We start from the raw sequence: 72089 nt of genomic DNA on the forward strand, positions 1-72089 counted from the left end.
TATTCTGATAATTTCTCTCAATTAATGAAATACATTCACAGATAAAAGAAAGCATTCTAAGCATCTCAAAATAGGAGCTTCTTGGAATGTTTCTTTTGATTTCTGTTACATTTTAATTCATTTTGAACATTTTAATTTACCAGTAATTCTGTGGTTGTAATCATTGGTATGTATGTACAGCATTATTATTGTTATTCTACTGGTTTAGGTAGATTTTGGATGGGCACAGCATATGCTAAGGTGCAACAACATTACCTTGCCTCCTGACAAAACCCAACCTGACATCTGACATTGCAATAAATCCCTCTTCAATTCTGCTGGCTTCCTCCCTCTCCCCATTCCATCCAACATAACTATCCTACAGGGTTTTTCCATAATTAAGTATCACTCTGCTCTATGGCCTTTTCAAATTAAAAGTAGTTCTCCTAAAAGAGTTGTGCCTCAGGGACTGATGGTGAAAAGTAAGTTTTATGTGGAAGTACTCGAAAGGCAGTGGAAAAGAGTGCAACGAATCAGGATGGAGGTCTTTCCCTACTGAAGGCTGCCACACAACAATGCACCGTTCCCCACCGCCTTCCTCATGACCGAGTACCTGGCCAAGCACAAGGTGGCAACACTGCCCTAGCCACCACCCTACAACTCCCTTGTGGCACCCCTGGGTTTCTTTTTGTTAGCAAGAATGAGAAGGAGCTTGAAAGGCAACCATTTAGGAACAATGGATAATGTCCAGATAGGCCATGACAAGGTGCATGAATGAGGCTTCCATCATTCCTTCCAGGATACATACCATGACTTGCATCAGTGTGTTGATGCACTAGGATGCTATTTTGAAGAATTTAAATAATTTTTACGTAGATCTACAGGGTGCTTTCCAAAGTAATACATTTTAATTTCTCTATGTGCTCCTTTAGGTCGGAGTGAGATCGAACCACTTGGGAGTTGGTGGGGGGGATGTTAAGCATTGCCATAAAACCGGTCTCAGTGCTCTCCGAGTTGTCGAAGCAGACGTCAGTTATTGTAAACCTATGCGCGAAATGTGTCACGAAAGACTGACCAAGCGGAAATTTCAAGTGCGCTTTTGTAACGTATTGAAAATGAACCTGATTATTAAGACAACGTCATCACTGGTGATGGAACCTGGGTTTTTTAATATCATCTAGAAACAAATGCCAAAGCTCTGAGTGGCATACTGACCAGTCTCCCAAGCCCAAAAAGGCAAGAATGAGTGAATCAAAAGTGAAAACAATGCTCATTGTCTCTCAAAAATAAAGGAGTGGTCCATTAGGAGTTTGTTCCTCAAGGACAGACAGTTAATGCTGCCTGCTACTTGGATGTGCTGGAAAGACTCTGAAAAAGGGTCATCTGGACGAGAAAAGACATCTATGCTACCTGGCAACTCCATCACGACAGCATGCCTTGCCACAACGCACTACGAGTCCACAAGTTCCTTGCCAAACACAAGGTGCCAATGCTGCCCCACCCCCCCTATAGTCCTAATGTTGCCCCAGCAGACTTCTTTTTGTTCCCTCAGATTAATGCAGCCCTGAACGGAACCCATTTTTCATCCATAGAAGAGATCCAATCAGCCGTGATGAAGACCTTGTGAGAGGTCCCCATAGATGCTTTCCAGGGTGCATACCAGTAGAGTTGCGGGAAAAAACGCGTAGAGGCCCAAGGACAGTACTTTGAAGAATTTTAAGTATTTGTGCAAATCTGTTCAATAAATTACTTTTAAAAAATAATAGCCGTACGTTTGGAATGCACCCTGTACGATATAATTTTCCCTGGAGAATTTTTGGGACAGGCTATTCATTCCTACCCCTCTATCACATTCATCAGTATCCCATTGCCGACCAAAATACTCTGCATCCATTTTTCCCACTGCCTTTGTATTCCTCCCAGCAGTCCCATCACCTCTCCCACCATGACTATCACTTCCTTTTGTTTTCCTTTCTGTCCATTTCACCTTTTCCATCCTTCTCCACCCCCTTCTCAAAAGCCTCGAATCTATTCTTACCATCTTGCTATAATGATCATGTTTCTCTGCTATAGGAAATCATACTATATCAAAATTTTCCCCAGTCTTTTCTTAAGATCCTTTGTCAACATCCCTGTCATCAATTACCTAGTGCCCTAGCAAAATTCTTCTTTGCATGTCCCTATTACTTGGTCCCAAACACACCATGCTCCTAAACACTTCTGAGATAGACAAACTTCAACCGCTCTGGTGTATGAACTTCTGTTTCTATATTTAACTTTGCTTTCCTCCTCAAAAACCTCAACCTTAATTTTGCTTACATTAATTCTCATCCCCTACCAATCACACTGACCCTCCAATGTGCTCAACAATGACTGTAACCCTTTGGCTGATTGACAAACTAAAGCTTGGCAATCCACAAACCTAACTGATTTTATGAATTTCCAACCGACTTTCATTCCTATCTCCAGTTATCCACATATATGTTAAAAAGCATGGGTAATAATGGACACCCCTCTTTGTAACACTACCTAGCCTGTCTCCATCCACCTCTCACACCTGAGCAGTCTGTGACATTTACAGGTTGTGGGCAACTCTCCTATCTCTCCAATCTACTCCTATTTTCTGCTATAAATCCATTAATTCTTCCCATTTCACTGTGCAGTATACCTCACTTGATACTCTGAACACAAAGATCATTTGCTTTTAAGTTGAAATGGGTATTTTAAACTTCCTACAATCCTAATTTCATGTAGTTTCTGCTAGCTTGTTCCTTGTATTTATTAATATTGAAATACATCCTTCTTAAGTTAATAATTGGGGAGGTATAGGAAATTCTGTTTAAAATATATCAAATTTTTTTTACCCTGCCTCATCCTTGGCATTTCAAGAAATGATTACTATTCACCTTATTTTAATTAGCCAAATCTTAAGGTTTTCTGGCTTATACGTTGGAAGCATTTCTTTTCAGTTGAAATTACATACAGGAAATGTTAAAGTGGATTGCTTTACTATTATAGAGCTCCACCAAGATGAAAAAAAATCTCGGGCTCTTTGTATATTTTAATAATGACTGATGTCACAATTTAACAAAATAGAGTCACATATCACCTCTATGCTAGGATTTTTTCACAATGTGTGGTTTAGTCACTGATGGGGTCAGTGTCCATTCGTCTTCATGTATGACATGTGCACTCCCATTTTCTCCCCTTCTCTCGTCATCCTTTCCATGGTAAGACTGAAGAGGTAGCATCTCCACTTCTGTTCCCATATCCTTCTGGTCCACCTCATCTCCACTGTGTCGCTCTATCAGAATTGTCTTAGAGGGTGGCGTGGGCATCCTGAGTCTGTTCCTCACTATGTGAAGCCATAGCATTGATACAGCCATCATGATTGTGGTGATGCCAAAAGTCCAGTATGTACCTAGAGTTGTGTAAATGTAGGCAACAAACACTGGACCCATAACTCTTGAAAGGCAGCCTGATCCTGTTATGAATCCCATCCAAACACCCTATAATGAAAATATTGGAACCTATTAGTGATTTTGCATGGAGAGTAATTGTTTTCTGGCACCTTTATTTTCTATTTAATGGCATACAGCATCATCGAATGGAAGAGAAATGTCCCATAAAGTAATGGATAATGTACATTAAAACTTCAACATGTGTTGTAGAACTATATTGCATTTCTCTTAATGGTTTAATAATGTCTAATTGGATAGTTATTATTTACCATAATATTGAAGGCCTTACTCTGCAAATATATATTTAAAGAAGAAAAGGCATAAAAATTTGTTCCATTTCTCATCAGATATAACACTAATCATTCTTACTTACCTGAGGTCGTGGTCCTAATATTTTTGAAAATAAAGTCTGTATGAGAGTGACACCTATAGGATATCCAACAGCTGTAAATGCATAGCCTATGAGCAGCTGTGGTATTGTCATTGCCGGAGTTGTTAGGCACCAAGTTTGTGTTTCTGGGCATCCCAAGGGCCCCTCACTCTCATCCATTGTGTAATTCTGCTGCTCCATGTTGGCTTCATAGGTGGCATTATCTCTCAGTCCTAATATTGATGTAGTTACCTCATATTCTGTAATATTATCAGTGATCTGGGATGCTGATGGAAAGATTATTCATTTTACTACAATGATAGTCCACATTCGCTTGGGCATTATCTGAATCTTATTGGCATATCAACTCACAATCAAAGTAAGGAAAGATGAATTTTAACAAATATATGATAAATACTCACCAATTGTTGCATTTTGCATGAGGTCAAGACTTAACTTGCTTCTTGCTATCTTAGGGGGATCACCACCCCATGGTATGTATGTTGCTCTGCCTAGGACCATAAGGAAAAATCCTCCATACAGGAGCACTTTTCTTTCATCAAACCTGATCCAAAATTTGCAAGAAAACCATGGAAAGTTAGTAACATGGAGAATACCCAGGTAATTCATAAAGAGAATCATAATTTATTAAATATTGATATTCATTAGAATGCATTTATGAAATGGTATGTTGTGGTAATAAATGAACAGGTAAGTTATTGTTACTCCTTGCAACGGTACTTTCATTGAATATCTATTTTAAAATATATCTGGTTATTGATGGTATACATTTGATTCCTTTGGCAGTTGAATCTGATATAAATGTTTCATTTTTTTACATCATTCAAATCATTTCTTCCTTATATTTTTAGTAGATACATGAGAATTCAATCATTTAACATTAGAATGTCCTAGGGTGGTCAAGTATTTCATGGATGAGTATTATTTCAATACTTTTTTTTGTAAGTATTTGAAGATAATAGGAGTTTTACAAATTAAGTCTGAAGCTCATCAATTTACTGCTGCCAGTTCTAAATTGTTGTTAGTTTGGCTAAAAGTACTCATTCCTTCCTCCATTACTTCATAAAATATTTTTGCACTTATTTTTACCCCAGTGAAATGAAGTGTGAGTGGCAGGAGAGCATCTGCTGGTGGGCTTGTGCAGTAACATTATCAATCTTGAAGCTATTGTGGATGGTTGAAAATGTCTGCATGTACACGGAATCTTAAGAACTGTCCGGCCATTCACTGTCACATCAATTGCACTGTGCCCCAAGTTGTGTAGATTGTTGAGAGAGAAACAGTATGTACTCCCCTCAAAGACATGGTATCTGTGCGGCTGAGGTTTCACAAGCTCTGCCAGAAATCTTCAGTTCATTTTGAAGTTTAGGAATCTGATTCTGCAGTTCTGATTCCTAGATGTATTTCAACCTAGTACCTCGGTGTGAGGTAGGTCTACTGGGTGTAGCACTTTGCCAGACAGCAAACCTGATAATCCTCCAGAAATAATCAAGGATCTCGCAGTGGCCAATATGGCTGTTTTTGTATATAGGTTCAGCCCATGCAGTCTATGTGTCAGATTTATCACAATTAGATGTACTGCCTTGTCAAAAATTGTGTATTATTTTCTAACCTAGTTATAAAGAATTTATTGGTTTTAAAAAACTTAACCTTTTGATAAACAGGAATACGAGGGCGATTCAATAAGTACCTGTGTTAGAAATGAAGAAACCATTTTTCAAAAATGTTTTTTTTATTTTTCAACATAGTCCCCTTTTAGAAAGATACACTTTTCCCAATGTTCCAGCCATTTTTTTTAACCTCTCTAAAAAATAGGATTTGTCGAACTCTCCAAAATACACCTCTGTCTCGGCGATAACTTCCTCATTTGTGCTAAATTTTTTACCCACAAGCCATTTATTCATGCTAGGGAATAAGAAAAAGTCACAGGGAGCCAGATCGGGTGAATACGGGGAGTGCGGCAGCAATTCATAACGTAGTTCATGCAGTTTGGCGGCGACAACTCCTAATCAGCTTGTTGTCCACCGTGAGCAATCGTGGTACCCATCAGGCCGACAATTTTTTCATCGCCAACTTATCATGTAAAATATTAATTGCCGTTCCAGTCAACACACTTACGCTACTTCGACATGCCTCTGCTACTTCGCACACTTTCGTTCGTCGATCAGTGAGAATCATGGCGTGGACTTTTTGAATGATTTCCTAGGTAACCATGTCTGTCGGGCATCCTGGTCGCTCCTCATCAAAAACAGATGTTTGCCCACGTTTAAATTTGTTGAACCAATATCTAACTGTGGTCATAGATGGCGAAGTGTCCCCATAAACAGCATCCAACTTTGCTTTTATCTCCTCGCATTTCTTCCCATCCAAAAACAAAAAGCGAATTACCGAACGATACTGCTCTTTTTCCATCTTAGCAAAAATCACGAAACACGTCTTACTCGAATGGCTGCCAAATCCAAGCTAACCTTTAAATCAGTCTGAAATTTGTTCCACCGTCGTTTGATAGATGGCAGCACACAATGATAACATAAACTTCCCTCAGCACGGGTACTTATTGAACCGCCCTCGCATAAGGCCATCATATCACCAAGCACATTAATCTGTACAAAATGATTAATTTAAGTCTGGCAGCAATAAAAGTTGATAGATTAATTTAAGCAAGGCTAGCCAGCCTGTAAGTTAGCCAACGCACCATCCTGATCCCCCAGCACCTTCGTATTTTAAGTTAACATAATTGATGAGTTGGTTTCTTCATTTTACAACCCTGTACCCATTTCAAGAGCCATAAGTTTTAACCTTTGTGGCATTTTGAACTTATTCTGCATGTCTTTTCATGGTTGATATTTATTACTTCCCACCTTAAAATAGCTGACCATTGAATTACGACAACTGTTTAATGATCTTAATGAATAAATTGGGCATAATTATGGCAATCATAATGCGTTTATCCAATTAATAATGCATGCCAAGTGAATCACTTTTTTCAGTGCTGGTAGCTACAATGTTTTTGTTAAATAGTTGTTGGCAAAAGGTTGGCTTTTAAAAACAATTAATTTGTAAAATGATGTTATGGTGGACTAGAGAATATTGCTACTTCACTCTTGCCTTTTGGGTATGTTGTATTCCAAGGATTCAGCCAAGGAAAAGCTTATTTGTGAAACTGAAAATGTTTAATGGGGGGGTTTGGCCCAGTAAAAATGGATTTGTCCAAATGAAAACTACAGCTTATTCAAGTCTGAAGTAGTCTGAAAATCATTTGAAAAAAAATTATTCAAAATTGGATAGTTACAATGATTACAAATTCTTAATATCAATGACGAGGTATTGCATGAATTAATGTAGAGTCATTTGGAAAAATGAGTAACTAATGCAACCAATAAAATGTCTCACTTTTTTCATTATTGATGTATGACAGCATCAAATATTAAGTCTTGTTGAAATAAATTTAAAGTACTTTTAAATATATACAATAGCCTCCAACAGGTTCGTTAAAAGAGGTAGCTTCATTATTCATTTCAGTGTCCTACACTTGTAATATGACCCTGAAAGTCCCTTTCAAATTAAGCTTACAAAATGCCATGTATCAATTTGTATTTGACTTGCATGGTGTGTGAGTTGATGATGAAGTTAAGAGTTGCATTAATGCATAAAGAGTAGCAAAAGCATTGCAGAAATATTTTGGGTGACCTTTCCACCAGCATTTAATGATGAAATTGTCGAAATTTATTTTCTTTTGGGTTATCCTTACCAAAACAACTAAAACCAGAGCGCATTTTGGCTGCGAGTGAAAAACTGGATGTTAAAATTACTCTGGAATAGATGGAACTTGATGATAAAATGGATATCTTTTTAAATCTACCGTTTAGAATTCTGTGTTGAACTAGTAATAAATATTCATAGGTACATAATGTGGCAATATAATGAATATAATAATGCACTTTGTGAGTGAAGTACATTTAGATAATACTCAATGGCAGAACTTGATGATTAGGTATTTTTCAAGTTCAATTATGTACTTCCTGGTTGTAACATCCAAAACTACATTTGTAAAATAACCAGAAGTTTTCACAGAAAGACATTTTGAGATCATGCTAACTGCCTATACTTTATAATTAATTTTTTCGAATTAATATAAATGTATCAAGTAAAGCAACAAGGATCCTATGTTTAAATTTTGAGTCCATACTTACCATTTACAAAGAGGCCCAATGGCAAGAAAAGTAGCGCAGGCAACAATTGCTCCTACAGACATAAGCATTCCCATGTAATAGAGTGCTTCTGCCTTAGACCAAGCAAACATATCCATCACCAGGGATGTACCAAGTCTATAAAGAAGGATATGAATAAGAATTTTGAACCCTTAAAGAGTAATATAAAAATAAAGACAATGATGAAAGTGTCCTTAGACACTTTCATCATTGTCTTTATTTCACATGTATCCTTATCAACTCTGGGAGCCCAATTCAAAGTATTAATGAAGAACATTAATTGCCATATTTACATCAGCCTACTTCCTCAAACCATAGTAATTATTCTACATGACAGAAGCATTTCTCTCTCCTCTACCTTCTCTTGAAGTGTTCAAATTGTTTCATTGATTAATTATCAGATAAATCTTTCTGTGATGAGCCTCAATATGACCAAAAAGCTTCTAAGAACAAGTCATAGATACTTTATATTTATGTCCCATTCAATGAATAAAATCCTCTGGAATGCATAATTGCTCCAGTATACCAATCACTAGAAAACATTCACGGCAGATATGATGAATAGATGCCTACAGTTTCTTTATATTCTAATGTAAAAGAAGAATGGAGCGATTGGGTGATACAGAAAACCTTATAATACTGACTTTTTGAAGGTGATTTCGCATGGAGGCTATGATGCTCATTGTTTCTCTCAAATTGCAACAAGTGTCCTCAGAATCAGGTAATTGTTGCTGTTTGTTTCACAGTCTTGTTCTACCCCTTTTGGTTATTTTTTACAGGTCTTTGTCCTCTTAAGTGTGGAGATGTCACAATTTGTTTAGTATTATCAGCATAATAAATTCATAAAACTTTATTGATACACTACCACCGGTTTCATCACATAGAAACTTCACACATCGTCAGGAACAATTCTCTAAAAAGACATGTGTCAATATATACACATGAAGGCTCTGAGAGAAAGAAAGAGGGAGGGGGTGAGGTTCTTTCCTTGAGTAGAATTTCTGGAATGATGTCACTGGTGTGGCCTGCTTCCCCAGGTGTTTGTCGAAGTGAGACTGATCCCAGTTCCCCTTCATGTAGCTGTGTTTGTGCTCTCCTGCTCGTACTTTAAAAGATCCCACTCTGACCAATTTGTGCAGCACAACTATTGCACCCTAATTTTTATATGCCACTTTTGTCCATCCTGCTTATTTTATCTTCAGTGCAGTTCACCAAGAATCTCAGGGAGTTAGTATTTTTAATTGCTAAATTGAGCTTGTCATTAGGGAATTTCCATGCTATCCCATGTGATATCTATGTATATCATTTTACGTAGATACATAATCATTATAGTACATCATTTTGCACCACCTTTTTGATTCTGCTGTCCCCACTGTGCTGTATAGGAGATTCTGAGGTCTGAAGGAGTGTTTCTTTTTGAGGATAGTCTCAATCAACTTCAAGAGGTTAAAAGTTTCCCCAAAATTTCAGAGTTTAAGAGGACGCCTCGGTAGCTTAAGTGGCTAAAGCACTCGACCGGATATTGAGGGATCTGGGTTCGAGTCCCAGTCAAGGCGAATGATTTTTACGCTCTGAAATTGTTGCATTCAATCAACTTCATCGTATCCGTGTGTTGCATAGTTTCTAGGTCCCGATTGAAAATTTCTTCAGATAGGGGAATGCTTTTTCTGCGTTGGAATTCCTTCAACTACCTACACAACCCCACTGATGAAACCAGATTCATCCCACAGTCCCTTCCGCACCCCCACTTCTTCCACTTCAAGCTTCCCCTACCCACCTTACCCTTCCATCCTCACTCTAACTTTCCTCCTTCTCACACCTCCTTGGAACCATGACTAATTACCCCTCACCTCTTTCCACATTCCCCCTTTCTTTCTCTTGAAGCCTTATGCATATATATTAACATATTTTCTTTCTGAGAATTGTACCAGAAGATGCCACTTATGTGATGACACCTGTAGTAACATATTAATAAATTTTTGTGAATTTACAAAGTTTATCTTAATCCTCGAGATGAATGTTCGCACGATAGAGTCTGATGCCATTGAAATATCAGCATAGTGCAGCATCCAACCATAAAAATCTTTAAGCAGAGTGGAAATTGATCTTTGTGACACTCAAAAAAGTATGCCCCTGATAAGTATCTATTATGAAAGGGAAGATGTGCTGGAAACTAAAGAGAAATAGAATTATTTCAGGATTCATAAATGATTAGCCAGTGGATGTAGAGAGTGGAAGTGAAGGTACAAGTGCCATCAAAGGAAGAATAAATAAGTGCAGTGAGTGGGTGATGATGCTTAGAGACAACTTAAATTTCCAGTAGTATTAAATAACCTCTAATAAGATCAAAGAGGAAATACTGTATAAGAAAAAATATGATCCTTTACTGGGCCAACTAATACTATGGTAAACCAGTTAGTAAAATCTTCAAAATAAAATTAAAAGAAAAATAACTAACAATGAGATGATCTACCCCTTATGTATATATTTTTATTACAATTTTGAAAAGGATCTAACAGCAAAGAATGGAAGCTACCCAAGTAACATCATTCAGAAATTAGGTAAGCCTATTAAAATAAACCTGTGGTGTAAGAAAGTATAAGTAGAGCTACCAGAAATGATACAGGTACTCAAGAGCCCTAAGAATGGCATCTACAGACTTGACTATTGAAATGGCTCTAGGATGGAGCAGCTTCTTTGGTCAGCAAAACCACTGGTGAAAATGACTAATTTTGGCAGATAGAAAATACCCAAATTTTCCTATTGTCTTTCTTATTTACTGATCTATAATATAAAGGTATGTATGTATGCACTTACGTTTCTAATAAGACGAAATTGAAGACTAGAACAAAAAAGGCGACAATCAATGTCCAGGCACCTACGTAGTCGGGTTTCATGCATGCATATACTTCTTTGGCTGCAAAGAGTGAAAGGTTAGAAATAGTTATGATTCTTTCATTTTAATTATCATTGATTTTACTCACTTTATCAAAATAGATATATATATATATATATATATATATATATATATATATATATATATATATATATATATATATATATATATATATATTGTAATTAATGGTTTCCTATTTTTTGGGAGAATGTATGAAAATTTTGCTTTCAGATTGTTTTAAAACTTTCAGACAACACTCACCATTATCTTTTCCTGAATTTTGCATGGCTTCTGCTGTTGCAATACGTCTTTCCTTAAAAATCCATGGAGTAAAGAGCAGTATGTTTATTATTCCCATGAACACATTAATCCATCCAGAGGCAGTGTACATATTCATTGAGATCTTCTTACCTCCTTCACCCTCCCAAATCTTATAGCCTTGATCACCTAATGGAGTAACAGCTGCCTGCAGACCTTGTGACACATTTGGAGGTATATGCAAAGAGAAATTATTCACCATGAAACAAAGTAAAATCCTATACATAAGGATTTATATTAAATAATTTCCTCTACTCACCAGGTCCAATCACAAAACCTAAAGTTTGGGCTAAGGACACCATAGAAATGGCTGCTGTGCGTTCTCCAATCATAGTGGCCGCAGAGACATAGGATCGGCAGACAGCAATATTGGCTGAAACAATCAATGTAATGCAATACGAGGAGAAAAAAAAGGTACACTTTTACTTCAAATAAGTTATTCTAAAATTTAATGTGCTTTAATTATGCTAACTGAATTTGCTATAAAATGTTAAGATGGTAAATATTGTATCCACCTGGCTTACTTTTATATTCTCAACTACACGACTAACCAATTTCCAAAATATATCTGGACAGAACAAATCAGGTCATCAAATCATAATTCTGTCAGTCCATGTCAATTCACATAATCATCATTGTACAGCAAACATCATTAAAACTGATCAAATTCTGGAAATATTCTTGGTATGAGAGTCAATAAAATGTCAAGTTAATCTCTCTTTCTTTCCCACAATCATAGTTTACGTAAGTTCAATGAATAAACAGTTCCACCTCACTTGTCTCAGAAAATTGTTCCAAATGTAGCCCTGTAAATGTATCTCAAAAAGTCGAGGTTACTGGAAAATGGTTAACAGCTCATCTATAATAAGTTTACCAATGCTATGAAGAAATAGGATGCTTTTAATAGAATTGATTTTTGGAACAGTAAATTCTCAAACTGAATTTTCAAGGAAATTCTTGAAAGGAAGTTTCAACCGCACAAATTTGTTGGCCAAAAATTGTTTCAACTCCAATAGACATTTCCAAAAATCTTCAAAATTACTTACCAATGAACAAAATATGATAGCTTCAAGTATATTTCAGATGATCTGATATCTTCAAAAATTAATTGTTCAGAAAAAACTAACCTGAACTCATGCCCACTAGGAAGCGTGTGGCCACCATCCAGTATTTCCTATGAGATGGGAAAACTTCGAGGAGAGAGTACCCTGCAGAGGCTGCTGTAAAGATCCCAAGGGAGACCATCACTGGCAGACGGATGGACCCCAGCTTGTTGCCCCACCATCCCACCAGCGGTGAGAACAGCATCTGGGCAAAAGGATTTGCTGCAACCACGAAACCCATAAACTCCTTCCCAGCCTCTGGATCCATCTGCAACGAGGAAATGAAGCACCATACTCAGGCATAGGCCACCAACCCCATTGTTTATGATAAAGGTAAGAGATACCTTCTTATTAAAAAAAACATTAAGGTTACAATCTTTCAGGAGCTTAACCAGTATGACATGGTTAGGGGAGAATTACTGAATATGTACACTGACTGAACTGAGCAGAATATTCACAAAAGAAAGAAGAATTTGCTCAAGTTTCTTCACTAAGAGTCACATTTTATTTCTTTTCTTCCTTTACCTGATAAATAATTTATGCATACAAAAACATGTTTAAGATTCCATAATTTATTCTACTAAATTTATGATTTCTAAATGGCCAATTCTATTAGAATATATTATCTACATGTATGTATACAGGATAGTGTTAGATATTATTTTTTTGTAGCTGATGAGTGGTTTTCCTGCCAAACCCCTTGGTAGATGCAATAGTTTAGTGCTAATGCTAAATGACCAGTTTGCATCTCAATAAGATAATTTAGTTTACATTTTGGAGAGTGATGGAACAGTCATTGGAGGGATGCATACAGTGATTTCTGTTGGCAGGAGCTGTGGAAAGAATCAGATGACAAGTGAAAGTAGGATACCTTGTATGGCAGGGATAGAAGACTCCCAAAAGGAATGTGGGACATAGCAGAGGAGTATAAGAGTGGAGACAAAGATGTTAAACAGTGCGGGTTTGGAGGAAAATTTTGATGTGACAGTTTCTAGTTCCTAATTTATATCATTTCAAATAATATTCTCTACACAAAACAATGAGCTTAAACAGAAATTGTAGTCATCCTTGATGTTGTGGTTAAGTGAGGCCCTCTGCTGAAGTTAAAGTTGAAGGTCAACCATCCTCAGGGTCAGACTTTGGAGACTTACTAACCCCCCTCATTCTCCTGAATCTTACCACATTTCAATCCTTCAATAATGATGGCTTACCAGAAAGATCATGAGAAACTTTTCCACCTCTGGATTTTTTTTATAATCTTGTTTGTTCACACTGCTTACATATTCCTCCTGTACAAGTGATTCACAAGTATGTGCATATCTCTACTCCCTGACTATTTTACACCACCATCGAATGGATATATTCTTAGACTTAAACATTTTCATATTATTTTAACTTCAAAATAAGTAAGAAAGGAAAATTATTTAAGGTTATGGTGACAATTTTTGAGAGATGATGAACTGTTAAACAATTAAAATCATTGCATAGTGGATGTAGACCAAAAAAGAACCCAAAAATAATGATGTTAAAATATTCCCCAAATTGTTTTACATTGTTTGCTGCAGATTTAGAGTAGAACAGGATTCAAACCGGTGTAGGCTGAGGAAATTCATCAAATTTCATGTTTTGTTCTATTCAAGATCCATGTCTTTTGGCAGGACAGACTAACTTTATCCAAGTAGGGCCAAACTCCAGTCAGAATGATGCTGAATCCAAGTGACATAAGGAACATTGTAAAGTAGATAATCCGAATGGACCGCCATCGCTGCTTCCTTTCTTCTGCCGTCTCTAGCAGGTTCTCTGGGCTGCTATCATTTGCTGCTCTCCTCCTGAGGATCAGAAAGAAGAATGCTTATTGAATTTCTATCTTTGACTATTGGAGCTCTTTGAGATGATAAATAAATTATTATGGCTTAGGAGGCAACTAAACAGGGAAGAAAAAAATGTGAGTTTGGCTCCTAGGTAGTTGGAATTTGAATAGTTTCCATAGAAAATAATACTTTATCAATTTGAGCACTTTTGTCAATTAATTATACTGCCTACAACTGTAAGGAATGCCATAGGAATAATTTAGGCATTTTCACTTCTATTTTCTAGTCTTCAGTGGTAGTAGTAGTTTTTAGGGGAGGCGACTGACATTTAAGGTCATTTGTGCCATAGGGGATGGACAGGAAAGGATGAAGGGTGGAGAGAAACCCGGCGTCGGCATTAGCCTATTCTTTACGAAAGGCGCCAAGGGGTCCGCAGTTTAACGTCCCATCCAACGGGCGGCGTACTCACTCAAAGTGCCCTCCAAAAAGCACCTCAAGTAGGGATCGAGATACCTCTGAAAAATATTCAACACCGCCAGGATTTGAACCCGCGTCCTTAGGGTGGGAAGCCAGTACGTTAGCCCCCGCACCATCTCCATCCCCATCTAGTCTTTAGCTATCTTAATTTACGAATTCTCATTTAAGTACTTATCTAACAGTTGCAGAAAAATGCAGGTTTCAGAAATATTCAGTATAGAATTGTTATAATGCACTCATCATCATTCTTCTAGCTAAAAATGTTAATTCTTCTCAAGGAAATGAAATGACAAACTCAAATTGAAAGAGGAAATATTTTGGAAAGTTTGATTTATGGTGTTTTTTTGGATCATAAAAAAAATCATTTTTCTGACAAAATTTTCGTCTCAAACAAATCAAAAGTGATAGGTATGAAACTTGTTACATGAGTAGTAGATCTAAAATACATCAAACTCCGGAAGTCACTCGAATTATATTTATTTGGCAAAATTTTTGCTCATCATGTGTTCTGTTAAACAGGGTTTACATAATAATTAACTTAAGCCATTGTCTACATTAGTGCTAATTCTTTGTTCACATATGTTTACTCGGAATATTAAATTATCATAGGAAGAACTTTCTGTTACTCTTTTTATTGGATTCAATTCTTTAGAGAGAGGGGTTCCCTGTTATTTTTAACCAGTCGTATAAGCATCTAAACTTCACCCAATGGTTTTATTTATATTTTTGCGACACATTCCATACCATATTTGTTTGTATGCATATTGTATATTTATTCAAACAAAAACAGATTATCTGATTTGTGAGTGAATAACTTTACCGAACCCTGCTTTACTATTTCTTAACCTTGAATTTTATCAAACAGCTAATCAATTATAATAAACTTCAACATTTGGAGAAAAATATCGCCAAATATGGTTGCTACCCTCGAGAGATAACTTCTGCTGCAATTAAATGTGTACAGTAACCTACTAGTATGGTATCACTACGTGATAGTGTAGTGTTGAGGAAAGTTTTCGAATATACAAAAAAGTGTTCAGTTTAAATAAATATGCTCAATTATTTTGAAATGTAGCTGCAAACGGAGATAGGATTTTCACCTTTGCTAGATACTCAAGTTAGAATGGCCTGGCGTAGCCCATTTCAGGGTAAAATATTCCATTCAATCAATTTAATTTATAAACTACCCCTTTATGTGCATTGGGATGTGATATATAACCTTTCACTGTGATTTGGACGTGAAATTCTTTTGAAGTGTTCTTTACTAAATTACTAAATAATGAACATCGCCTTTACTGCAGGTAGGGTGGCCAGACATACTCAACATGTCAATAATAACAAAAAACAAGCTAAAGGCCTAACTTTCATATATATTCCGAAACTAGAAAATTTTAGTATTTACACAGAATAACTTGAGTTAATATAGTGCTATCATAATTTTTCGTTCTTTAAATTTGATTTTGCGAACGTCCCAAATCTCAGTAATGAATATTCCGTTATTTGATATCCTATAACCAAACTTTTAACCTGGTCATCCGACTTACACACGCAGTGTATGACGACGGCTTGCACTCGATCATTGCAATCTTTTGAATAGGGTTGGGTATCGAAGACATAGCAGATGAAATTCTTTTTATATAGCGCTTCCTCCAGTACCCAATCAGTCCCGATTCCGTTCCCGGGACCGGAAATTCTCGTGGCCGTTTGTTTGACCACCGCGCGATAGTCACAAGAACGGTAAGCGCAAACGGCGGACAGCACTCGAGGGCGTGAGAGAGGCACAACAGACGCAGACGATTCTCCCACAGAGGCATTCAGGGTGGGACCGTCCCTTCTTTTCGCATGGCAATGAGTTCCACGACGGCGACACAATAACAGAGCGACGGAGCATTTTGCAATTGCCCGCGCGTGGGACCCACGGTTCTATTTTCAACGCCCTTACTCCGCCCCCTTCCCTTCCCGCCCCCGCACCTTTCTCTTACTGGGTCGCCCTCGATGCAATGATGACACGTGGGAGAAAGAGAGAAGGAGAGCGGTTTATAGTTGTTCCGTCTTCCCTCCCTCGTTCTCACAATGACGGCGTGATAATGTCAACCCATCTTGACACTTCTTTCACCAACCTCCACTCACTCACGCGGAAGGGTCGATCGCGAAGGATCGTTTGCATTATTGCGTTGATCATTCTTCGACGAATTGATGATAGACAAGACTCGTCAAATGAATTTTCATGACTCATCCGAATGGCGAACGAATGTATCAAATTGTGACAATGTTGAACGTGACTAATGGCGAAAATAAGTACCATTATTTGGAAAAAATATATGTATACGAATAAATGAATATAAATGCAAAAATATTTCCATTTACGTTAGGTAAAACTTGAAGGTGTTGCACGATTATTTGAACTGGAAGTAATATTTCAAGAAGTTCTTAAAATAATTAAACCATTTGAAAATTGAAACAAGCATATGAGCGAAAAATTAAGGTAAATATCTATTTTAGGAATTTTCTGATTGGACAACGGTATTTACAGGTAATTGGCCTTATTATTAATATTGGTAATCTACCGGTAAAGGTAGATTTTGGATGGATAAAAAAGGCCAAACGGTACAGTGAAAATTTCCTTACCTCTCCTAACAAAACACAACCCAACATCCTGAACTACATTAAGCCCCTCTTCAACTCCGTATACATCCTTAGCAAGGATTTCGTTAGATGACCGCGGAAGCCTTGATTCCCCCGCTGCCGGGCACGACACAAGGCCGATTGGGCGGTAATTGACACGAAAGAGCAATAAAAAGAACCCTCCGAGGATGGTGTTTTGCTTAACAAAATTATTATTTTGGTTAAGGGTTGGATAATGGAATTGTATTTCCTGTAAAGTACACTTAGAATACTATTGCTTCACAAAGATTCAAATTGTTAAATACTTCCCCGCATTACTTTTTACCTAAAAAGGACTAAATCCTCTATTCGATCATGTTCGACACGAATTCGCGTTGAGAAAAAATATAAGAAGTCATTACTTCTTGGGAGAAAAGTAATGTAATTTCACTAGAAGCGTTGCAAAACTCATTCAACTACGATGCAGGAAAGTTCCTTATGAAAAGTGTAAATTTTGTAAAGATAACTCTTGTATGGTTTGTTTAATTCAAGTGACCACCAGCTTTTAAATGAGGCAAAAATACTAGTTGTGGTTCGATAGATGGTTTTGCTAGAATAAATTTCGATATCCTCTGAAAACTTCAAAATCAGCCATTGTGCATCGCTGAAAATGGCTCTTAAAGAATTAATGCAAAATAGGGGAAAGTGATTCTTTAGGCAATTCGAAATAATGAGATGAGCATCCCCAATCATACAAAAAATTCATAGTAGTAGTTTTAAGGGGAGGCGACCGACAGCTAAGGTCATTTGCGCCATAGGGGATGGACAGGAAAGGATGAAGGGTGGAGAGAAACCCGGCGTCGGCATTAGCCTGCTCTTTACGAAAGGCGCCAAGGGGTCCGCAGTTTAACGTCCCATCCGACGGACGGCGTACTCACTCAAAGTGCCCTCCACAAAGCACCTCAAGTAGGGATCGAGATACCTCTGAAAAATATTCAACACCGCCGGGATTTGAACCCGCGCCCTCAGGGTGGGAAGCCAGTACGTTAGCCCCCGCACCATCTCGATCCCCAAAAAAAAAAAAAAAAAAAAAATTCATTTCACGTGGGTAATCCCAATATTAAATATTATGGAGGAAAAATGATTTTTGTTTAGAATTTTAATATTCCGAAATTATTAAGTTTAATTGCGGATTTCCCGTTGTTTTTCTAAATTCTTTCAAACTATTTCATCTGACAAATGCGACTGCAAAAAAATCAAGGTATTGGCGCCAATCTCCTCCGAGCCAACAGAAACTGCATTGCTCGTGAGTCATGCTCAGACGATTCGTGAATGACCATCGATCAGCATTTACTCCCAAGACTCCCCGTCGTCACGTTCAAGTCATTTGCACGCATTCAACCGCAATTGGAGAGTTCACCGAGAGGATAAAACTGAAGCATCTGCTGCCAAAGGTCTCTGACCCACCCATTTGATGCTGTTATTCGTTGACCGCGGTCAACTTGCGATATCGCATTGCGGTGTCAAATGTACGTCGCGTCGCAATCGCGGCCTGGGCAAGAATTCCTTCAAAACATCGACCTTCGGTATGAAATGATTTGAGGTGTGATATGTCGCGGGTATAAGTGGTATCGCCGGGAAGGCAAAAATCGGCAAACGAGGACGCGGTAAAATTCTTGATTGTGACGTGCATGAGTTCCGATGTGAAACACGTCGTCGATCTGAATCGGAATGCCTTCGTACCGAAACTTTGTTTAAATTCACTAAACATCACAGCGCGGCCCTTAAGCGAATGCACATGCTACGTGATCCATTACCCAATTCCAGCTCAATTTCGGGCTCAACTCCTTTCCGTTCCCCCTCCCTTGGACCGTCCCACTCCACCCTATCACTTCTCATAAGGAAGGGGCAAAATCTCTTCCCCTGCCCATGCTCCGGGCCGACGTCACCGAGATCCCATTCCAATCCGTGTGATACCGAGACAGCGACCTTGAGAAGTTCGCTGCCCTAGCGAGTGCGCGGTTTTTATTGTGGCGCGCAATGTGCAACGTTCGTGGCATTCGAGCATTTCGCTGCCGCCTCGTTAAATACCTGTTGCCGACCTTATCCTCTCGGGATGGGAGCAGCTGGGGGAACGCGAGTGTGGCGTTCTTACGGAGGAGAACACATGTTTCTTCCGGGTACCCAAAAACCGTATCTTTCTAGATCGCTTGCGTTTCTGGAGGAAGGGCTAGCTAGGTATATGGATGCCAAATTTCGCACAGCGAAGACTTTTTTTGTTAAGAGGATCGCTTTGAGTAGTGGGATTTAACGATAATGCCAGTATTTCCGATTCAAATGTCTCGTTTGGAATGTGATCGGAATCGTGGTCCTAAATGCGGGGGAAAAAGTCCCCATTGATCGACTTTCGCGACGAAATTGGAGGAAAATGAGTAGATGATTTTCACCGAAATTCCAGGAATAAAAAACCTGGGAAATGTGAATGAAAACTGAAATTTCGACTGAATTCAAATCAAGATTTGGGAGTCATTTGCATAATGGAATTTTGCACCCTGACTTTATGATAGCAAACGTTTTTGAGCGACAGGTGTCCTCATTTTTCGTCTTTGGGGCATAGGTGAATAATTTGAAAGAAGGCTCGGATTCAAGGTCACAGTAGGAATAGGGAGAAACAGGATACCATTTACAACATTCCGTTCGCTGGACTACGTACTTAAGCTATCGGAAATGCTCCACCAAGCACCCGTTGGAAATACCGCCAAAATATGTATCCCCTACCCGAATTCGTACCCGGGCTCGAGAAATCAGTTCAATAGTTGCGGCACCTACCAAATCTCGCTACAAGGAGGTATTAATGACGAGAAAAGAATAAAAACACAATAACACGTTTTTGTAGAATAAACAGGCCAAAAATGAATGCGAGGCTTTGGATGAAATGTATGACGAAAAATTTACTGAAAGTTCGTACTTTTTCCACAAGCCTAATCCTGTATTTCGTGTTAGTCATCACCAACGCTTGGTTTAGACACAACAAAAGCCGTAGGTTAAAAATGAAAAATGTCAGGTGACTCAAAGTGGTATCAGTTAGATTATATGATGGTTAGACAGATTCAGGAAAGGTGAGATCAATTCGTACACCTTCCCGGGAGCGGATGCGGACTCTGACCACAATTTAGTTGTTATGAAGTGTAGCGTCCGTTTCCAAAAGATAAGGCAGGGTAGGTGGGTTAGGAAATGGAATGTACGTAGAAGAATTAAATGGACTGACAAGGAAGGAGTATCAGCAGGCTGTAGAGAAAATCATGGGTGACGGTAAGGAGCCGAGTACTATCGAAGGAAAATGGCAATGTATCAAGAAAGGGATATCGAAAGCTGCAAAAGAAACTATGGGAACCGTTGATGGGAAAAGGATAAGGTAACCATGGATCACGGTTGAGATGATTCGAAACAGAGAATATAGAAGAAAATGAAAGAATGTAAACACAGCTAGGGAGAAGGAAGTACAAAGAGTTATATAATAGTGGGGGTAGACAACATTCCTGCAGAGCTACTAAAATTTGAGGAAAATGTGGGAGGAAGAGTCTACGAGTACGTATATGAACTGATTCGTAGTATCTATGAGGACGGAATCGGGCCGGAAGACTTCGTGAGATGCGTGTTGTTCTTTTTGGTTCCTGTTCCGAAAAAGGTAAAGGCTACATCATGTGAGGACTGCATAACAATAAGTTTGATTTCCCACACAGCTAAAGTTGTCCTCAGGATCATCAACAAAAGGATAGAGAGCATGGAAAGTGATTACTTATGGAATGATCAGTTTGGGTTTAGGAAGGGGAGAGACACCTGGGATGCCAGTGCAGTAATGAGATCACTAATCGAGAGGAATATAGAATACAACCAGGAAGTATTTGCCTGTTCCGTAGATTTTGAAAAAGCTTTTGATAGAGTGAACTGGGAAAAACTAATGAGTATATTGCAGAAATAGGAATGGATTGGAGGGTCAGGAGGCTAATCCGTAACCTGTACATGTCTCAGACTGCTCAGGGGCGAATGGGGAACGAAGATTCCGGATGGGCAGTGTTAGGAAGAGATGTTAGGTGAGGTGTAATAAGACACTCATTACATCCTACTATCTATGCATATTATACGCACAAGAATGGATGTGTTCTAATAAATTTTGAACTTTTTAAATTACGAATATAGGAGTGGCTACGTCTGATTTTGTTATGATAATGTAGCGTGCGATATTTATCGTACACAAACATCTTTCATTGAATTAGCTCATTTTGAATTTCTCGATTATGGAATTTTAGTCATATTTAATGGGTTTCCCTCTCTTTTGCAGACCCCCTCCTCTATTTTATCTGGTTCTGTGACCGTCAAGGTTACGTTGTCGATTGGCAATCTACTATTTTGTAAAACGGCTTTTCCTATCGTCCTCTCCGTTGTTCCAAACAGTCAAGATTTTCAAAGTTGAAGGATAACTATATATACTTTACACTCTCAGGCTTCACTTCTTGGAATTGTTTGATGACCTCATTAAATGATTTTGTAGTTTTCCACATTAAAGGATATTATACAGTTATACGATACTGGGATGTAATACGAATTTCATGGTAATGCAGACAGAAAGCAATGCTCGCAGGAAAGCGGAGCAGGGAGGAGAACAGCGGGGATGGTTGCGAATAAGTTATACATTGCGACATTTTATTCGAGGAAAAAAATGAATGACATCTGGTGGCAAGCTAGCAGTTCGTTTCAGATACGGTGGTACGTCGAAGGTATCTAATACAAAAAACGACATAAATCTCCATTTTAACTTAGGTGGCAAAAATACCTAAATTTCGAAATATTAGGTTGAAGAAGGAAGATAGCAGGTTTCCTAGACAGCATGGAGAAGTATACCAATTTGAAGAAATGAATAAAGAGAAAATAACCGTCCGAAACCTATCCTTAAAATAGTATAAAACCGTGAAGGAATTATTAGTTTTCCGCCTAGAAGAACCTGTAGAAGTACAAACAATATTGACGCGGAGTCAAAAGTGGCTACGCATGAAATTTGGTAAGGTCTGGCACTTGGACAACTTGCGTCATACTGAAGTCATTTCGCTGGCAGACTGACAATCAACAAGTTAACTTGCAGGTACCGATTGTGAGGGCGGTAAAGAAAATCATCCAATGAAACAGAGTTATCCTTTGTAACATTTTACTTGGAGCTAATCCGACTTTTTTTGTGCCTACTAAATGGCTTAACAACTGGAATGTATGTAGCACATCTGTGTTAGTCGGTAGTGTATCCAAAATCTAACAAAACAACCATTATTGTCATGGTTTTTTAAATAAAGATCTGTAGGTTTTCGATGAACCCACAAGGATAAATACACGAAGAAGGAAATAACAGTCAAATGATTAACTCGGTATAAACGCAACTGATTTCTTCAGCTCCCTACACTTTCCACTACCCTTTGGGTTAAATTGCGTGTGGTCTCAATTTTGCCTAAATAAAGGCCTCTATCTACCCTTTAAATGAACCAAAATACTCACTAACTTCTTTCTCTTCTATTCTACCGTAAGATATGCCCTCATAGTTAACGTTTTTAAGTTAATAATCTCTTTCATCATTCAGTAAAAATCATAGTCGCATTGCAGCTAAGTCCAAGAGAGTGTCGCTCCTCTCAAGACTCGTACGCACATATCAAATCATTACCTCGAAAGGAAATGGACAAAATTGTCGCTTCGTGAGATAGTGAAATTCAGTAGTGGAAATTCGTAGGATGGAGAAAGATAATTAGCACGCGCTCAAACACGGCCAAGTTTGCGAACGTACTCCAAAATTGCAATAAAGATCAATTTTAACCAAATTGTTGGCGAAACACTTGGCCGGTGCGCCGGTATGCTCCATATTTGTTTTTATTGCATTTTTCTTTCGCTCTTTTCGAGTAACGGTTATTAGTCACTCTCTTACCTTGGACAAAACTTTCAATACATCTTTTAAGAGGTTCGTAATTGATCGGTTAATTTTCTAAAAACTTCCTAACAGCGGCGCGGCGTGTGGTTTGAACCATGAAAACCAGGTTTCAGCCTGTTAAAGTCGCAACGTTTCAAAATGTTACATTGGTCTCATTATGTCCGTGAAACTCTCTATATTGTGGTATCGTTGGGCTGCATTAATTATAACAGCAACCTTGAAAGCATGAAAGCATATTCGAATATTTAGGGTCGTTTTCCTATGTTTTATTATGTCCAACTCTTCAAAAATGACTTCGCAAATGTGCATAATGAAGCACGGAGTGGCAGGACCAATATATAGGCCAATTAAGTCGTTCATTCATTTGCAACTGATTGGAGTTAATTTTGGAAATATTTTCTTTAAATTTGCATCCAGTTGGTTTCTTTTAGTTGACTATAAATGAAACTTTAAATCACTTACTATCCGTAGATTGAATCGGACAATGTTTTTAAATATTTTATGCATGCGAAATAGAGGAATGATTTATTGTAGCGTGATATGCTAGGTTGGACTTGTCGGGTGAGGCTAAGGAATTCAGACGTGTTCGTTTTTGTCCATCCAAAAACCTGCTTTCAGCGGTAGACTACCAAATAATAAGAATGATGCTGAAGGGATTGAAATAATACTAAAGTGAATTTAGCTTAAAGGGGCACAAACATTTCTTGAGGGTAAAATTATTTTTTTAAATTTCGGCGGTGCACTCTTTTAATTTCCTCCGTTTGCGCTAAAATCGGAAAATATCCATATTTTATTTCCAATAATGTTAACTTTTCGAATTTCGCCGGCCTCGGCGGCGGCGGGGTAACGTCCTCGTCTGCCAATCCATGGGTCGCGGGTTCCATTCCCGCCTGGGTGGGTTTCTTCCACCTAGGGCTTGGGTGTTTGTAATCGTCTCCATTGTTATTCTTTGTTAATAGTCCGATGTAAAGGCCAGAGTGCTGTTTTCGGACTAGTTTCAAATAAATAAATAAATAAACTTTTCATAAACATTTATATTTCTACGAGATGGAATGAAAAGGCGCTTTTAGAGAATTTTTCTATCCACAAGTTCGTTCGGTTGGCCAAAAAATACTTCCATGCCGTTAGGGTTACTGTCCCCGCTTGCTCGCGTGCGTTTGCCGAATCGCTTGATGGAGGAAGCCATACATGGTCACAGAAACAGTCAACCATTCGAATATTCATCGGTGGGAACATTTTTCCGGCCTAATATAAACACAATAAAGTTAAAGAAAGAGTATGTCGACGAGTCTTTAAAAAGAAATCATCACTTTTTGTATTCAAATGCATAGTCAATGCGCCGTAAAAAATTGCAAAACATCAGTGACTTGCAGCACTGTAATTGACCACCTTTATGAACGTAATCCTCAATGACTCTCAGAGGTGGAGGCCAGAAAACGTGTCTGCAAAAGGTTTGTTCAAACACAAGCTTTGAATTGCCGACGAGAAAAATTCTGAATTGCCACTATCAGTAAATCTGATTGTTAATATACACGTATAGCTAAGTAGGACCATTTATTTACTTAAATAAGTATTTTTTGAAATATTTACTTTTGTCAATACTTAGTCATGCAGAATTAGTGTGGGCAATAATATGCAGCGAAGAAATGGCTGTGGTTTACCTACGATAACATAATTTACTGGGTAATTTGATGAAGCTAGATTCGCTAGGAAGCGGCAGTACAATCAAGTAAGAGTTGTCAGGGGTAATCGTGCCCGAAAATAGATAAGTGGTGAAGCAGGAATCGAAAGCAATAGAACTCACTCTAAGGGCATAGATGTTTATTGAATTTTCGCTTTAAAGATGGAAATTAACTCTCGATTCTTCAATGCTGACGATCGTGATAAAGACACGCTTCTGATAATTTTCATCAATGAATCGCCTAACGGCGATGGACGGCCTTATGTAGGATTTGGTGGCCAAATCCGCTAGGAAAATAAATAATATGCATCCCTTCAGACTATTTTATTAACCTTCACAATTCATAACAGGATAGCATATTACTGTCGGATGGCGATTAATAAAATCATGGCGGTATATAACTAACTGGCTAGTAGATCAAAAATGGTTGATGAGTACTTCAATGTGTTCACGTCAGATGCTGCATATAATATCCGAATTATGGGATGTGCTAGGAATTATATATATATATATATATATATATATATATATATATATATATATATATATATATATATATATATATATATATATAATTTATATATATATATTATATATATATATATATTTTTTTTTAAGTAATCTACCGGTTAAGGTAGGTTTTTGGACTGACACAACCACCAAACAAATATTTTATTACTCCTAACAAAACACAAAATCCATCATCCTACTCTATATCAGGTCCCTCTTCATCTCTGAGTACTTTCTTCCTCCCTTCATCCCGTCCAACATCCCTATCCTGTTCCTTCCCTTTCCTCTTTTGCCCAACATTCTACCCTCTATCACAGTCTTCAACATCCCACTGCCGGTCAACACCCCCTTCATCCACTTTTCCTGCCTCCATAGGATTGCTCCCAACAAACCCCTCTCTTCGCCCACCATACCAAGTACTTCCTCATTTGTTTTCTTCTCTGTCCATTTCACCTTCTCCATTCTTCTCCACACCCATATATATTTATTTATTTATTTATTTATTTATTTTTTGAAGCGTGTTTTTTCCTGAAGAACCTCAAAACTAACTCCCTATTCAAAACGCCTACATTTATTCCGTCTGGACAGAGACATTTGGATACTTCAAATTGAGACTGGGGTCAAAATAATTCCTCGTGCTGAGTTGCCACTTATGTGGTTTCGGCGTCGAGGCAGAGAAGCGTCCACGATTTGATGCAGGCGGGTCATGTTACGAAAAACCATGGCTTCCTCTGATTCTCAGAGGTCTGTTTATTCATGCGACGATTCCACGACCCATGAAGCATTTGTAGCTATCACGCGCTCTTTGTGCGGACGTGCTGCAATCAGTGTTTCAGTCTCAAAACATGCACATGCTGACAGTCGTTCACTGTTTACCTCCCCGGAGATAAAATAGATCGAAGGACGAACGCCCTTTATCACCGTCTCATTCGTTCCTATTGACGCATCACTCTCTTTCAAACGAGAAACACAAAGGAGCACAGAATTGGAAGACGTTCGGGTTCATGTTTGTGTTGAATGTATTGAACAAATAATTTTAATAAGCATTCAGATGTGAATTTTTTGATGAAATACACTGCGCTCTCAAAGAGAATGAAAACAAAAACATCAATTAGCTGATCATTTAATCGAGAAAGCGCGGTTGAATAATAAAAAATATAACATGTTATTTCTCTACTGTGAAGTTTTGATAAATATGGAGAATCTAATTGAACGTAAAGAATAAAACATAAAAACAAGGTGCTTGAGAAATTTAGGACCAGACAAAAACAAATATTTAATATTATGAGAATTCTACGGAGAGCGGACAAAGGGATATCCTGCGTACCTAACTGGCGAAATTGGACTCTAAAGCTGGTTGGGAAGGATGGACACAATCAATGACGCATGCCTATGATCCATCATGGACCACTCCTAATTCACGCCATTCCTTTCGTGGTCTAATTTTGTCTTATTCGTTTGTCTAAAAGCGAGAGAGGATAAAGTTCTCGCGCCGTATGTTTTATCGCTTGAGCACGTGGCGGCAACCAAGGGCCCTAGAACCTATCCATCCAATGAAAATCCGATAACACTACGATACTTGATAATGACCCGTCGAAGACAGACAATTTTCGTTCCCATCGTGCCGATATGTCGTCTTTTATCCGTCAAGAACTGAAGACATAGAGTAACGCGAATGTTTCATTGAAGAACAATTGTTAAGTTACCAGCATTTGAATGCTACTATTGTACATTAATTGGCTCGAATTCATGTACATAAAGTTACAGCAGCAAGCTGCAATTAAAAAAAAATCTGCTTCCAGACTAAAGACTGAGTGAATGCAGTATTTTTAATCAATTAGAGGTCGATTCGCTCAACATAGCGTCTTTTTCAGTATCATGAAACCCCTCTTCAGTAGAAATTAGTCTTCGAGTACCAAAACTCTTGATTCATAACGCTTTATCGAAAGCAAGTGCATAAACTTAGCAATTCAAAAGGTAAGTGAGTACAGTGCTCTGTTGTTGCATTAACCATGAGCTTAATATTTGTTTTATATATAACTAGGCTAAGTTTGACATTCGATAAATGATAGTTGTGGTAGACAGTATGTGCATACTCTTTCAAAGGCCATGAATAAAGTAAACCAGGACATCAAATGGGTTACGTCGGCAACGAAGATATTTGAGGTGCTTAGTGCAATAATAGTGAACTCTTACCGGGGGATCCTACGCAGTAGTATTAAGAATGAAGGAACTTGAAACATATTTAAAAATCAATATTTTTAGAAAACATTCCATTTCTACCTTGCTAGCTAACTGTCGCCAGCCGTTATTCAATTATACGAATTAAGGAAAGGCCAGGAACTCTCTCTTCTACGCTCTAATGAAAAAATCATTTGAGCGTAGATTCAGCTCATTTGAGCTGTATTATTCATGACCTTATCGAGCTGATTCAAAAAGCTGTATGTTAACTTAAGTTTGACTCATTTAGCATTCGTACTACATTGGCTTTTCGCTAGCTCGTATTTTTTTTAAATTTGTGAAGCACAAAATCAGACACTCTCAAGTGTGTAAATTAAAGACTTCATTTATTTAATGTTAGAATTTTGATGCTCTCGCTAGTGTTAGAAAACAACCTCCTGGGTACCGTAGACAAAGGGCATTGGAAATATTTTATTTAAATCGATTATATCGGCAGATGAAGAAAGATGCTTAATCGTCGCTTTCCCACTCATATGTGTAGCCTCGGTTGCCAGATATATTGTACTATAGTTCAACTCCTAGGTTAACGCTTGTTTAGTTTAACACATAGAAGGGAAGGGAATTGGAAAGTTCAGAGTTACATACGAGCTGTCGGGTTATCATCACGGAGTGCCGATTATTGTACTGAGAGTTGGAAATGACGCTCAGTCTGCACTGAATTCGTCTCATTATTCACGAAAGCTCACTCTCAGGACGTGTGTCGAGATATATCTTCATCGTATTTCTGAGCTCCAGAAACAGCGGTTTCAGCCTCATATGAATTGACACGTCATACGCTTTCCTCTTGACCCTCGACAACCCCTCGCCCTCAGTCGATATCTTCAACGTTTGATCCCATTTAGAAGGCTTAACCTCAGGCGGTGAATCGGATTAAATCATGAAATTGATGGGTCGTGGACTCACTGAAAGAGTTGAATGAAAGACGGACTTGTGGATAAACGAGACTTAAAGACCATTACGCTCCTTTGTTAGGCCACAGAAAAAGTTTTCAAACAATGCTGTTTTACGTAATGCATGGAAGTGTCTCTAGATGTAATTGTAATTTAATTAAAATTAGGTAACTTTCACAAATTTACTAAGCTCTAGTTCCCAGTGGGAGAATAATAATTTTTCTCAAGTGCGCACGGTTTATTTGCATTGTCTTTCCCTGTATTACGAGTGCAGCATTTTATAATATTGTACTAATACTGGCATACAACGATTGGCAATTAATTACTCGTCACGCGAAGCTTGAACATTTGTAATTCCATCAATTACTTTCAAGTGATAATAATCTCGCATGTCAGTGCTATGCTCTATTACCCATTAAATAAATCAACCGCTTCCATTGAACAATAATTTTGTCGTTACCCTTCGGATCGCAAAATCGTAAAATGAACGGGTATGATGCATATTTCATTAATGTTATAGAAAAGAAGAACCACTAGCGCTCGTGGTGGCTTAGCGATTGTAGATACACCAGCTGAGATCTGAATACAGTAAGTAAGATCAATCTGTGAACTATTTTGGTGAAAGAGAATCCTCATTCTTTGAACTATAACCCCCATTGAAATATTTACATTTCTATCCATATCTCGCTAACCTCAGGGCACGACTTGATTTATGGATTATCGTTCTATGATTTCATATGAGAGCAGCATAGATATACTACCTTGATCAAAAATTTCCCGGAATTTATTCAGAAAATTAAAAATACAAGTTTATTCATCTAAATCTATATTGTCCCCTTCAAAGTAATCCCCATCGACTGCAACACACTTATGCCAGCGCTTGATCCAATCCTCGAAACATTTTTTATATTCGGTTTTCGGTATGTCCATCAGTGCTTCCTGCGATTTTTCCATTACTTCCTCTCGGCTGCTAAAACGCGTTCCCCGTAATGGTTTTTTAACTCGATTGAACAGAAAGAAGTCACAGGGAGCCAAATCAGGTGAATTCGGTGGCTGTTGGATGGTATTTGTTGCATTTTTCGTCAAAAAATTACGAATAATGATAGCACTGTGCGACGGTGCGTTATCATGGTGCAAAATCCACGAGTTTTCTGCCCACATTTCTGGTCTCTGTCGGCGAATTGCTTCACGCAAACGTCTCATAACGCCCAAATAATACTCTTTGTTTACTGTCTGGCCTTCTGGCAAAAATTCATGATGCACTACACCGTTGTAATCCATGAAAACCGTCAGCATTGCCTTCTTTTTTGACTGAAAACGACGTGGTTTTTTTGGTCTCGGCTCATTTGGTGAACGCCATTCACTTGCCTGATGTCTGGATTGCGTGTCGTACTCATAAACCCACGTCTCGTCTCCAGTAATGATCCTTTTGATGAATGTGGGATCGGATTCAGCCTCGCAAATCATGTCTTTTGCGACGTCAACACGGTCTCTTTTTTGCATGAAATTGAGGTCTTTTGGCACCAACTTTGCTGCTACACGACGGAAACCCAAATCATTAACCACAATGTCTTGGGCGGATCCATAGGCAATGTTCAAGTCCTCCGCTATTTCTCTGATGGTTAATTTGCGGTTATTGACCAACATTTCTTTTACTTTATCAATTTTTTCACCGACTTTCGATGTCGATGGTCTGCCACTGCGTTCATCATCTTCGATTGACTCACGACCACTTCTGAACCGCTCGTGCCACTGGTAAACGACCGTTTTTTTTAGAGAATCGTTGCCGAAACACTTTTCCAACATTTCCAACGTCCGTGCGCCACTAAATCCGTTTTTTACGCAAAATTTAATACAAGTTCGTTGTTGCAAATTTAAATCCATTTCTGCAATTGTAAAAAATCGCCAACACACACAGAGATAGATGTACTCTTGGCTACGTAACTTTTGCAAATGTCAAGTTATGACACTAAGATTTAAAGGGAATATCAACAACAGATGTACCAATTTAACAAAAAAAACAGAACTCAAATCGGAACGATGGGAGCGCCACACGGTGGTTATTCCGGGAACTTTTTGATCAAGGTAGTATTCTATAAAGCTGAATTTAAGCACAACAGCCATATTTTTATCCCATTGTGATACGGCACTTGAATGGCAGAAGGACGCGGTTCTTCTGTCATTAGTTCTGGTGCTAATTTAGGGACAAGTTTGTCCAAAGTTTTTCGTAATGAAATAATAACACTGAGCATACTTTCTGATGTGCTTCCTTGAAGCCAGAAGGCAAACTTCTCTACAATAAATTTCTCACCGATCAGAGTACAGAATATAAGCATTTGCTCCCTTTAAGATAACTTAGTTCCTGTGTAAGCTTCGTTTTGGACCTTAGAACAAATGCTCATGCATTCCCGCACTTGCTTAGCTTAGGTAGTCTAAAACTTTGAGAAGAAAAGAAGGATATCCTCATTATGTCTCTTTCTTATAACTCTAATATCGCAAGGCTATTCTGAAATACCCCTTTGAAATGTTTAAGACAGTCAGCTGTCACAAGTAAGGCATCCCGCTCTGACGTGTTTTCTTTGTATTATCTTACAGGTATATCCCAGACCGATCTGTATCAAAAGACCTTCCTTATTTCAACCTCTAAACTGTAAACCTCCTTTCCCAACGATATTAAACATTCAGGTCCTTTTTATTCATTTAAAGACAAATTGTTTTGTAATGTATTGTAATTGCAATGGGCTCCTTTTAATACATTCTTTGAATGCATACTCTTTATGCTAAATTTCGTGCCAGTGCCTAAGAGTATTGCATTATTATCTCATTCACCAGTGTTTTATTTCACCGATGAGCTGGAACATTGTACATGATTATCGTTCTGTGGGTGATACCTAGAGCAGAATAAATATATACATGTATGTATATTAGTAAAAAAGAATGAGGGCAATTACCACGCATTCTCTTTGCGTTGATTTCTCTAACTATTCCAAAATATATCAGTTATATATTACCAGCATAAGCCTCTAGTTGTGGCAAGGAGTGCCAAAACACCAGAAATATCAAAGAAAAAATACAATTTCAATGGGAGATACGTACTAAAATGTTACGTTTTTTCTTCTATTAGTATTTTCGTCGTTGAATACACGAAGGAAAGATGAGTCTCGGAAACTTTTGTGGTATCTGGCGTAACTTTATGGAATTTACATAAAATATTGAAATGAAATGATATTATTGACTTTGAAAGTCATTAATTTCATTTCAATATGTCTTTGAATGCACAACCGACAGATTGATCTCCGTTATTTGCCATTACTGCTGGCGCACTTGGTGCGAGTAGTGAATTATTTCCGCGATTTTGAAAGTCAAATTACACGATTGGCGTCTTTGCAGAAATTATCATCAAAAATTAACCCTTCGCGTTACCAGTGACTCCCTTATTAAATTTTTAAAGTAAGCGAAAGACAATTTTTTATTCTTTCGTGCGTAGAAATATTTATATGAAATGGGCAGCTTTTCTTCTCATGATTTGCAATTTTAGAATCAGTATTCTCTGATATGGATTGACTGCATGCTCACCGAGGAGTACTATACCTATATATAACTAAAGATAAATAACTTTTTCCAGTTTCATTCGTCAGGGTCGATGACAGGATAAAATTTCTATTGAAGTCTTCTTTGGCCAACCATACATTAAAACGTTTGTAACTGACTCATTCCAATTTCTGGCACAAGAAATTTGAACATGCTCAACGACCATGGTCGTGGCCAAAGAAATGTTGAGGATTCACCCCTCGTACTTTCCGACAGAATTTTTATTGGTACATTGCCCTTCGCCGCGGTACATAAATGATAATGTGTCACGGTGAAACGCGTTATTCCAATAAAGATTGTCTGGAAAATAAATTGTTCTTTCCTATGTCATGGCTATCTAACTTCATTGTTCACACCGAAAAATGATGTATGGATTATATTTGCGCATAAACTATAAGCAATATTTCACCGTCTGCGCAGTTCTGTTTTTAGTAGTATTTCATTGTGAAGGATAGGGTATAAGAAATTTTATCTTCTTAACTTTTAGCTTATCAATTCTGGTTTTTCTTACCAGCCTTAGTTTCGCTTGGGTGATTGCCTGTACAAAATACACAAGAAGCTAAGATTACAGTTGAAAAGAATGGAAACAGGAAATGATGACGATGGAAACATCGTTGCAATCCCAGAACTCTTGCCTCCCAGAAAGAACTTATTTCTTGCCGAACGTGAAAATCTTTTTTCTAAATTTGACACAACGTGGATGAGAAACATACGCAGAAATGAGTCCAAACAATACCAAGAACTTTTGAACAAGCGCACTTTTCGGAATCTGAAAAAAACGAGCTCAAGCTGTTACCCTGGAGATGACTGTAAAAAATCAAGTAAAATGACAAAGCCAGAATGAAAGGCAAACATTAGAACGGATTTGGAGTAATAAATGAATTATAAGTACATTTTATCCCAAAAAATACAATCGAAATTGCCATACCGTTTCTAGCTCAAGAGATCCTTGGTAAATCGCGCTTAGTCGTTCAGATTAGAGGGTTGGGGTTCATCAGGAATCTTACATATGGTTTATTTTCTATTATTTCATACATTGTTTATATAGAAATAATTTTAATGATCCTTAAGGACACGCTGTGTAAATTCCGTCTAATGAATCTGTATCTACAGAATTACTTGAGCATTTATGAGCCCGATAAAACGGTTTCCAAATGGCTGTTTCATTTCACTGTATGCATTCTGACACCATTAAGAAGTTAAAAAAAGTTGTCATCAGCAGAGGTATACTTTTTTTTAAGAGCAAACGCGGGAATGAAGTGATCACTAGATAATCGTAGTGAAAATGCTTTCGTCGAATCTAAATACTCTTTTATTTTCTTTTATCTAAAATGTGTCTCGTTGATGCGTTAAATCATAGCGGCGATAATGACGCAAGATGGAGAAGGGAAGAGGGATTCATATCTTATGGATCCTTGCAAGAAGGGGGAGGGGGTTAAAAAAATCTATAAATGGCCTTATCTTATTTTAAAACGGCCCCAAGGGAGGGGAGGAATATGAGAGAGGAAAGGAGGTGAGAGGAAGGGAGAAGTTAAGCTACTACGCTCGACGTGTATTTCTCAATTCGTGGTTTGGATGAGGGGTTTCAAATTAGGGAACCATAAATTTTATATAGCTCCATCTCTCTAAGCCCGAGAATCCAGTGATTTTAGAGCGCATGATTTGCGGCAATTTCAACGTGTGCAGAATTGGTTAATTAATGAAAAATCATGTTCAATGACGCGCGCGGAATTAAAAACGAATGCTGAATTCCCAAAGCATGAAACGTGAAGCTCCCGAGTTTTCTAGTGTTTGAAGCTTCACTCCCTAATGAAACTTTCAATCTATAATCAAAGACAGGAAAATTTTGACGATAGGGTGTGCCTGTATTGTGTCGAGCTTAGAGATTTAGGTGCTTCAACGGCTAAGGTAATATCGTACCATATATCATAGGTACTCTAAAAATCCTGAAGTAAACAAAAATTTTATTTCCGAAAAAGATTTGAACCCGCGATCCTTCAACAGACTGGCCAACCGTACCTTTGAAACAACTGCCGTTGGTTGCATGGAACCTGAAATAGTTTTTATTTCTTGCCTCCTTTGGTTTCAAGAAAACGTCCCTCACCGTTGCAGTATTGTGAACCCAAATAAAATGCCATCGGAGCACATTAGTGTTAAGATTATATATTGACGTGAAAAACGATAAAATACGCATAAAAATGAAAGGCAAATAAAAAGGATAATGGAAAAGGAAAGATCAAAGGAATAACTATCAGTGAAGTTTAGCAAGTCGGGAGAAAAGGGAGTTGAAGGGATTTTGGGAAGAGGAAGCATGTGATAAGAGTCAGTGGCGACGGCAGGAGTGGAGATGACCGATGCTGATCGCCTTCTAGCTAGGCTCCTATGCTTTATTTCTTCCCACAGACGTATTTCAGTTCACCAGCCTATCTGTCAGTCACGGCCGAAACGCTCGGGGTGTAGACTGAAGTTAATGCAAGTGTGAAATTTGGTAATTGGAAGAATACTAACCAGTCTGTCAACCAATATCCAATGATTCTATAGATTTTGGAAAAAGAAACCTGATTGAGTAGTCAACCCCTTTCTGGGCAATGGTTCATCACCCTTGAAATGCTCACTGAATGGAGTAGAGCAAAGGGATGCTCTCAGTCTCTTCGAATTATCATTTGATTTTTCTTTGGCACCTAATATTTTTCTAAAGGAGAAATCACTCCATTGCCTTCGAAACGTAATTAAGTGGCATACGTCAAGTCATAAAGTCGGTGGTGAATGAACAAGAGCTCTGTGTACAAAGAGGACTCTCCTTTATATAGTACCATGCACCAGAAGCCACAGTCACCACAAGCCTTGAAGTAAACTTGCAGTTTATTTTTATGTCTTTTTTAATAGCTTCATTTCATCATTGCGAGATAATATTACATGAAAATGACGTGATTCAAGGAAACTAGGTGTATTAGGGGGGAAACTGCGACCTCGTTTCAAGTCATAGCTTGATCAAGTGATTTTCGAAATGATAATATATTCATCGGAAGGCGAATACATTTCATGTGGTGGGCGAAGGCAACGCTGCAGTTCCCTAGCTGATGGAGGCAATTAGCTTCGGCTAGTAAACATGTTTACGCCATGCGTTGTATCCACTGGCCACACACTTCATATAGCTGTGCAATGCGGATGTGTGAGGAGACAGCACCGCGTGACGAGTAGATGGCAATCGAAGGAATCAAGGAAATGAATGAACGGCAGCATACCGCAGCTCCGTGGTCGATCAAGAGAAGAGTGAGCCGCAAGACTTCCATGGCGTCATCGTCAACTGAAGAATTAATGTAATTAAATTCCAGGCAACGCTTCCAGTAGACGGAGTAATGGGACAGAAGGGCTAGGGCAGACTTTCTTTCAAGGTCGTTTCAAATTGGAAATGTGGGTCGCGAACGGCACGCCCCTTTTCGTAAAATCGCCCTTCAGCGGCATGGTAAGGAGACGTTTCTTCGGAAATGGTTATACGATTGCGTCGCTTTTAACTAGTGGCTAAATTTAGGAATAGAGAAATGCTTTTTAGGTACTTTGCCTGCCTGCTCGTGGTAGAAATTCGTTTTAGCTATCCGCAATTCACTCGGATGCGATAAAAACATACGGAAACTTCAAATAAATCGATTAAAATTATATTTTTGGTGTAGTAATCAGGATTTAATATACCAGTATCATTGGGGTTTTACACTTGTGTAATTGGGGTATTGCTCCTATTATTTTTTGCGGATATCAAGACTTTGGCTGGATACTGTGGGTTACAATTAATAGAAAAGCGAGCAAAACAGCAAACTAAGAAAAACACCATGCAACATTTTATCCCTATGATTACTGATGCTGCTGTTAAATACGACTATAAACCTAGAAGAGGCTTCCTTCAGAGTTGAGTTATAACGCATCGTTCACACTACTTAGCAAAAGAATCGAAATGCCAGGGTGCTTTCGTCATTTATTCATCAATTTAAGAGATTAATATTTTTTTAACCGAAATAATGGAAAGTTATTTATAAAAATTCAAATGGCACCAATTGCGAAGCTTCAATTATCCACGGTCGCGTTGCCGTTCGTATTCCCCCAATGAACACGAGAGATCATTTAGCCATCCCTAAGAGGTAAACCGTTATTGGTTGCGCTCGCATGCAGGCAGATACAACATCTAAGCGGATGCTCAAGGACAGAGTTGATGGTCATTTTTACTAACGTGAAGCGGGATGAGGAGATTCAACAGAGACAAGACATTTACCGTCGGCTCATCAAAGAGTGTTTCATCAGCGCTCACTCGTCTTCTTGTCCCGGCATACTACGTGTAGCAGGATGGAGGTACCATTAAAATTTGAGATGCGTACAATCAATTATGCTACGTTCCCCATGCAATTGCAACTTGGGGAAAAAGTATTCCACCTTGAGAATGTTCCATTAGAATTGTTTAAAACTAATGCCGGATAAATTGGTTTTGATAAGACAAAATTTTGAAGGAATATGAAGGTATTGCAGTTCTAAATATTTCGTACAGAGACTCAAAATGTTTACACGGCTTCATCAAAGTTTTTATAGCCGAGCAACAGCAAAGTTAATCATAATACCGCATTGAGGTATAGGTACGCCTAAATATATAATGATTTAGATGAAAAATGTGCTTCTAGATAAATTTCATAGCACAGAAAAGTGGCACCACGGTGAAACTTCGTGCAGTAGGCGGTTTCTTTCCAAAAATTTCGATCATCCCACTGACCTAGCAACTTTGTGGTCGGTCTTCAACAACCGGTTCATGAATTCAGGCTATTGCCTATTAATTTATAATGGACGACTTTATTTCGAACGCTCATATCTAATAGCATAAGATGCTCGAATGCTAATGGTGTCAACTTATAACAAGTGAATAGTTTAAAATATGGATCACATTAGTCAGTATAGCATGGCAGAGAAATCTGCATATCGGCAGTGATCGCCTTAAGGGAGGGATGAATTTTTGTAACATTTGAAGCGATGAATTCGAGGTCTTTTACAGAAATGTATAGATATCTATGATGATGGTGCACTTCATTTTCCGTCTGTCACGAAGATCACTGTTCATTTGTTTCATTTTGTCTGTATGTAAGATCACTCTTATTTCATCAGAGGTACTTTACAGAAGTAGGTTTTGTACATATCGTAACAAATGTTAAGCGTTTCATATTGTGTGCACTTTACCTTGTTTGCCCCATTGCCTTATTTGGTTCTTCATAATTTCTACTTGCCTACACTTTGTTCTAACGGCTTATTCTTTTCTGTCTTCTTCCCCGCTTACCTAACATTACAGTTCTAACATCTCACTACCTCTCATTATTCACCCTCGACCCACTCTTTCGGTCGTATACAAATTTCACCTAGTATAACTCTAAGGTTATACGCATAATTAGGTAAAATATTAGAGCCGTATTACGATTCACTCAATGCTGGAGTGTGTCCAAATAGAGTCCTGATAAGATAAAAGGTTACAGGTGACCGACTCTCGTTGTAGCAGTTATTAGTAGAGGCGAATGGCAGCGAAGCATTTGCATAGACTCCTGTAATGCCTAGGTATACATGTAAGCCGATGGTGAAAATCGTATGAATCGACAAAGCCATTGGCAAAACAAGGCGGCTTTTGGTTTCCGTTGCAACTTGATTAGCATAAATCAAGAAGGCAAAAGTACCTTGAATCAAGCTCTAAGAATAGGGGATTTTTATGACGCCACTTAAAATTCCCTGCCCCCGTACCCATCAAACCTATTACCAATTCTTCCTTAGAGTCAGAGGTTAATTTATAACGGCAATCGACCTATAGGCGCTATGAGGAAATTGTCGAAGTTCCTCCCAATACTAATGGCCACAGATTCAGTTAGATTTCAAGCACACGATTAATACTATTTGATTTCATAGAATATTAACTTGAATTGAATTTTTATTGATGTGGTCCACTATCGGAACTTCTCGGCGCTAATAACCTTTGCCTCGAAATGATGGATAGTAAAGTTGATGGTCTCATCGCCGTCACACTGCTCCCGTCTTCCATCTTCGAAAGAATAAATTTATGATACACTCGTAGAATCTTCATGTAGAACGCCATGGCACTACTTTCTTCGTGTGCAAGAAGTCTTAAGGTTACAACAATTCCTCTTGGGTGTCAAACCGAAAAAAATAGGGTTGAAGATAAATGTAACGAATCAAAGTACGAGGTGTCACCTCATACGCTTGCAGACAAAAATCAATATTTGTAAAGTAATATTACTCTCCCGAAACGATTGTTAGTGCCAAACGTGCATTGTCTCTGTATCAACTGATGAACAACCAGAGTCATTGCAAAGTTCAAACCATTCGTATAGATCGGCTGACATTTCTAAACGAAGGTCATTACCCCGTGAAAATGAGCTTTATGTGTTAAGCTTTGCGAAACTAATTATGAAAAATAATCAGGTTTAGAAAAGGATATTTTTTCGATTCGATCCCATCGTTGACTATAGAAAAATTCTCTTTTTTGTACAAATAAAATTTGAATCAATGAAAAACAGCTTAGTAGATATAGATAGAATATGAGCTTTTCATTGCTGATTTCACCTTCAAAAAGAAATAGTTCCCTTTTCACTGGGGTTTTCATCAAAACAAGGATCAGTAGAAAACTCTGTAAGTCCGTTTATTTAGAACGTTTTCACAGGAAGAGCAATATGTTACAAAAAAGTGCGCAATTTTCAAAACCTTAAGGCCAGTGAAATATATCATCTTCCGCTTTAATATCGTATAGCTTGACGGGTGGCATTATCTATTGGTCCTTTTTCACTAATTATATTCCTTTATAATTTTATATTTTCGAACCAATTTTCTGCGATTCATTTATTGGCGTAAGTTACACCATTTTTTTATTGTCGTCTCTCATTCGTATGTTTCATAGTTCGGCTTTTTCACGTGAAAGTATAAATGCGCGCATATCAATTGAAGCGAAGTCACTTGATTTTCAATTGATTTAATAAAACTGAATATTGAAAACGTAAATGTTAATATGAGTTTCCGAAATAATAGAAAGAAATATATACTTAGTTTTTGACTACCTGTTCCCGAAGGACTGCAATATGACAAGACATGATCCACATTATACTAATTGCAAATGTTGATTTTTCACACGAAATAAAACTCAGAGTTTAAATGAGATTCATAGGGAAATAAAACACGTTATTTTAACCACTTAATTTAATATATTGACCATTGTTTGAACAGTGTATGATCATCAAGTTGAAAACTGACTTGTTTTGTCATTATGCTATAACAGAAATTAAACACTTTCACAAAATAACGCCCGAGACACTGTCCTGCAGCCGAGTAGAATTTGCTAATTTAACACTTAACTCAATGTGTCTTACTACAATTAATGATGACGCAGAAAAAAGACATCAATAAGCATTAATAACAGGAGATCAGAAGATGTGATGGTTTCCAAGAGAGTCGGTCCTCTCAGTCAATGTTATGGAGTACAAATCCAGAAAATGATGGGGAAAAGGTTAGCCCTTAAGGAATTTCATTTTTTTTAATTCACTGCACTAAGTTTGATGTTACTAGTGCACAATTTCCTATTATATAGGTACGCGAGTCGTTCAATAATTTCTTTGGGAAAATATAAACCCAATTATTTTTGGTAGATTTTTAAAAGTTTTTAACATATTCTTTTAGCTCAATACACTTTTTCCAGCATTTCTCCTACTTTTTTAAACATTTCAAAAGGTAGATTTTCGGAAGGCTATCAAAATAGTAGGCATCTGTAATGGCAATAACCTCGTTTGACGTGTTTCGTTTCCCAATGAGTCATTTTTTCAAGTTTAGAAATTAAAAAACAACACTGGGGGAGGGGGCTAATCTGGTTAATACGGTAGATGCTGTTATTTTTCGACCTTTAATTCAATTATTTTCACCATAAAATCCGCGCAGGTGTGCGCCCGTGCACTGTCTTGATACAAGAAAATATTTTTCTTTGGCAAATGAGGACCTCTTTTTCTTGATTTCTTTGCTTAACCGGTACAAATAATGACGCAAAATGCTCTTCATTTTTTCTTTAGTTCTTTTTGCTGGTAATCGATGCAGATAACTCCTTGTTCAACCCAAAAAACCTTCTAGGCCTATTTCACTATCTGTGCCGGAGTCGGATTGCCTTGAGAAACCAGCTGTATAGGCTGTCTTTGTCTGTGAATTGTAATACGAGTCGTAGCGGTTCCATATTTCGTCTACAGTTATGTATCGCCGCATGAATCGTCAGAATTCCGGCGGTTAAGTGCCAAAACAGCCTCCGAATCGACCACACGTTTGCGTCCAATTTTTCAAGTGCAAATTTGAATGCACTGTACCTTGTGATATGCCTGTGGCCTCAACTATTACACGAACTTTGACTTCTTGATTACTCAAAACCATATCGTGAATTTTGTCAGTCATTTCGGAGGAAGTCACTCCCACTGGACGTCTCGAACGATACTCTTCATTTTTATGTACAGCCATGTTTAAACTCATTGACGCAATTGTCAACCTTGGCAAACTCAGGAGCAGATAGATGTGCTATGAACTTCATCCGACTCGGCTTCGATCTCTTTCAGTGTTAAGCCTTTTAAATAAAAGTGTTTATCCACCGCGCAAATTCAGTAATTCCATTATTCTAAAAACCAAAAGTTTGATGCTTTAATCGACTATGAATATGAAACAACTGGATTGATATAGCTGAAACACAAACAGTCTAGTGAGAGACAAGACTTACTAAAAGTGAACCTTTTCCGATACTACGCGCGCTATTACATGCTACTACGCGCGCACTATTTCTTGGATTTTCTAAGGACTAATTGAAGGTCCCACGTGTACACTAAAACATTTTCATTGACGTTATGTAATTTTTCAATATGATCGATTTTAGAGACTGCGAATAATTTTGACTACGTATTCACGCATTTACACCCAAAGTCATATCAACCGCAAATCGTGCAAGCTACATAACTTTTCCGTTACGCCTTCGTCCAGTGATCGTTTGAGTCAATTGAACGTTTAAAAAATTTTAGCGTTATAGAATATGCTCCTTTGTAAAAATGTGATTACTTTGGCATGCTAGAAACGCGAAGTTAAAATCACGACAACGACGTGGACAATGCTTTCAATTTCAAGGATCGTCTCGTTTAATTCCAGCAATTTGCTCCGTGCATGTCTCCAACGTCCAAAGAGCATGCAGGCAATGGATCAATTAAATCTTTACCCGATGAACGCTTTTTGTTCCAGTCTCGAGTAGGCTTCGAGAGAAATACGAGTAAACGTTTTCATCTTTGAATTTTTTATGGCTCAGTTTTAAATGAAGGGAAGTTAGTGTGTGGCAGGTATCTGCCTTCCGGGTTATGAGGGTGGTCTGAAAAGTTTCCGACCTAACAAAGATACAAGACATTTTATCTGAAATTTTCTGAGACGAAAACTTTTCAGACCACCCATGTATTTCATTCAAATTAAGATGATTAGATGAGTGGAAAAAATAAGTTGGATGGAGCGAAAGATTAACAACGAAGTTTTAAATATGGCGAATAAGAATGGCGTAGTTACTAGGTGAATTCCGTAGAGGGCGGAAAGATCAATCGGATGCAGAAGATACTGAAAGGTAGTGGAGTAATAAAGGCCGCGATTAAAAGGAAAATGTAGGGAAAAAGGAAAAAAAGAGAATACGCTTTATGCGGGACATGGAGGTACGTAGCAAAAATGAAGACTTTAAGAAGGAAATAATTTAGGGCCAATGAAAATTAGGCAGGAGGAAGTCCAATCGACAAAGATATGTTATAGACTAAGTAATACGCCCTAGTGGTTAGGGACTGTTTCAAATGTACCTTTAAAATATGAGGTACCCGATAATGATAACAATTCTCTCATTTGGACCTTGAATCAAGCATCACACATCTCGCCTTTGGGCGAATGCGCAGACCCGTGCTACATGGAATTCATGGAAAAGTACGGAAGGGTTTCCAAAATAAACATCGATGATTAAAATTTATTAAATTAATCAGCCAGGAGTCCTATTACAATTTAAAATCGCAAATCCTCGCCCAAATTCCAACTCCACCAAACTCTACCACTTGTCATGGCTAATGAGAATGTTGAGATTCTTATGTTTTCGCGTGTGTACATGCGCATGCGATAAGTTTTCTCTTGCCCTTCGCCTCAGATGGATGCAAACATGCGCTATACTCATTTACGCAATTAATCTCAATTTAGCGCACCGGGCACATTCATTTGCGTCCAATCAAACTCATATGGGGATTGCTGTCTTATCGAAACGACACGTGACAGTCCGCGCACGCTCCGGTATCCATTTTTTTTCTCTCAAGCGCGACCTTTTCCAAGGAGCACGACACCATGCGGCATCCGCTCTGATGTCAAGTAAAACGATATCAGCTGATTTCGAGACGCAACCTCCTCATGGACTCGGTTTCTCGGCTGTGCCGGGTGGCATGTGGACGCGTGCATCGGTCGCCTCGCGAGGCACCGAGATTTGTGTCAAACACGCGGACGATAACTTCAGGCGTTCCAGCCGGTAGGGCCGGGCATGAATCTTTCCCTGTGTCATAAGTATGGGTTCCCCATAAATCTTAGGGAAGTATAGTAGCGCAATATAATTTAATTTGAGGCGTGAGGCAGCTTCGGCCGCGGCAGAAGGTGAGAGAGAAGGGCAATTATTGGCAAGGATGAGTACTGGAGGGTAATTAGCGTTGGGCTAGAAACTAAATGGGGAAGGGGTGGTGGAAGAGTGGCTTTGAAATCGTAAAACTCCTAGGAATAGGCGGTAGGCTGTAGGGGTTCATTTGAGCTCCCTCCACCCGTCATACGAGTGTTCATGTACGTATCCGTCGCCAAGTCATACTTAAAGGGAATGCACGTTCCGATGAATTCTTAACTATATAAACTTGGTAACTCGGTACAAATAGCTATCTTATAAACAGTTTACGGCTATTGGGATTTTTCATTTATTTAATAGCTATCTTATGCTCTTCAAGATCTTACGCTTTGCATTGAAAGAAAAGGCCAAGGCTGGTATCTTACGGAAAGAACTCATTTAATATTTTCTCATTTTGAAACGCCAAAGTCACTAATTCGAAGCAAGACTCCAAAAATTCGGCACATTAATTATTTGAAAGAATATAAAACTTATCAAGCTTCGAAGAATGAAACAGAATTGGCTTCTCAGTGCATACGTCCTAGACTTCGAGCGCCCTTTCTGGAATATTCCGCTTACAAGTCAAGTCACGAATTTATACAGAAAAACATCTTTAAAGTCCAAGTTTCGACCTGATATGCACGTAAGCAAATCAGTTGCAGGGAATATTGTGGATGAGTGTTAAATAATAACAGATTTTATCTATAGGTAATTGTTTTCGTTTTCCTTCTGCTTTTGCGTCTACAAAAACTCATTGTCGTTGCACGAATTCCTTTATATATAGTAGTATGTAGCGTAGACCGTGAGCTGCGTGGTTCTGGAACCTGCTCTTGACGAGCAAAGTGGGAGTAGATTCGAAGTTTTTGGGATGTGAGTGTACGCACGTAAGTATACAGAAGAAATAAGAGAATAAGTTGGTTAGGGAGGACTAAAGACGAAGTTTAACGAGTGGTCCGTGTGGTGAAGAAAGATAGTAAGTTATCAGCTGAATTTCGAAGAAGGTATAAATAGAGATACTATATTACGTGATTGGGATGCTGTGACAGAGGGGCCAATGTTGGGTACTTAGGGAAGAGGAAGAAGAAGGATATGCTTCTTAAACGAGAAGACGGGTGATAGAAAGTACGAAGTACTGAAGGAGGAGATAAAATCGGGAGAATAAGAGGAAGTCTGCTCGATGGATGAATAATACTTTTTAGGGACCGCCCAGTCTATATCTTTCATATGTAAATTATCAAAGATGATGATTGTGTCTTCTGAAAATGGATAAGGCAACTCGACTTTTTTCTGATCAGTTGGTTGCCTGCGGTCAGTCACTGTGGAAGAGGATGCCGGGACAGATTCTCTTTCGACCTTCGGGCGCTATGGAACAAAAAACTCGCGCAGGTCTCGCATGCGACGGCAGACGACAACCGCATCAGTGGGCACGCGTGATCGAGGAGTTGACACTGAGCCAAAGGAGCATCCGTAGTACATATTTTTTCCTCACAGCGGCCAGGGAGCTTGGGATGACAGGAGCGGTAGACGATTAGTTGATCGACCACCCTAAATTCTTTTGCCGCCAATTTCTGTTGCTAATCCACGAGCCAAGTCGGAGTTGTATCGTTCCGCGCGGGAATCCGTATGAATCAGTTTAAAGAAGGTGACACAAAACATTTTCTGCTGAGGGAACGACCATTTTCGTGCGTCTCATCCAAGAAGCCCTCAGTTTCCACTTTAAAATAAAGTCAAATCTGAATCCCATCGTCAGCACTTATGGACACTTCAAATTAACGCGGCATTTTATCCACCGAGGAAATTTATTGAGTACTTTAATACGTTTCATCTCGTGAAAACTGCAGTTACAATCCATCCATCTCTTGTAAATTTGCATATACCGTTGGACCTATTTATTCCTTTTCCTTCGATCAACTCCATCAGCAGCAAAGAACTCATCCATAATTATTTCTCCCCAAAGCCGGATTGGTATGCACAATTTAAGGGCCAATACCCATCAACGAAAGACCACTAATTTAAAGAACTGTGAATATAACACTCCACTCATTAGGTTAAAAAAAGCCCACCAAATAACGCACAAAAATATTCAGCATCAATCCCATAATCGGCAGCATCCTTACATTAGTACCCGAAACAAAATTCCACTATTAGGAGAATAGAGTGGGGAAAGCCTGACGGTTGACTGAATATACGAAGATGAAAGGTAACTATTCTGAATGCTGGCAAGCCACGTATCCAATATTACTAAGTGGCCATCGTTACAATACAATTTTCAACAATAAATTCCAAGGCATCGTCTTTTATTTAGGGCGACTGATTGAAGCCTTTCGTAGGACGGATTCGATCTCCAGGCCATAGGTTAGCGCCCTCTGATGTATTGAAACGCCCAGCGTTTTCAGCCTGATTATCACGCAATCTTCCCAATTTCGCCGTTCGAACGCAGGGGCTGGTTTTACAGCATGCACTTACTTTTCGTTTTAGTTCTGTTCGGCGTCCAATAAGAGGCGATTAAGACTTGTATCTCGGCGGAGAACGGGCATTTGAAAAAGAAAGATGACGTCTGTCGGTCGTCATTAACGTTTTTCGTTTGTTGTTGTCGTTAAGACCGAAAGAACTCAAAGAAAGGTGAATAACCTCTCCCAGTCTTCGCCACTACTCGCATCAATTGCTATTATTTACGATTACGATGCATATAATGAATTGCGTCCGTTTCTTCAACCTATTTCTTAGTCCCCTTGGATTGGTCTCAGATGTGGATTAAAACTCCGCTTCCGCTCCACTCGGGATGCCAGTTCGATCGAAGTCTTACTAATCCCGTCCTCTTCCGAAACGCCATAGCGCAGAGTAAGCTGGATAAAAGTCGGGCAGGCTCTCTATCGGACCCAGGATCTATTGCATGGAAAGTCATACAGAAATTCGACTCCTACTTCATTGTCTCAGGTATATACTAACATTTTCCAGATAATAAGGACTAATTATCCAAGCAAAGGTTGAAGTATTCATGATAGGGGATTTTGTGCGCATTGTAAAGAGCCAAGGCCAAAATTATAACAGATTTTTCATGTTGACGTTTCAGCGGTACTAATTTAACTTTAATATTCAGCTTCTCTTTATTTTTAATGATGGATATATATAGGACATTTAAAGTCTGCTTTGGGGAACAGATGTTTGCAACTGAGAGATTAATTTAGAAAGATATATTTAAAATAAAAGTGCCTCCTATTTTGAACGTCACCTTGTTTGTTTTATTTTAGACCATTCTGATTTTTTTCTAAGAATGGTTCACCAATGAGTGTTTTATATTAAACTCTACACCAAAAGAATTGGGATATAAAACATCAAATCTATATTTGGTAATATGTAGATAATGGGGTAATATATATACATATATATACATATATATATATATATATATACATACACACACACACACACACATATATACATATATATATATATACACACACACACACACACACACACACACACACACACACGAGGGTCATCCGGAAAGTAGTACCCGTTCGTGCCGCATGAAGTGCTGACGACGCGAGTAGCCGCTGGACGAGGTCAGATAGCTTCAGTGGCTTGTCTGCCTTCTCTGAGCCAAGTTGCGTGACGCTAGCATTGCCTGTGTTGTTTCTGTGATTGTTTACAATGTTTAAAAAAATTGAGAACGCCGCCAGTTGTGAAGTGAGGGCAGTGATTAAATTCCTCAATGCAAGAAACGTTCGCCCATGTGATATTCATCGCCAATTAAAGGAGGTGTATGGAGACAATGTAATGGACGAGTCGTCTGTTCGGCGGTGGTGTCGCAACTTCAACATGGGGAGGGGGAACACACACGACGATGAGCGTTCGGAGAGACCGTCTGTCATTACAGACCAACTGGTGAGCTCAGTTGACGAATTCGTGAGGAACGATCGGCGCGTCACAATTGATGACATCTGTGAGCATTTTCCCAATGTTTCTCGAACAATTGTTCATGAAATTGTTAAACACCATCTGCATTATGCAAAAATTTGTGCAAGATGGGTCCCTCGCGTATCTCAATGAGCTGGCGGCGAAGGAATATGCAGCAGGAATACAGAAACTTGTCACACGTTATGACAAATGCCTTAATTTGCTTGGAGATTATGTTGAGAAGTAGTTTAAAGTATCCTCTTTCAAATAAAATTTTTTATGTTTGTTAATATTTACTTTTGTGTCTTTATTTCACGAACGGGTACTACTTTCCGGATGACCCTCGTATACAAATATGCCTCCATACATATAATATAAAAACAATGCTTGAAATGAGTCGTAATTCTTAACATGGACATACTCCACAACAATTCCTCGGTAATGATATGCTATTAAATAGTGCACATATTTATTCCATTGGCTAATTTCCCCGCGGGGTTTTATTTGTATTTTCTCTCATTTCCGAATACATAATTACGAGGTGCCTTCAAGCTCTGAGGTATCCCACTTCTTTTTTTATCGGGACTGGGAGTAGATGGAAATATGTAGTTGAAACTTAAAATATGCGAGCAGTCTTTATGAACACAAGACATGATGGTTGCACCGCACGGTGCACAGGGTTCGTATAGTTGTCGCAAGAGCGAGAAGAGTTTTAAATGCTTAAAATGGCGTGGTGTACAAACACAGCCCTGGAGTCTGCGGTTATGGTGTTCTGGAGGTGAAAAATGTGCGCTCGTGGGTATTTCAGGTCTCAGAAGATCAAACTTCGCGTGACAACAAACCCTAGAAGCCTTCCCGCGGACCAGCCAGGTTTTTCCAGAAGGCGCAAGGGACCGCAGAGGCATTCTCGGTGGCCATGGAATCATGGCGTCGATGTCTTGAAAAATGTGTCTCCAAGGAGGTTATGTTGAGAAATAACAGATGTTTCAACTTCCTGGCGTGAATAGTTTGTCATGAAAAAATGGGAGACTTTAGAACTTGAACGCACCTCGTAGATTGTATACTGTGTGCTATCTGTTGCAAACCACATGGACACGGGAACACTTGGGGAAAATACGTGCACCTGTCCGTGTAAGGTTAAACCGTAAATAAAATTTCATGCAAGAAGACGGAGATAGCCGGTTAGGGGTGTTCATGGTCATTTCTTTCTCGAGAGGGAGAAAGAGATGTGTGGAGGTATTGCCTCGTAGTGTCTGAGCGGCGTCGAAGTTGTTTTCTGACGCTCGAAAAGGAAGGCAATGGCAGGTGATACTTGAGTGTTCGTCAATGTAATGGAGGATAACCCTTGGAAGCCAATGAGTCAATGTCAAGACTATAATTAATATTTTTTTTGTTTTTATATCGTAAATCCTTTGATTCACTCCCAGTCTTTATATGGTACCTCATAGGAAAAAATTGCAAAAATCATTTTTGGTCATCGCAGAAATCGATATGAATAAACATCGACGAAAATTGAAACACGCCAACTATATTTTTCATTGAACGTTATCCACTTTAACTATGCTACTTTACACCTTTATTATCCTTTACTTTACACCAAACAGCGGGATGACACCAACAGCTCGTATTAATCTAATACTGTTAAACAGAAAATGATATTAATAATTGCTAAAAAAATTCCATGATTTCCTGTATTTATATCCTATCGCGAGACAGCATTAGGCACCATTAAAAAAATAGTTTTCCTGTATGAAATGACTCAATCTAGATTACCTCTTAACTGACTTAACTTGCCTAAGAGCGTACAAATTTGTTCCTTCGTTAACAGTTAGGGGAACTATGGGAATAGTCACTAACTTGCGAATGCATTTGTGCATTAGATTTTCTTTAGTTCTGAGTGAAATTTGCTAGCAATATTTTAAATGTATACGCTAAGGGGAAAGAAGAAGCCAATAAAATAGAGCGGATTGTTAATGAAAGGAAAACATTTTTCGTTTCCTGTTTCAGATATCACGAAACAGTTGTATAAAATGAAATTTATCTGGGTAGAGTAATAAAGGAAAAAGTGCAAGCAAGTGTTCGCGTATATATTTAAAATAAGCAGCTGTTGAGGAACCAGCTTATCGCAAGAAATACACAGCTGAAAACATTAACTCCTTGTCATATCAACCGTGACCAATGGTTCGAAGGCACTGAAGGGGTAAGGTGAAAGATAAGTATTTGAGTGACTGATATTAAGGAAAATGTGTAGCTCTTTAGAGAAAATGATTAATGGATTGTAAGATATTGCTGCATACAGTAAGATAGGGCTGGATTACTTAACTATTCGTTGGCCCATTCAACAACTTTATAATCAATTTCGAATACTGTTTTATACTCTCTAAACGAATTTTTCCAATTCAGTTAATATTTTCCATGCCATGCCAATGCCAGTCTACGTTTAGATTCACTTTTAATAACTAATGGTAGTTGTCCGTACAACGCATGTATTAAAGTTGAAGGCGAGGCAGTTTGAAGGAGCAAAATATGTTAGCGAAATTTGTTATCGTCTTTGTTTAGCCAGCTTTTGGAGTAAAAATGCTTTTTGATTACGGTATTTTTCATGCAAACGCGTTATTTATCAAGTTCTTCGGACGCGCAACAAGGCTTAACTCTGTTCTGATTAGACAGCAATGCCCTTTTTAATAACCCATTTACTTTTCTCTGCTTTTAAAAGATAGATTTATGCTGGATTAATAATCTTTCTAATCTCAAAAGCCTGCGCCATAACGACCTTTGTTGAAATATCTATATCAATTCTCTGTGATTTTTCAAATTTCCTGTCAAAATATTGTGGTCAGGGGTTGCATGACCGGTAACTTTATTAAAAACCATCAGCTTTTACTTGAACAAAATCACTAACTTTTATTCGAAAATTTATACTTAGGGCAATTTATTGAAATAAAGTTACTTAATAAAGATCAAAAACAGAAAACAGGGAAATTCTTAAAATTATTAGTCTAATAAATATTACATACTGTGAGGGTAGACTGGAAATCGGTGGGGGTAATTTGAAGGCAGAAATGATGGACGTTAAGATGCAGAGAGAAGCTGAATGACGAGTTAACGTAAGGTTTGAGGGAAAGAAACAGAAAAAGAAGTAGAATGTTTGACTGCTTTAAGGTCCTGTTGGAAATTATTAGTAGTTGAAGAAGGCATTGATGGATTGATGATAATTTACCGGATAGGTAGGTTTTAGATGGCCTCAATGGTTAAACATCGCTACATTTCTAAGTCCGCCTGAACAGACACAAAGTGGCACCTCACACCACAATGACCCGTCTTTAATTCCGCATTATTTGTCTCTCCATTCCATCCAACGTGCCCATTTCCTTCTCTCCTATATCACCTAATATTCTCTCATTTATCACTGTCTTCTACATTCCATCGCTAATCAAAAATCGCTCAGCATCCACTTTTATCCTTTGGATTCCTCCCAACCTCTCTCTTCCCATACCGTGTCAGGTATTTAATTGTTTATTTTCCTTTCTGTCCAGTTTACTTTTCCACACCCACATCTCGGAAGTCTTCATTCTACGCCAAATATCTTGCCTCGCTGTCCAAGTTTCCGGGCTAAACAAAACTATGCTCCATACAAAGATTTTCCCTGGTTTTCTTAACATCCTTACTCAACTTCCATTGCATCAACTCCCCCCTCCTTGTAAAACCTTCTTTGCCTAACGTTATTTTGTTTATACCCCTATTGCTTTTACCATAATTTGGCAAAACGCTTCCTAGATAGGTAGACTATCTGCTTTGATTTATGCCCTCTACTTCTCTAATTATAGTGTTTAAATTTGCCTTCATTTTTCTCGAAAACTTCATAATTTTCGTTTCGTTTACATTGATTCTCATTCAATATCTATCTAACCGATTTCCCGATGCAGTCAATGATGATTGTAACGATTGTAATCCTTTAGATTACTGGTAAACTAAAGCATGATCACCCACCGTTATGATTTTATGAATTTCTCACTTACTTTCATTCATATATCCAGCTCTACCCATCGTCGTTTCCTATTCGGGCAAGTCATTACGAAAGGGAAATCATATACCCCGAAGGAATATTTTCAAAATTTCACAAGTATTTGAAATAAATTTCCGCAACCATCCATAAACTGCCTCTATAATTTAGAATCCCATTCATTTCCTGAATAAGGCAATGTCCGCCAGTGAGTCAGATTGTAAATCGAAAATAAACAAAGCAATTAGTCGTTTCCTCCGCACAGCCACTGACCTTTCGCTCAGCTTCTTCCGAATCCACTCCATCTTCGGCTGTCGAAAGCCGTTGCTAGCGGGGATGCCGACGCTCTTTCCCTGGGAGCCCAACTCTGAACCACGCGGGAGCACTACCCCACATTCAATCGGCCCATGAATGCACACATCACTCCTTCAGGTGACAATCCCGGACACTTCCGTCGCTGATGACCGCCAAAACGTGGGCACCTTGGGCGTAGTGGTGGACAATTGGTCACAGCTCTGGTAGTTCTTACCGGAAGGGCTAAGGAAAGCGACTATCCACCGAAAAACACTCTCATGTTCCCGTTGAGAAAAAGAAACGTATATATAACCGGTCTCCGGGACGTAAAAATGCCGAGGAGTGGAAGGGGACGACGCGGTAGGCAACTGTACGTTTTGTGTCCTCCCGATTTTCAGCGCGGCCCTTGGTTGGTACATTCAATGTGGACGGATTCCTCCTCGGGCGTCACCGGCCTTGCCCCAGGTCGGCGGCGTCTATGGCCTCATTACTGGTTCTCACGAGCACGCCCGCGCGCTGGGTTGGGGAGGAGACTAGGAGAAAGGAACGACCTCTTTCCCACTTAGGGACTGGGGGAGTGAACGCAAGAAGGAAGATTAGAAATGAAAAACTACCGTTAACAAGGCTGCGGAGAAGCCAACGTCTCGCTAACTCCGTGTCGTGGACGCGACGGGATCTCCCGCGCGTAGGTCTCCTCCTTTCCCCGGGACGTTGGTGTGTCACGAAGCCGACCGAGTCAGTCGACACGACCGTACCGAGACGCACCGAACGACGGACTGCGACCACCGATCCGCAACCTGGCAACCAGCCGACTGTTCGCTCCTCCCACGAGCGCTGGAGCAGCCAGCAACCTCGTCCCCGGACTAGCTTTTCCCTTCCGATCCTTCTCCTCCCTCTCCTCTCTCCCTTTCTCCCCGCCCCCACCTTCCCAATCCTCGTCGTTCCCCTCCTTTTTTCCCGTCCAAATTCCCTCACAGTAAATAACAACATGCCGTTCCATCAGCAGCAAGCTGAAGCTAGTATGTTCCGGTGCTTTCTCGTCGGAGGAAGTCTAGTGGCAGAGATATGTATTGTATGTAAATGCTACTCAGGGACGTCCCAAAACTACCCTTTTATCTGGGCTAGCTGACGGAATGGCGAGTGGGCACCATAGCTGTAGTGGATCGAGTGGCTAGCCCAGTGGTTTACGAAGTTGATTGACCTGGCTGAGGTCTTCGCCCAACCGACAAAGTAATGTTTACTATCAAAATAATGTTGCTTGCACTATGCCGAGTTCACTTACCGAGAATTAAGTTAAAAAGAGCCAAAAAAATTAGTGTTGCATCATGATGATAGTTGGCATTTGTTGGTTATTTTGATGTTGATCTGCCATTTTTCGTTCATGCCTATAACAAACACTTTGTTGGCAACACCATTCCTGCGAATGACATTAAATTTCCATGTGGAACAGACGAAAATTCGAAGTTTGTGATATTCTTTGAGCTTTTTGTCTTGGACCATAACATTGCTACCACGCGCTTAGCGAAAGATTGTCTTTACGTTTTTCGTCCGCTATAACCGCCTGTGCATACTGACATTTCTTTGGAAAATAATAAAGTCGTGGCCGCTTTTTAATCGGCATTCCAATCCACACTCGAAAGCCGAGTGAAGAGCAGGCATAAATGTACCACTCCCCTCTTAGGACAGGATTTGGGTACGTTTCGAAGCCGGGATTTTCGAGGTGGAATGGCAATTGTAGATCTTCCGGCATATTTCTTTTCGATTAGGGCGATGTCGAATGAGAACTTTTCTTCATAAATTCACCAGCATCAAGTCTACCAACCACTACGATAGCTTATAACCGTCCAAGGGAGTAAACAGTCTCAGCTGCAGATCGCCTCACCTAATGACTATTTCTACAGCATTTTCAATAGGCTATTCAAACAACGCATCCACTCCGCACGCATTATGTTCATTCCATCTTTGTTCCATTTCTGAGTCGTAAACGTCAAACGTGATGCCATGCGTAAGCAACAATGGACCCGCTAAAAGGATTTGAAAAACAATACGCTCCGAGTATGCCAATCAGTCCTGAAAATATCGTATGCGAAATTTTACACGCAGCCTAGTTAAAGTACCTACCCAGCTTCACACTGGTGTGCTTTACTGTCATTATTTTATTTTGGTTGCATTACATTTTTGTGTAATGAAATTAATAATATAATTTTCGATAGACATAAGTTCCATTCACAAAGGATTAGCGTAACGACGCGTAATATCGGAAACAGTTGTTGTCCTTACTCAGGTATTCATGATCGCTCAGGGGCCTTTGGCTTTGTCTTTCGTCCTGAGACGCTTCAAATGAGCTTCATCCCTGCCCCCGAAGACAGATTTTACGTTACGCTAACTTCTGAAGGATGTCTCCTGTCCTAGGTGGATGAAACCTGGGGGATCGAGTGAGGTGTCAAAAGTTTTGTAGCCAGTAATATTCTCACAAGTGTCCTCAAAGTTCCCTCTGCAACATTTATTTCAGTTTGATGAAACGGTTTGGAATGTTGTTGGGAATAAAAAACAAAGAAGCTGATTGTCAGCTTTTTTATCCTTATTTAGATGAGTAGATGTTGAGATGTATGTGTTTTAAGTACACTCATAAAATAAATAGTATTCGAATCACAATATTTACAGTTTGTGCACCAGATGGGCAGCATGCAAAACCAGTGTGAAAGACATTCAAATAAAAGCAACTGTTCCACCATCTGATCCTAAAAGCCCCGAGCAGTGAAGATAAAATTAATGCAAATGGATCGAAATTTAAGAACCTCCCGGTTAAATTTCGATATTACAAAGATCTGGATTAGAATTATCGGATAGATGGGAGAATGTAATAATCGTGTATGTCAACAAATCCGAACTTATTTGCAGCACCGATTCCTACGCCAAGGCCGACGGTGATTTGCCAAGCATTCTAGATCCCCTAGCTTAACGTTATCCCCTCCAAATCAAATCACGAAGCCACGCCCCTTATTTCCGTTCACACAGCTGCCACAGAAATTTATTTCATTTCCGCTGGCCGCAGATAACTTCACTTAAAGAGTATCCACAAATAAATTCTCGAAAACAAGAGACATTTCTTATAGGACGCAGGCAACGATGCAAAGGTTTTCATTGAAAAATCGGCAGAGTAGACTTTCCAATGGAAACCACCCGTTTGGCTTTATTACTTGGAAAACGTTTAAGATTAGAATTTAAAAATTTTCTACTGAGTAAAATCGCAGCCGTCAGCCATCAAATCAAAGGTTGGTTAATATGCGAGGGTAGAGTCCCAAGCTTTACGTTGCGAAATTAACGAAATAGGGTAAGAGGGCCTGTGCCGTCTACGATTTCCTAAGAATATTTGGTATCCGAAAAATCACACACCTGGTGTGCGACCCAACACAACCGATTAAGAAACTGGAATTCCGAATGAGCAGCCAAACGAACTACCAAATTTGAAAACGTACATTTTTACAAAATATGTGAGACTACTTTCTTGTAGTGCGCTTAATGTGCTAATAATTTGTGGTTGTTATGCAGACTTTTAATTTTGAGCATTTCCACTAATCCAGGTTGATTATTATTATTTCTATTTGAGGCTGCGTTGAATGTTTTTCAACTTATCAAGGTATTCCAGGGATAGGGTTTGTAAAATCTTACTCTATTGATATTAAATAGAATAAAAATGTTCCCTTTGTTGGCTGGTTCCCCGTATATTGGCATCACACCGAAAACTTGAATATCCTATGGATTTCTAGAAAATTGTTTTATGACCGAGCCTCAGCCAACATTCCCAAAAAATGAAGTGTGATTTTCTTCTCAAGCGAGTGTTTTCATTAAAAATACGAAGAGTTATTAATGATTTAACGATGAGGGAAAACTGAAACACACTTCTAATTGCTTGAAAGAAAGCCCAAAAACCAAGGAGGACGTTTCTGCCAAAATCTAAACCTCAGAAAATTGAACTATTTCCGAATATCTGTTTTCCATTGTTTACGGACACAGTGGCAAATGTTTGAGCCATGATTGAAATACTTTGAGAGCTAACACACCTCCTCATTACTTAGTTTAGTGAACAAAAGATGTCCATCGACTCACTTAACTGCAGGAGGTTATATAAGGCCGAGATATTATCCCACGACCATGACGTATAAATGAACCAAATCACCATTGATTTGGCCTATTGCTTACAAACCAATTTGTTGCAAACCGCAAACCAATTTTTTAAATTCTCAGTATGAATTTTCAAGTGTTATAATGGTTTAACGCAGCGGTTGAACTTCGGAACTGCCCGAAACTTTTTAAAAAGCCTCTCTTGTATCTGAGGTAAGTTTTGAAATCAATATATTTTGGTTCGCATGCAAAGGGTTTAGGAATTTTAATTGATTGAATCTAACCAAATGATGTTCTGCTCCCTAGGCCAGAGTTGAAACGTATCGTGTGAGCTAGTATTAACTTTCGTGGGACATGGAAAGTTACTTATTAGGAAATGAAGTTGGTCTCATGTATCTTATTCCAAATGCTCAGCCAAGGCATCGGCCGTTTTATTTACTGAAAAATATGGAAATAAGATTGTTGCCTTTGAAAAACCGTCGAGCTCAACGAATACATTCTACCAACCATCGGATTCATTGTGTAGCTCGACAGAGTGCACATTCTTCGACGATCTTAACCTGTAATACGGGTTTATTCCTTCATATACATTGCATATGGGTTTATTCCTTCTTACTCAGAAGAAGAGAACAGAATGTTTCGCGTAGGAACTACGTTGCTCTCGTGCTTGACGATGTTACTCATCAACAGCTTGACGACCTTCACAGCTTCACAGATCGTCCTTGGAAATGTTACTCGTACGTATATGATGTCGCTACTATCCATTTGGGGGTTTGACCGCAGAGGTGGGAAATACAAGAAATTGAATTAACTTATGTAATATATTCAGGTTTTTAGATTTCATTTGGTGCACCTCCAAAGAGTGAATAATAAAATGATAAAACCACGCTTATTTATTGCTTGTTATGTATGCATGTATGTATTTTTCGCAGGTAGTGTCATTTTGTATACTGTAATGCAGCCATAAGTCAATAGCCTAAAGGATGAAACTATCACCGATAATTTAAATGAGAAGAAAGTGTGGTATCAGAAAGACGGTAACATTATTATTTCGATAAAATAATATATTTAAAGTTATATGTGAAAGTTTTTGAGTTTTAAGCAGATTTGGGTATTTTATTTTCAGCCTACTTTTTTGTTTCCTGTGATATAGAATTGAAAATGATGCTCATTAAATTTTGATCTTCTGTCTGATTGTATGTTTGATCAATTTAACGTTAACCAATCCTAGAAGACTTGACCTATTAATGTAACCCATCAACGTGGCAGTTTGCCAGCTCTAATGAATTATCACTGAAAGATTAAGATGAAGGGATGGGAAAAATTTCAGGAGTGAGTTGTACCGTAATTTCGCGTTGGTTATATATCACCTTGAATATGCGTCGATCATTTGCGGGCCTTCGCTGAATTACTTCATAACTGAATTGAACTGAGTACGAAAAGTAACCAAAAATGCCCGCATCTCGAAGAATCATTATGGAAGAACAGCAAGTGTCCTTTATCTTTTTATCAGAAAACCGTATTTGGGAGACATTAGAAACGCAAAGATCACAGGTGCACACCCTCTCGTGGCGGCTTGCAGGGTAAGACGTAGGTGCTTAGGCAATTCAAACTCAGGCCATCCTTACAGATAAAACCACATTATTTGACAAGGTTGTTAGTTGGAGGTATGCCTCATTTCAAACTATGTCCCAAGGCTTGTGAATCTCACTCATCAGGGTAGGGGTGCAGTTCATTTCGGTTTGCTACCTTTACTTTCCCAGGGAGGTCTGGTACTCGAACAATAACATAGCTCGAGTGAAGCTAAGGGTGCCCAGAGACGTCAACCGGAATCAAACCCGGGTCCTCCGTTCGCTGCCTGGGCCCTCCGTTTGCTGCCTGAGACACCTTCCTCCCTTTTTGACACTACGAAGTATATAACAAATTGCGTGACTTTTTGAGTATCAGAACTTCATGGGGGAGCACAGGCAGCTAATGTATATGAATTGGTGCCCTATCCTGAACGCGTGAGTTTCCTAACTAGGAGGGTTCAGGTGAATTCACCTCAGCCAATCAACCCGCCTGAGGACTTCATTTGTTATTATTATGTGGATTGCCTACACTGAATGTGAATGTGTGAACTCCACAATTCGGAGTCCAGATGAGTCTCACTCTTTTGCCCCTCAACCCGACTGAGGACCGTATTTTATTTATCCTTGTATGCGATTATCGGTCGTATTCTCTACTCCAGTCCCAGTCTTACTGTACTCGCAGTATAACGCAATCGAGGTTCCTTATGCGTGCGTGCGACGTGAAGCGTGTCTACTGGGATAGGACAGAGCCATTAGAGTCCTTTTTCCACGCCTCTACGTATATTCCCCCCAGTCGGATGGATAAATGTGAAACGACCCCTCCCGTCGGCTTCGAATAAAGCTCACTTATTTCATTTGTCACGAAAGGACAACATTAGGAAAGGAGATATATTGTCCCTGAGTGTCCTTCGTAGAATTCAGTGAAACATGTCTAAATAAATGGAAAATTATAACAATAGGTGTTTTCACGCACAATGGCTCTTTTAGTTAAATCTGACTAGATAACACGCAATCAGGTGCACGGCTTACTTAAGTTAATAGATCTCATTAAATGAAGAACAATGCATATTTCCACTGCTCTTTATTTTGGTACAACTAGTTTCAACGCTTAGGCGTCATCTCAGATACCTGATGATGACCCCTAAGCCTTGAAAATAGTTCTACCAAAATAAAGAACACTGGAAATATACTTTGTGTTCTTCATTTGATGAACATGAACTTCCACAAAGTTGAGGCTGAAACAATTTGAGTAATTAATAGATCTCCTTTAAAATTCCACTTCCTCCGAGAATATTATTGGATTCCATACTCAAGGGATAACGAGCTTTTAATCTTAGAATAAAATGTCAGCGCATGTTTAATGGAAAGAAACGAACCAATCGTTTTACTCTTTTATAACCCATGGTGAAGTTTCGTGGGAGTCATCGAAATTGCATTTCGGCGACAGAGGGGACATTAATGCGTACGCCTCGCTTAAATGGTCGCGTCATTCATTTGTGAGTCCTTCAATTCAACTTACATTTCATAATAAACGATCGATGTGTCGTGTGGTATATCGGATCAATCAAAGTTAACTTGACAGTCAGAATTAAATGGAGGCAGCTAAGGCTTCACTCATAGTTCGTCAGTTCCGCGGGTGGTGGATAAGGGAAGATGAAAAAGTCTAAGAGAAATGTTACCTGTCGCTAGTTAGGCCTCATTTAGAATATGCTGTAAGTATATGGGATCCTCACGAAGTTGGATTAATTGCCGAAGTGGATCGCGCGCAGCGCAGAGGAGCTAGGAGTGGTAAAACGGTGATATGATAATCTTAGTAGCGTATCCAAAATATTAAAGCAGCTAGGCTAAGAATCACTCACGGAGCGAAGGTTAAATTACAGATTGAATCTGGATTGCATGGATTGGAAGGGCGTCTCTTTAGCAGTGATGTCGAAAATGTGTTATTATTCCCATCGTACCACGGTAGGAGAGACAATGCTACTAAAATTAGAGAGATTAAGAGTAGAACAGATAGCTTTAATATGTCATTTTTTCCACGAACGATAGGGGATCATAATAACATTGTTAGACCGCGATAGGGTCATAATTGGGTAAAATTATTCTGGGGTGTATTCACCCCCTGCCACGCACCCTAGCATTGGTTTGAAGGGTTTATAAATAAATAAATCAAAATAGGCAATATTGTTTGAATTAATAATACTTAAGTTCGTATGCTCACCATTTGTCACTCTTCATTTATTCCCTCTTCCCGGTAGGTATACATGTACATTCCCAACATTTTTTGTGAGAGGCTGCATTCTTCCTTAAAACATTTATTTGTGTTATTTTATATTTTTTACTGCCTTTCATTCTTGGTATGACAATTTGGGTCTTGGAAATTTCGTCACTTATCTCTTAGCTGCTGTAATCTCTTAATTTTTCTCCGTCGTTTAGTATCTTTTTTCATTGAGATTCGGGTTGATCACGGTGCTTGTTGGCATATAAAATTAGAACTCCCGCCAGTCGGCGTGTTAGGAAATGGCTTCTAATTTTACTATTACATCTTTTAGGGTAAGTGCGGCCACTTCGTTTTGAAGATGACGCGAATTAAAATCAGGTTTGGTTAAATTTTACCTAAGGATGATTATTCCTGTCAGTGCTTTGTACAATTGCCTCACCCGATACAAGTTCAGTTTTCCTAATTTATCTCTGTCTTCTCTTTTTGCTATCTAAGCTGCTGAAGTACCCCGTCTTCCACTTACATAGTTGCACTTTATTATTTCGAACATTTATTCAAACTTAATCTGCCGGAAAATACTTTTGGCAATATATGTGTGTATTTCGCTTTACCTAAACGCGCCTACATCGTTTCTCCGTTCATTCTTTCTACTCCTGACTCTTTTGTCTTTCAGTTATTTCACAAATATATTGAATTCGTATAGTTTGTGCACTATTTATCTTTCGTATTTTACGTCTACTGGGAAAGGACGTAGTTGATATTGTGATATCCATCTCCCGGGTGGTAACATCCACGTTTGCTTCTGTGCCATTATTACTAATTGGAATCCCTGGTTTTGTACTCTTCTCGTTTCAGGAGTCCATTAATCTTTCTTTGGCGTTTTGTTTCCTCACTCTATTCTGTATTACGTCCACCTCTGTGCTTTTATATCACATCATCCACCTAGCTAGCCTACCATAATAATTTCTCCCTCATCTCCTTTTACTGCGCTGACGTCTTCCAGTTGTTCACATGCTTCTGCTGTTTCCCCTCTTATAGATGTATGTATATTTGAAGGACTACTCTTATTCCATACTCGTGGCCTTCTAACTTCATTATCAGAATCCTGTCGTTTAACTCCACCATCATTCAACTCTGCTTGTGTATTCTTTCTTTAAAGTGCCCGTTTTCTTCTCGTCTTCTCCTGAATAGATACAGTATTCTCTGCCAGTTTTTTTCTGATGATATCGCTCACTCTATAACCATTTTATTTCGCTGACTTTTATGTACGTATGCATAAAATCAGGCTGATAATCTATGTTATCAATTTCCACTTCCTCTGCATCCGTAACTTTTGCACGTTCCAAGTCCATCCCCTTCATTTATTTTCTAAATTGATTCATATATGAAGGTTTAGTGTGTAGAATACATATCCATTGTGCAATTATTCATAGCATATTTGCCCAGGAGAGGTGAGGACATGGCTGGAGACATTTCTTTAGACGGGTGACGTGCATCTTACTATTAGAAGTCATGTAGTATACACTGAGTATAATCCTCGAAGGGTATAAGAATTTCTCGAGAGATGACCCATAACATGATGCCTATGTACGTACATAGATTTTATGCCTCCCTGGGCTGTAGTGATGTGCTTGGAGAGCGTTGGTAGTGTCCTTACCCTTTAACTAGGACATTGGCCATTCTGTATTCATACTGTCAAGCCAGCCTTCGGGTGCATTACTGCGGTTTGATTGTACGAAATGGGTCACTTAAGTGGTATTTTATGCAGTCTTTGGTAATATCAGATACCCAGTGGAGCCCACACTTACTGTGTGGCTTGGATTTCGTGTCGTGTGGATAGGACATCACCGCTTGTGGGAAGCTTGTTTCGCTCTGTACTTCATCGCACTATATGTTGTCATCCATATGGGGTATCTAATGGACTGATATATCCGTGAAAAATCCAGTTGAGGCCATGATTTTTTTATTATATTGGTTTTATAAAGTAATTTTAAAGTTGAAGAGATCAATATTTTGGCGTGCAGCTCCAATTATGAAATTTTTGAAAGTATCGTTGATCCCATACAATTTCATGAAAATTGTTCTTATTCCGATCCTCAATAGTCAAAACAGATTCAAGGAATAACGTTTTTGGCAAATTTTGCAGTGCGTCACTTTAAATTTGTTCTCAAAAGCGGATTCGGACTGGTGACGTAAGACGGAGTACAATAACTCATCCTAACGAATTTGGCAATTAAATTTCCTTATGTGGATTTCGTTTCAATTATTTTTCAATGGAACTTTTGTTTCAATCCAATAGCAAACGGGGTCTTAACGGTGGATTCACATATACGTTAACAATGTTCGCGTTGCGTTGTAGTTTTGAAATTTGGGTAAGGAAAAGAGGAAGGAAAGATTAGGCACATTAGATGAAATAATGGGAGGTAGAATGCATTTGGATTTAAAAAAAAGGTTCATCGTAACGTGTGCGGTGTCAACGTTGACATTTACTTCAGTATTCGGCGGGTTTTAGAATTGAAAAAGTGCTTAATCCGTCAAAATGATTCCAGTAAATGCTTACCTTAACAGGTAGACTCCTGCCAATAATAATAATAATAAATCCGACATTAAAAATCATGAGTATTGTTGGGAAAAAGAGAGCCTGTAAACTTTGTCAGTTTGTTGAAACTATTAAATATCGTCTCAGAGATGACGAATACATTGCTCGTCCATGCAGTGAGCTCGGGAGGTCAAACAATACGATGTGCGATTGTAGCATTCCTTTCCGTATTGTGGAACTTAGTATCTGATGCTTCTTACTCAATGCACAAAACAGGTGGAGACGGGTTGACTACAAGTTTGTTTTACAAAGATAAATGGTGAATTCACAACGCAGGGCTCTCTTGCGTGGGTGTGGATTTTCACCAATCTGTGGGAATTCTGGTGTTTCAGTAAGATGATCTATTGACTCGTTGGCTGTGCCTCTTCCCAGAATCTATATAGACTCTCCAAAATTTCGTGATATACTTTCCCATGATGGTCTCTATTATTGATTACATTGCTCGATTAATGTCAATCAGGCTTGAACGACGTTCTTACATAGAACATAATGCAGTTTTAAAAATCTTCTTCAGTACTCTTAAAGACATTCATGGCAGAGCGGTATTTTGAGATTCCAGGTGAGCTCTGACTACTGTTGCCGAGGTTTACAAGGTATGTCCCAAAAATAAGTAGAATAAATTTGTGGGAAATTTTTATTGCAAATCAAAGTACAAATTGCTAAAATTCTTCATAAGAACACTCTTATGTATCGACGCACCAATACCAGTGTCACAAAAACAGTCTTCTGACAACATCTTAAAAACCATCTTGGCACACCTTTCTCATGGATAAATAATTTTAAAGAATGTAATGCATTGTGGTTTTTTTGAATATTGCACCCTTCTGCTACCATCCTGACACTTGAGGGTCAATTGAGTATGTCTCAATTTTTGCACATTTTCATCACACTGTGTTTCTGATGGATGTCCGTGGTATTCCTCATCGTCAGCCCCCTCTCAACCCCCCCGGGACATCTCTTGCCAGCGGAAAACCATTCCTCGGGACATTGCTGTATCTCCCGAACCCGATTTTCCGAGCTTAACACAACATTTTATCGCGTATCGTTGTTCCATGGAACGTGGCATCGTGAATTCGTGACGCGACCCTCGACCAGGGGTCCGGTTTTGTGTTGATCAGCACACTGTAACAGCCTACAGACAACTGATGCGGGTCGCGTTGCTTTCCTAAGACCTATCACCACCTATCCCGCCACAAATCGCCCCACTCCAGCCGTCCACGTCGGCGGAAAAAAATCATTCTTCATTTTTTTGGACGAATCATGTATTTCAAGAGAAGGAATTAAATGTGTTTTGAAAGCGTCTCGTCTGCTCAAAAATGAGTTCTGTTCTCCTATTTAACACATGAGCGAGTTCGCCTAAAGGCGAAAGTTTTGGGTTTCAATTCGGAAACCGTCATTTAGAGGGAGTAGAATTGATATTCATGAACACTTTTGCCACATTGACTGGTACAATTTATTTTTGATTTATTATTCAATTAATGATTCAGAGAAGAGTCATGAAAATAATGACTTATGGAAGGAATTTTTAAAATTCTTGGAGATCCTCAAGGAAGAGAAATAACCAAATAGATAAACAAATTAATCTGTTTCCTGAGGAAATTCAAATAACATAACCTGTTTTTACGTGTCACAGATATCGTCCCTACTTTTCAGAAATCCGGTATAAGCCAAACTGAATGCCCCACGCCCCGCAAAAATATATACCAAACAAAACAAACGCCAAATCCTAGTTAGATTCCAAGATCATTTAGTCCACTTTAAATACAATGGACCGTAAAAATCCAGCATAAGCAAACAAATAATAGAGAACCAATTACTCCATATATACCGCATATACTCGTTCTCTTAAAAAGTCCTCCCGACTATCTCCTGGGCCTTTATGAATACACTTTCATCCGCTAACCGACAGTAGTTATTTACGGACTTTGGTCAACCCCAGTGTTTACTCCACCTTCCAATTATTCCCTTGGGTATATCTTTTACCGTCCTCACTCCTCCTCCCCTAACCCCCATCCCCCCAACCATCCGCCTTACTTCCCACAATCGCTGGTTAAGGAGGGTTCCATAATCATACTTAGCCTGTGAACCATACACCCCAGACGAAGCTGACCTTGTCATCGAAGCGGCTCACCGACTTACTCTTTCTCACCATTCGCTTTGATCCTTCCGTAAATACCGTTTGCCCATCGCAACCTCTCCTTATATTCCTTTACACTATTTCCTTATCCCTGCACCCACCCGTTATCTCGTGCCCCACTGAAATAGTGAAAGTGCCACCATCATTCCTGAATGCGCCCATATTTTTTGGATTGTCCAGCGAGCGATTGAGCCTTTTCATCCATGCCATTCCATACCTGATGCCTCTCCTTGTCTCTCCTCATTCCATAATCATTGGCCATTGAAAATCCGCCAACATAATCTTAATTCCATTTGCGCAAAAATCCAGGCCCCTTTCGCATCTATTGGGTTGGTAACAAAATCTGCCTTCCTTAAACTATGTCATTGTGTGGACCCAGAGATTTCAGCGAGGAAACATTTCTGGTTTCACTGCATGATCATTGGGATAAACAAGGGGTCAGGCAGATTTTGTTTCGTAGTTTTCGAAGCACCCATATGCAGTCCACACACCCCTGCCATCGGGTTTTACACGCTTCGTACCCTTCTGGAAGGAGGCGCCAGGAAAGCTGCTTAGCTCCCTCGTCACGGCCAAGTGCAACACTTCCACCGAGCCGTGATGACGTTCTTTCGGCACGGATGTGGGAAAGTGGAAGAAGTCTGGCGGGGAATTGTATAAACAAATTGGATCCTCACTCACATGTTCGAGAAGCTCTTGGCAGATCCGCGTGCGAGTTTCCTTTTGTTCGTCAGAGAGCACTCGCGGCTCCACCTTCGCTCACACCTTTCCCATGCCCATGCTCTCGTTCTCAAGTCGTTCCACATCACTTTAAGGGATGCAAAGTTCATCAGAAACCATGCGAACACTTAATCTACGATCCCATCTCAACATAAGCTTCACTCTTACAAGATTTTTGTCACTTTTTGTGGTCAAGGGGCGTCCAGAATGTTCGGGTTCTTCAACATCTTCTCTGCCCTCCCTAAAAAACTAGCGCCACTCAAAAGCACCCGATCTACGTACCCACGGCGTTATCTCCATGAGCTGCCTTGAGCATGTCGTGAGTCTCGTTCCCGGTTTTTCGCAATTGTACGCGAAATTTGATAGCATAGCACTGTTCCAATTACTTTGTTCATGGAAGAGCGTAACGTGTTCACGTTATAGAGGTTTCGCAAACGAACGATCCGCACTCTGCAAAGGCTGGGAGTCAACTACCACCGGCCTCCGGTCTTTTCTAAGACTACCCTCCCCTCGAACCCAGCCAGAGAAACCGCTGCCCGTCCGTCCAACTATCCGAGAAAAAATAAGTCCTACTACCTCTGGGGCAGACCTTGTATAATACTCTGGTAAATTTTTTTGTGTTGTAAAAGCGTCACGTCTATACTTAAGCTTCCAAAGTTAAAGGAAACGTCGATTTTGCCGCATAATTATATTCTTCGCCAAAGTTGGTGGAATATTTTCCTTTATTAAGCAGTAGTGCTGAATTTCCCAGCGTGGAACATACGGCCAAAAGAAGGAACAATTTGTGTATTTTATAGGGAAATTAGGTAATGATTTCTCCTAAGTTACAGGTATTTCATCACAGATAAAATAAAAAAACACTGTCGTTGGAAAAATGTATATTAATTGAAGAAAGTTCCTCTTGTATTTGAAGTCCCAACTTACATCGTACTTTTTCAGAACTTACTAGAAGGGACAAGAAAATCATTGAGGCTTAAGGCGAATCATGATCCAAAAGCAGTTCACAGTGCTTCTTAGTTCCTCTCTTAACTTTCCCACTGACGGCAGTCGGAAACGGTTCCAATCTGATAATTTTAAAATCTGATACCTTTCTCGAATTCTACCTCCCCTCGTTCCTTTGTCAGCCGAAAAAAATTCCCCAAACCCTCTCCGCCTTTTAACCACACTTCCCCTCCCCTCCCCCTTGTTCACCTCCGCCAAACAATGCCCATCGAATTCGACTTCATACTCAATCCATGTGCTTTGACGCGCGCGATGTTTTTGTTCTGACGTTGTCACCTTTCAAACGGTTTGAGTTCACGAGGCAGCAGTGTTGCGAAAAGGTAGAGCCGGTCAGTGAAGCTGGAGAATGTTAGGCGCGATTACGATGTAGTAAATAAATGAGTGTATTTGTAATCTCAGTCATGGAAGAATAACCAAGTGCGTGTTTAAAAAATATTTCGATTTGATTGGATATTTCACCACGAACTTCGAATGGTGCTTCACAAAATGGCATTTCTACAATTCACGATTTGATTAATTCACCACTCGAGTAAATTGTCAGTAATTTGATTGTATCAATTGTTTTTTCGTAATACGGCTTGTCACCTAATCATTCTTTAAAGACTATTAGTACGCAGTGATTTTCCGATTGATAAGGGTTTCATTCAAGTGATATGAACAAATTTGACGATTAGGTAATAATATTATCTTCATGTAGGTTAATTTCAAGCCATATTGAGTTCTATTTTCTGCTCAGATGAACTCGATTCAATTTCTATCGTGAGTGAGTAATGTGTTACTGTGTTACAATTTTTTTCACAGGAAATAGATTTAGTTAATCTATTTAGTACTCGAGTTACCATGCATTCGTTAATTTTCAGTTCGTCTTCGTCAGGATCTCCGATTTTACCAGTTCATAAACAACCAGTGGCCAGATGGTAGGTACAAAAGAAACGTGAACTTAGAATATATTCTATTGGATCATGCTTTCCAGGCCACTGAGATTTCTTAAAAGAATGGGATAATTTCAGCACTTGATATTTTTCCCAGGACCTTATACCTCATCTGCAGGACCTGTTTGTCTATGCAAATGGTCTGTGTAGAACTCCCCCATGCCCCACTGGCCCGATCTTTCAACAATGGTTTCATCTAATCCAACTACATATGCAGAGGAACCCTGTCACTCAACCATCCTGATGCTGCTTCAATCACTGTAACATGCTTTGGAATGTGAATACAGCTGTTTTTCTTCCATGACATATTGATAGCTGAAGTCTTGCAAGGTGCTCATGATTTTCTCCAATTAGGTAAGTTGAAATATATTCTTCTCCTGACTTTTCATTATATATAGTCTCATTTTAAAAGGTTTTAGCATTGTATTGTACCAATAATATAGGCTTTCTTTGCTTGTGAAATTGAAGGGGTTCAACTTGTTCTCAGGTGCCCTAAGCATGTAGTTAATATTTCTTTTTGAGTTTAAATATCACCTAATTTCTGTTAATTCTCTAAATAGGTTTTTATTTATGCTTGATTTTAGTTTATTGTTCTAATTTTATTGGATTATTGTTTATAATAGTCTTCAAGATGGGTTCATTCAATTGTGTATGTAATTTTGCATTGCACATCAAAATTAAATATTTAATAATGAGGGATGCATATAGATTTTTCCTATTACTACACATCAAGTCAAATTTTAAGCAAACTGAACTTGGTGTGAATAAGGAAATACCAGCTTTGTGGATTCAACTAGAATTTGGATTTTCCAATCTAGTGGGATCTGCAAAATTAGTCTTGTCTCATTTATGGCTAATTTGAAAGACACTTCAAACAACTGGGAAAATGTCTTGTGCCAAACCCTACTTGAAAATATTTTATTTAGATTTTCGTGTAAAAAAGATAAGTGGAATGTAATAAAAGTGAACAATTTTATCAATACCTTATTTATACTAATGCCCTGTAGTGATTTTAGTAACTGAAATTATTGTAGATATTTATTTTAAAGTGTTTATTAAGGAATGATATTGCTAAAGACCACAATATCAAAACAGATTATTTATCTCCATGGCATTTTTCTGATGAATAAAATCTTGAATTAAAATTAAAACGATTTTCTTAGGAATGCTAACATTGATATTGTTATTTATTCGGTTAAGGCTCATTTATAAGGAGCTTCATTGGCCAAGTATCAACCGTTGGAACACCTAATAAATGAAAATTGGTAATGTGCAATGTGTTTTGGTTCACAGAACCATCCTCAGGTACAAGTCTTGTACCTGAAGTGCAAATTTGTTTTTTCTTATAATGACGAACTTCCACTGCATCTAACGGTCATATCCATTCCTCCCTGCACCCCCAACAGCCTCTACTCTTCCTCTCTTGGACCCCCCTCCTTCAGTTGCCTATCATGACCACTAAGCCCTTAATTTCAAAAATATGATTTTCATTTCATGTCATATTGAGTTTTTATTGCCAAATATTTAAGCCATAAACACAGTAATCAACCCGAAGGTCGGTTTGGTGGGTGATGGTAGAGTTCACCCAGGACTAAGTTTACCTGGAGTCAATTAGTGACCAATTAATAGCACTTTTCCAGTAGATAAAAATAATCCTGATCCATAGATGATGTAATACATTGAAAACTGGTCTGTAATAAATTTTTATCGAAAGTGGTATCATTAGGTCGTGATGTTAAAATTCCAACATATCATCCCCAAAAGTACACTGATAATATGAGTTGTTCAGTTGTGCAATTCTAAGTATGGTATAACTTCTCTCTCTCTTTAAAGCTATGAAATATAATCAAATCTAAATTCAAAATTAGTAAGCAAGGAAGCAAGAAAGATGAAATCCAGATTTGAACTGAACCTATTTCTGAGTTATTCTGGTCATACCCCATAATTTACTTATTCAACTTATAAGTAGTGCACATTGAATACAGCTGTATCATGACCCGAGTGAATGTTTGCATTAGCTGCTTTAACATCTGTTTGAGGAATTTCCTTTTTCTTTACATAATAATGGTTTTAAAAAAAAGAGATTAATGGTCTAAAACAGCTGTTAATTATTTTGAAAATAATTCTCTTAATATTCCTTAGAGAAGCTTCACTTTGTGCATGAAGATCTAGGCAGAGGATATTTGGATCGTTCTGTAAGTCCTTGGAAAAAATACAAAAATGAATAATTTTTGGTATATATTTTTATTTTTCAACATAATCTTCTTTTTACTTGATGCACCTTTCCTTTCATTTCTCCAACTTTTTAAACCATCCAAAAATTAGGATTTCTGAAGGTCCTCAAAATAGATTGCCTATTGCAATGGAGATTGGTTTATCTATAAATTATTTTTGTAATCACCATAAATTTGCATTGCTCAATCCAGAATTCATGAAAAAATTGTCATTTAAAGCGTGTGACTTATAATTTTTTTTTCATTGAGCTTTGCAATTATAATTTTACTTTATTCATTTAACTATTTTTAAGTCAGTTTTATAATTTGGCTTTTTTATACATCATTATTTCATTTTATTAATCATAATTGAAATCATTGGCTCACTTAATCAGGACTCATCAAATTTCATTTTTTTGTTTTTCTAGAGGGAACTATTTGTGAGAATTAGCCTTGAATGCAAGGGATTCTAGTGAACTATATTTCCATCCAAATTTATACAGGCAAAAAACTCTTTATTATCTCTCTTTATTATTTTATTATCTTTATTATCTCTTATTTATTAATAAGTAAGTAGGGATGTCTAAACATGATGAACTATAAGCATAGGATATTGCATAGGTATGCATAGTGCCAAAAAAGTAATGAGGTCACTTATAGAAAAGAATCCACAATCAAGATATATTCGTTTGCTTCATGGATTCTGAGGTGATTCACAGAGTATATAAGGCACAATTAATCGAGTGTATAGTCAGGGCTAGACGGGGGAGATTGGTGACTCATCCAAAACTAATACATGTATCAGGTTGCACATGTCATGGTATCGGATGGAGATTTAAGGGTAGTAATTTTTGTGCAGGGGAGAGAGAGAGGGTTGTCTGTTATCACCCATGCTTTTCAATTTATCTGGAGGAAGTGGTTGGAGACAAATTGAGAAGCGTGGATGTAACAACTAAAGTAGATGAGGAACTAATCAAGTCAGATTTGTAGATTAATAAAATATTTATTTTGTTTTAGATTTGTAGATGTTCAAGCTTTAGCTATTTAGATTAACTAAGGGATGGCAGTCATTGCTGATCATTTTTTAATCAGTATGATTGGTAAACTATTCATGAAAATAAAGTGAGAAGCTTAATGAATGCTTTGACTTAATGTTCTGGGTAGACAATTTACCTTCAGCATAGGAGCCAGTCAATAAAGATCACATGTAACAATTTGTACAAGAAATAAATGTCATCATGGATCAAGCAACCAATGTGCTCATATATTCATTCAAAGTTGTTAGGCATGCCTTTGAAACTATTTGAATTGTAACAGTAAATCTCTTTCCCCTGCTATTTGTACCCAATTGTTTAATATAATATTCATAATTGTATGTATGAACCAACTATACTGAGTGAATTGTCACAAGCAGACATATTGTTGGTGCCACTTTTTCACAATATTTTCACAGTATGATTGCCTCAATATAGTTGATAAATATCATTAAGGGTATGTGACCAATGTATTCATTTTGTGTCAAACATTGACTAAGATGGCTCTAAGTTCTAAAAAAATGAATTCAGTTAAGAAATTTTACATGCAAATGTGTTCTGAGGCAAGTATTACGTTCTAGCTGGCTGGTGTCCATTTCAGGAATTTAAAATCTTGGAGCACAAGCGTAGCAAGCATGTGCAACTTTCATGGCTTACTCATGCGGCAGTAGTACGCTACCTTAATGAAATATCCAACTCCACTAGATTTGATCTCTGTTCTGCTGATGGGAGATTTCCACCACTTAATTTCTCCTGAGTGTGGATTTAGACTGCTGAATTTGGGAGAAAAAAGTTTTGGTAAAGGCATTTCATTTCTTGTGCAGTCATTAGTGCATTTTGTGTGCAAGATGTATGCATCATTTTAAGGTGGAATCCTGATTAGACTAGTAGGGAATCTAACTAGTTATATTCCCTACTAGTAAGTTTTTGAGTAATTTCCAATGTACAATTTGGTCTCAAATGATTTGCATGTAGAATAAATCATTAATAATGACACATATACACTCCCTCTCAAAAAAATATGATGGACAATAGAGATATTTTGAGTCCTGGCAACCACGGGGCTCGGCCCAATCGGCCGTGTGTCGTGCCCGGCAGCGGGGGAGGCAAGGCTTCCGCGGTCGTCATCCCACGAAACCTTTGCAAGGGAAAACCAGCAGCAGCAGGACAGAAGACGCAGGAGAAGAAGACCAAATTAGTTAGAATAGGAACGTGGAATGTTAGGACAATGATGAGGACAGGGAAATTGGAGAATGTTAAGCGAGAGATGGAAAGGGGAAATATAGATATTTTAGGTCTATGCGAGGTGAGATGGAAAGATAGCGGGGATTACTGGAGTGATAAGTATACTGTAGAATAATATACTGCGGTGGGGATGAGAGCCAACGAGGGGTTGCCATAGTATTAAATGAAGAGGTAGGAAGAAGCATAGTCAACATAGAGCAGGTAACGGATAGAATACTACTAGTGGAGATAAAAGCAGAACCGACGAACTTAGTTATTATTCAGGTATACATGCCACCGAGCAACCATAAGGAAGAAGAAGTCGATAGGATATACGATCAGTTAGAGGACATGATCACGTGTGTTCCTGCAGGGAAACATTTGATAGTGACGGGGGATTGGAATGGACGGTTTGGGCACGAGGAATGACCGCGGGAAGAAAGCAGTTGAGTTCTGTAGGAGACAGGGGTTAGTTATCACCAACACTTGGTTTAGACACCACAAAAGACGCAGGTATACATGGAAAATGCCAGGTGACTCAGGAAGATATCAGCTAGATTATATCCTGGTTAGACACAAGTTTAGGAACAGTGTGATAAATTCCCACAGCTTCCCGGGAGCGGATGCGACTCAGACCACGATTTTGTCGTTATGAAATGTAGCGTACGTTTCAAAAAGATAAGGCAGGGGCGGCGAGTTAGAAAATGGAATGTAGAAGCATTAAATGGGTTGAAAAGGAAGGATTACAAACAGGCGGTAGAGAAAATCATGGAGGATGGTAAAGGGCTTATAACTATCAAAGAAAAATGGGAAATGATCAAAAAAGGCTTGTCTAAAGCCGCAAAAGACACTATTGGAACCGTTAACGCTAAAAGGACTAGGAAACCATGGATCACGGATGAGATGATTACAAAGATGGATGAGCGGCGAAAATGGAAGAATATAAATACAGAATTAGGCAAAATGAAGTACAAAGAATTGAACAATAAATTGAGGTGGGCAACAAATAAAGCAAAAGAAGCATGGAGGAAGACGCAGTGCGAGGATATGGAAAGTCTGCAGAGGAAGGGTGAAATCGGTGCGCTGTACAGCAAAGTTAAATCATTATCGGGAAGTAAGAAAGGAAGATCTATGCTAACAGTTGGAGATAAGGCGGGTAAGGTAATAGTTGACGCAGGAAAGATCCAAGAGAGATGGAAGGAGTATATAGAAGAACTGTATAGTAAAGAACTCAGACCAACAAAGTTAGACATTGAAAAAGAAAATGACGTAGAGGAAGACAGCTTAGGTCCAGGCAT

The 72089-nt window shown here is 38.7% G+C and overlaps 1 protein-coding gene and 1 long non-coding RNA gene across 5 annotated transcripts in view; one reads left to right on the top strand and one right to left on the bottom strand.

The window, feature by feature from the left end:
* Positions 1–3027: 3027 nt before the first annotated feature.
* Cln7 (CLN7/MFS domain-containing 8) lies at positions 3028–51815 on the bottom strand. Of its 3 annotated transcripts, none has more exons than XM_071593080.1 (10): positions 51634–51815; positions 14029–14188; positions 12384–12627; positions 11516–11629; positions 11200–11412; positions 10860–10959; positions 8025–8159; positions 4233–4375; positions 3814–4097; positions 3028–3488 (listed from the first exon to the last, which is right to left on the bottom strand). In XM_071593080.1, the coding sequence occupies exons 2-10, from the start codon at positions 14089–14091 to the stop codon at positions 3096–3098; spliced, it is 1689 nt and encodes a 562-aa protein (XP_071449181.1). In that variant the 5' UTR covers positions 14092–14188; positions 51634–51815; the 3' UTR covers positions 3028–3095. The 3 variants fall into 3 exon arrangements, with proteins under 3 accessions (XP_071449181.1, XP_071449180.1, XP_071449182.1); XM_071593079.1 differs by having other exon boundaries at positions 50999–51815; XM_071593081.1 differs by lacking the exon at positions 8025–8159 and having other exon boundaries at positions 50999–51815.
* Positions 51816–65613: 13798 nt separating this feature from the next.
* LOC139694569 (uncharacterized) overlaps positions 65614–72089 on the top strand; it is a 22002-nt gene continuing 15526 nt past the window's right edge. For both annotated transcript variants that reach the window (XR_011702153.1, XR_011702154.1), the window contains exons 1-3: positions 65614–66151; positions 66249–66305; positions 66418–66674. This is a non-coding gene — a long non-coding RNA (uncharacterized lncRNA). The remainder of the gene's footprint in view (positions 66152–66248; positions 66306–66417; positions 66675–72089) is intronic.

This window comes from Hetaerina americana, unplaced genomic scaffold, assembly GCF_022747635.1.
Source record: "Hetaerina americana unplaced genomic scaffold, ioHetAmer1.1.p SCAF_50, whole genome shotgun sequence".
Lineage (NCBI taxonomy): Eukaryota > Metazoa > Arthropoda > Insecta > Odonata > Calopterygidae > Hetaerina > Hetaerina americana.

What these genes read in the sequence shown, in the direction of transcription:
- Cln7 (XM_071593079.1), bottom strand. Translation starts at nt 51,030, where the DNA reads ATGGAGTGGATTCGGAAGAAGCTGAGCGAAAG. An exon ending in AGGTTTTGTGATTGGACCTG is followed by an intron (nt 11,413 to 11,515) that starts GTGAGTAGAGGA and finishes ATGTGTCACAAG; the next exon opens with GTCTGCAGGCAGCTGTTACT. An exon ending in AAATTCAGGAAAAGATAATG is followed by an intron (nt 10,960 to 11,199) that starts GTGAGTGTTGTC and finishes CACTCTTTGCAG; the next exon opens with CCAAAGAAGTATATGCATGC.